Source organism: Schistocerca gregaria, chromosome 6 (genome assembly GCF_023897955.1).
Source record: "Schistocerca gregaria isolate iqSchGreg1 chromosome 6, iqSchGreg1.2, whole genome shotgun sequence".
Classification (NCBI taxonomy): domain Eukaryota; kingdom Metazoa; phylum Arthropoda; class Insecta; order Orthoptera; family Acrididae; genus Schistocerca; species Schistocerca gregaria.
In genome coordinates, this window is record NC_064925.1 from 126,000,159 (window position 1) to 126,072,247 (window position 72,089).

At 41.3% G+C, this 72,089-nt stretch overlaps 1 protein-coding gene across 1 annotated transcript; it reads right to left on the reverse strand.

The window, feature by feature from the left end:
- Positions 1–1,059: 1,059 nt before the first annotated feature.
- Positions 1,060–56,840, reverse strand: LOC126278757 (odorant receptor Or1-like). The gene is made up of 7 exons (XM_049979034.1): positions 56,595–56,840; positions 44,014–44,157; positions 36,012–36,538; positions 28,728–28,827; positions 15,229–15,342; positions 9,870–10,025; positions 1,060–1,110 (listed from the first exon to the last, which is right to left on the reverse strand). The coding sequence occupies exons 1-7, from the start codon at positions 56,838–56,840 to the stop codon at positions 1,060–1,062; spliced, it is 1,338 nt and encodes a 445-aa protein (XP_049834991.1).
- Between the last annotated feature and the right edge of the window lie 15,249 nt (positions 56,841–72,089).

The window sequence follows — 72,089 nt, forward strand, 5'->3', positions numbered from 1 at the left end:
CCCTCCTTGACAGACTCTAAAAAGCGGTGTACAGTTATTTATTCAAATTACAGAACCTTTAAGTGTTTGTTACTTGTTTTTCATTTATTTAATAGCAAGAAGAGTAACCAGATACGTTTTATCTACCGTTCGCTCGGCTTTTGAAACGTCGATTTGCCTGTAACTGTTTATTAATACTGCTAGCAATATTCCTTTTCCAAGTCAGAGCGCGGTCTCCATTTGTAGGAGGAACCTGTTCCATTGACAGCGGTTGTGTCCACACTTATGAAGCTTCAGATGACCATTAATTCTTCTAGTAGATTCGACAGTTTTTCGATAATCCCCGGTTCATTGTAAATGGCCTTAAGAAATTCATTGTGGAACAGTTTTTATCACTTACTTAACACATTACCACAACCATAGCAAGTAATATTTATGATTTATTTTTACTCGGCATTCGAAACAACGGATTTTATTGTTGTTGTTGATCTTACAATACTTCGTTCTTACATAAACATTGTAGCTTTGTACATTTATCCTTTATATGTGTGTGTTTACAATAGAAAACCACAGAAAGTATACTAAAATTTAAATATATTAACAAATTAGTGTGTACAAATCAGCGTTATGGCTATACCTACAACTATCATCAAGACTGTCGCTGAAAAGAAGACACAACATTTCTTATTTTTATTAGAAACGAGTTGTTGATTGGTGCTAAGTCAGAAGTCTAATCTTTTAGACACTAGAACGTTGTAAATAATATCCTGAGGATTCAAACCATACCAAGTAAGTAACAATGACGGTGTCACTTTCCACATCTATTTTGCTACAAAAGCTTTGCTCTATGTAGTGCCTTAAACAAATTAAACGTACGAATTATGCATCCAGTGTGACAACAAGTATATACGGTGAACATTTTGTAAAGTGTGACATCTACGCTGTCCAGCATCATATCACCTTAACAATTATATTTCTGTGAACATAATACATACACCAATTCATATCATAGAACGTTGCAAAACGGTAGAGAGCATTTTGAAATTTCTGCAGTGTTGATCCTTTTTCATGTTTATATCTTCACTGTGTATTTAACAACATGTTAAATATTGTATATGAAGCGTTCAGTACCTGTAAGAAGATAAGTCTAAATTAGTCATAGCAGTAATTACGTCCTACAGCTTAAAATATCTTAGAATTCTTAGTTTGCTATCAATTAGAAAACTGGCAACTCCTTTTCTCATCCACCTGTCAGGATACATGCATTGCATTCCGTTGTGCAGTGATTTACATTTCTCAGTGCCAGATATACTTTCATTTCCGTTTCAAAAAAAGTGAGGAAATACCTTATCATACAGAATCTACAAACACTTTTTAAAATATGTCAATGGTAACAGTTATTTTGGAAAGGGCACGAGTCACAATATTTGCCGTGTTGAGTTATGCTTCGATTCCGAATCTATAGAGAACGTTACATCGTTGAATGTGAAAACAGCATCAGTCCAATGCATAACATAGGCAGGGGAAGACAATGAGTTCGTTGAATGTTTTGAAAAGGACATTAGTCATGGACTCATTTCCCATTCAAAACAACTATGCTGCTGCTATCTGGTGACCATTTTAGTAAACTCTTCAAGCAGGTGGATGAGTGTAGGTTTATAGTTGATTTGCGTGCAAACATGGACAGTGATAGTAACGAATCACCTCGAAAACGCAAAAATGGCCAGCGAAACTCAGAAGAATATAATCAGAATGAGATTAAAAGGTGTAAACTAGAAGGAAATGAACACGTCAGCTAATCCGGGAAAGTCAATGCAACCAGGTCTACAGGACCCGATTACAGGTAAGTTTCTGACCTAACTTTTATGTAAGTTACATCTCATTAAAATACAATCTAATACAAAATAAGCTTTCAGCATAATGGTCAGCAGAACAATAAAAATCACATTTGTATGGGAGAAACCTTCACTTCATCTTCGCTAATTAAAACGTATAAAATAAATATATCAAAATTTTAATGTAAGCTCATTCTGTTCACTAGGATCAACCAATGAATTTTACTGTAATTATTAATCTTCACCTGCAGGTAACATAGTTTGCCTAAATACCGATTAGAAAACACTAAAGCAAAAACTAGTAGCTTTTGTTTGATTTCAGATGCAGTGTGAACTGTTTTACTAAATTCAGTGACCTAGACAAGACAACAATTTTGAAAAATTTCCATGAATTTGAAACTAAAAAGGGGTTAAGATATTTTCCTACAATGCAAGCTGATCTTATCTGAAGTTCATCGCTGTAGTTCACGGAAGGATATTCCAAAGGCCAGACTCCACAATGTTTTGTACATCATTACTCTTGCAGGTAACAGACAAGCTATTTGCAAAGCAGCGTTGATAAGTTTGCATGGAGTATCCGAAAAGAGAGTGAGAAGACATGACTTGCTTGCTGCAGGGGAAACTCCAAAAGAAAATCGAGGAAAATCAGAAAACTGTAGAAACAAACCTGTAGCAGGAGCAGTTTGTGAAAAAAAAAAAAAAAAAAAAACATTGAGCAGATTTCCTCATTCCCAGTAAAGGAAACACATTATGCAAATCGAAATATCAAGTATTTTAATGCAGAGCTAACAGTAAAAATCATGCATTCACTCTTTTGCAGAAAGTATCCACACGTTAGAGTTAATTATTCATTTTATTTGAAGTATTACAAGGACAACTTCGGCTACGCATTTGGAAGGCCACCGCCGGGCGGAGTGGCCGATGGGTTCTAGGCGCTACAGTCTGGAATCGTGCGACCGCTGCGGTCGCAAGCTCAAATCCTGCCTCGGGCATGGATGTGTGTGATGTTACACTTAGTTACATTTAAGTAGTTCTAAGTTATGCTAGACTTATGATCTCAAAAGTTCATAGCGTTCAGAGCTATTTGGACCTTTTTTTGAAAGGCCACAAAAAGATGTGTGTGCTACTTGTGAGAAGCTTGGTGAAAAACGTAAAAGTAATTTTCTAAATGATAACGCTAAGCATGTTGCAGCCGCAAAGCCATTGGTATGTTAGCGTGGATCACAAAAGTGCTACAACAAAATGAAGGAAGTAACAGCAAATTGTGTTGAGTGAGATGACATCGCATTTATCTGTTTTGATTATATGCAGCAGTTGCCATTGTCGCTCGTCCCAGCACAAGAGGTATTTTACAAGAAACACCTATGGATACATTTGTTTTGTATCCATGGTATGAAAAAGGGAACCTCAGTACATCATTTATACCATGAGGTCTTAGGCAGAAAAGGACCCAATGAGGTTTGCTCATTTCTTAATCATTACATATGAAATAACATACCTGACACCACCAAGGAGCTTCATTTATTTTCAGTTTCCTGTGGTGGTCAAAACTGAAAGCACACAGTCACACGCTATATCATGAGTCTGGTTGTAACAGGTAAATTTGACAAAATTGTACAATATTATCCTACATTGGTACACCCTTTCCTCCCTTGTGACCATGACTTTGGGGTAATTAAAAGATACATAAAAGGGAGTGACCGTGTGTTCTCGCCAACAGAGTAGGCAATGAAAGTAGCTGAAACGAAAATGTAAATTTTCTAGCGTACTGCATGAAAATTATAAAGGTTGATGAGCAAAATTTAAAAAAAAGACAAACAAGTCGACTGAATCTTTGGGAAATAGGGTGCCAAAAATTGATTTTATTATATCAAAGTGTTTCATGTTGCAGTGTGAAAAATATAATCCTGGTGTGTTAAAAGATTATGGACATATTGATGGGTTAAAAGTACCACGCTTTACTCTGGATAAGGCAGGAAACATTTCCTTACCAACACAAGAGGTTTACAATAACGAGTGCCTAAGCAACCATAAGAGAGTTGAAGGTATTAAAAAGTTAGTAAAGTACATTCCACAAGAGCATCTCCCCTTTTATGAAGAAATATGTGAGTGGCTGACACAAGACGAAGAACTCAATGATGAGTGAATATAAAATATGACCTTAAAATTCACATATTTTGACATTTTTAATTGATAATCCAAATAAGTAATGATTTTTGATATAATGTTAACATATTCAAATTCATCATTAAATAAAAACAAATTTGCTTAGAAGTGCTATTATTCAAATTACCTTTTTTTTTAAGGGACATGAGTGCAGTTAGTTTAAACTTTTCTTTGTGAAAACAAAAACGATAATCACTTGCAGTTTAGGTACACAATAGATGTTAAATATATACATTAATGAAAAATTCTTAAAAAATATAAATAAGAACTTTTTGAAAGACAGTTTTAATCGATTTCCCAAAAATTGCTTTTTGTGGATTCGTGCCCATTTCAAAACCACTGATTCAATTTAGAATTTGAGGTTCAGATTTTTCTCCTGGAGATTGTCTCTATCTGTTAGTATCGATATTTTTGCAATATAGTGAATACTAGAAAACTATAGAAACTTTTACTGGAAGAGTAATGCAATTTTTATTGATAACCGAAGAGGAATAGAAGTTGTCACTAACGAATAAAACCGGACAAGTGTGAGAAGGACTCGCGTTCTGAGGGTTCCATTCAAACTTAATTATATATATACACTCCTGGAAATGGAAAAAAGAACACATTGACACCGGTGTGTCACACCCACCACACTTGCTCCAGACATTGCGAGAGGGCTGTACAAGCAATGATCACACGTACGGCACAGCCGACACACCAGGAACCGCGGTGTTGGCCGTCGAATGGCGCTAGCTGCGCAGCATTTGTGCACCGCCGCCGTCAGTGTCAGCCAGTTTGCCGTGGCATACGGAGCTCCATCGCAGTCTTTAACACTGGTAGCATGCCACGACAGCGAGGACGTGAACCGTATGTACAGTTGACGGACTTTGAGCGAGGGCGTATAGTGGGCATGCGGGAGGCCGGGTGGACGTACCGCCAAATTGCTCAACACGTGGGGCGTGAGGTCTCCACAGTACATCGATGTTGTCGCCAGTGGTCGGCTGAAGGTGCAAGTGCCCGTCGACCTGGGACCGGACCGCAGCGACGCACGGATGCACGCCAAGACCGTAGGATCCTACGCAGTGCCGTAGGGGACCGAACCGCCACTTCCCAGCAAATTAGGGACACTGTTGCTCCTGGGGTATCGGCGAGGACCATTCGCAACCGTCTCCATGAAGCTGGGCTACGGTCCCGCACACCGTTAGGCCGTCTTCCGCTCACGCCCCAACATCGTGCAGCCCACCTCCAGTGGTGTCGCGACAGGCGTGAATGGAGGGACGAATGGAGACGTGTCGTCTTCAGCGATGAGTGTCGCTTCTGCCTTGGCGCCAATGATGGTCGTACGCGTGTTTGGCGCCGTGCAGGTGAGCGCCACAATCAGGACTGCATACGACCGAGGCACACAGGGTCAACACCCGGCATCATGGTGTGGGGAGCGATCTCCTACACTGGCCGTACACCTCTGGTGATCGTCGAGGGGACAGTGAATAGTGCACGGTACATCCAAACCGTCATTGAACCCATCGTTCTACCATTCCTAGACCAGCAAGGGAACCTGCTGTTCCAACAGGACAATGCACGTCCGCATGTATCCCGTGCCACCCAACGTGCTCTAGAAGGTGTAAGTCAACTACCCTGGCCAGCAAGATCTCCGGATCTGTCCCCCATTGAGCACGTTTGGGACTGGATGAAGATACGTCTCACGCGGTCTGCACGTCCAGCACGAACGCTGGTCCAACTGAGGCGCCAGGTGGAAGTGGCATGGCAAGCCGTTCCACAGGATTACATCCAGCATCTCTACGATCGTCTCCATGGGAGAATAGCAGTCTGCATTGCTGCGAGAGGTGGATATACACTGTACTAGTGCCGACATTGTGCATGCTCTGTTGCCTGTGTCTATGTGCCTGTGGTTCTGTCAGTGTGATCATGTGATGTATCTGACCCCAGGAATGTGTCAATAAAGTTTCCCCTTCCTGGGACAATGAATTCACGGTGTTCTTATTTCAATTTCCAGGAATATATATATATATATATATATATATATATATATATATATATATATATATATATATATAATTATTACTATTACTATTATTATTTCGTTTTAGCGCAGCAGCCTATTAGAGGCCTTTCTACTGATCGCCATTTCGGTGACTTGCGTGTCCCTAACCTACATTAGCTATCCAATCGGGTAAACGGGACCAACAACTTAACATCGAGTCCGAAGCACGTGTTGTTTATGCCCACTGCTCACGTCGTGAGAAATGAAGACTAGGTTTAGACGAAGATAGGAAAATAAGTGACCCGACCGAGCCTTCTCGGTTTCCCTGCACGTGCATCAAAATGTTAGATTTTATTTAATGTGTTATAATTGCAAATCAATGATTTTTAAATTTTTCGGTTATTACTACTGTGGAGTCTTCCTTCTTACCAAATTTTATAATTCCAGGCCAACCGGAAGCACGCTATAGGTTTTGAAGTGTGAGTTTGCGAGTAGCAAAATACGTGACATTAATCGTCGTTTCTTTTGATTGCATTAACTTAGAAGATTAAATTTTTCACACAATCTAGAAAGCGTAGACGTTTGTACGTGGCATATATTGCAGATTGGTACCTCTACCCCTTTCTGAGAAAACAAACAATCAGACGAACAAGCGAAAGTGTTCCTGTAAAAGTTTTGTTTCTACCGGTTAAGGAAATGAACTCTCAAAATAATGAGCTTGTCGATCACAGACCATGAAAATAACTAAACTGATCAAGCGACAAGACATGCTCGAAACAAAGGATCTCAACTTAAGTGACTTACTCTCACACAACGTTGGATAAACTTGTCTCGCTGTTGAAGAGCGGAAATTGTAGTTTAGTGAAACAAACTGTCCGAAATACTTGAATGGAATAGTCAGCTCTGCCCAAAATGAGCTTCGAAATCAATTTTAAGGCTGGTTGTCAACATCATGATTTCAGAGTAAGCAGTGTTCCTTCGAGCATTGCAGAAATCTATAAGATTTAAATTTTTGTGTAAAATTCTTTTAGACTATTGAGTGAGAGAAATAATGGTATGGACAAAATAAATTGTTCGGAAGTGAGGTGTTGCGTCCTTTGCCAGATGTTCCACGCATTCGTTTTATTGAAATCTCAGACTAACACAATAAGGATTTTGTCTAACGAGAGTTTCGTAATGGTTTCGTGGGTGAATTAAACTCCCGACGATTTCATCCAATAGACATAGGTGGAGCTTTTGCGAAGCTCAGATTTACGTAACTGTTCCACTGCCTTCAGATGGATAATTCTTGGTAATTCATTGGCCTGATTGTAGTGCAACTGCAGACTGTGCAGTCAAACAATTTCTAGAATAGTTTCTGGACGTTACATTCCACTTACGTATGCTTATGGACATTTTCGTGTGCTAGATTCATCGTTCATGAACAGCATAAAACAGCTACAAGAGTCCAACGGCTGTACTTTTCTATAGACAACACCCTGGTCAACGAAAAAACTTATAGTACTGATAACTCTATTACATTTTTTATCCGTATTGAGAGTACATGTATTTCCAAAATGATTTCTTGAGCCAGACCCGATATTAAATTCTTCTCTCTGAAAAGAAAATGTCGAGTGTAGCATTCTATTAACCTAATATTCATTGAAACAACCATGTATCTGAAAAGATGCCCCGTGTGATCGAATATCGGACAGTATCTGACGATGCGATCCATGTAGGAGTGTAGCCGTTCCCTGTAAGTATTGCTTGCAAGATATAGTGTATGAATGAAGCGAGCTGTGTTTTAATATTCTAATCTGAAAACGGTGTAGAAAAAGAACCACAGCTCAGAACGACGTCAAAATTTCAGGGAATATTATCGAAGAGCTATGCAGAAAAGCTAACAAAAATTTTACTCCTAGATCGCACTGTAAGCGGCAGAATGTGGGTGATAAAAGATACGGAGTACACGGCTGCTCGTCACTTCCGTTGTCTGAGATGCTCGGCATGACTTTTCAATGCAGGATCGCACGCTGCTGGTAAAGCTCTTTTACACGAATAATGACTACGTTCCAGTGGTTCTGCAGAAGTTACGAACACTCAAGAATATGAAAAACTTGTTGCTTCAATGTCTGTCAAGTCTCTGAAGAAAATGATTACGAAATTGGAGAAGACGGGTTGTTTTGAAGTGCAGTGTGGCACAGGTAGTACGAGTTGTGGCCACAGCATTGCTGGAGGTGTCGAGCGGTAGTGTGCAAGGGACGGGGAACTGCCCTAACTTTGGACATGTCTGCATAATGCATAAAATTCTACGAAACATCCTGCACTGCTATCTTTACAAAATACCTATATTCACGCTGACCTTCGTGCAAGACAAACGTTTGCTTTAGAATTTCGTGCCCGCATGGCAGTGGACAATGGAGGACCATGGCAAATTCTGTGCACAGCCGAAATCCATTTCCAACTCCAGGGACATGTCAGTACACAGAACAGCAAAATGTGGGCAACGGAAAATCCGCTCACACACCTGTCGGTACCACTTCATTCAAATAAGGTTGCGGGTTGACGGCGTAGTTTATCGTAGGGACATTTTTTTACAAGGAGATAGGTCCTGTGGATCCTGTTACCTGCTCTTCCACTCGCAAACGCCACGAGAGTCTTTTGCGCACCAACGTCGCTCCAATGCTATGTTTCATGTGTGGGCAGGATCATTTTTAAACAAGATGGCGATCCTTCGCACATCGGACAGCCATTGAATCTGCTGCTGTAGAGACATTTTGAAATCTTTATCAGGCGTTGTTTCCCTACAACCTGGCCGTCCAGATCACCCGATCATAAACTGTGTGACTTCTGGCTGTGATCTCAAAAATGCTGTGTTCAGTGCTCCCATTACAAACGTTGCTGAAATGAGGGCTTATATTGCACAACGCACTCTGAATGGCCCTTAGAATACTCCGATCTGTTGCAGAACATACTGTTTCTCGATTACAAATTGTGACAGAAAACGGTTGACAGCATCTGAACGTGTCTTACGCTCGTCCCAGAGAGTGGAAAATCAGTTTCATTGATGTTTTTCCCCTCAACACAATTAAAAACCTATGTCATTACTGCTTTTTATGCAATTTCTGTCCTCAGAACGAATAGAAACCGTTTTTTCGTTACTTGATGTGGCGTGACCTTACTGTGGTGGACGAGCTTACGGAATTAACTCTTCCAGAGCTGTGAATACCTAACTTGTGCCGTCACGCACATTGCACAGTACATCTGGTTTAATGTGCAACTCACACCATAACCGTCATACTGTGATTCTTGTAACTCTGCTATCATTTGTAGCCGAACACATTTATGTTCTGAAGCATACAACGTCTTACAGTGGGAAGATTTTCGTAACTTCTATTTTCACACCGCTTCATTCTTCCTCGTTCATATTTGACGTCATTCTGACAGGAAGTTCTTTTTTTAGAGGATTTCCAAACTGGAATTTTAATTATAATAAACCGCTGCAATATAAACAGATATCGTATATATCTACATCTACAAACTCCGCTAGCCACCAAGCGGTGTGTGGCTGAGGGCACAATTAGCACCAATGTCACATTTCCCCCCCTGTGTTCCACACAGGTATCGCACGAGGGAAAACAAAGGACTGTCTGGACGCCTCAGTACGAGCTCTTATTTCCCTTATCTTTGAATGATGATCATTACGTGATTTGAAAGTTTGTGGTAATAATACGTGCTCTACATCCTCGGTGAAGATTGGATTTCGGAATTTAGTGAGCAGCCCCTTATGTCTGTATCAAGTACCAGGTTACTTAAATTAATACTCCAACCAGAAACCCTATCTTTTTCAGATATTCAGTTGTTCTTGAAATTTGTTCCATGTCTGTAATCAAATAGAATCACGCTAGTTAAATCAGTTCACATACCTGTAAAAAAGAGTTTCTGGAGAGTGTGACGATTTTGCCTACCCTGATCTTGAGAGGTTGCGACGCTTGTTGCATGAAGATGACGAGTGCGCTGCAGAAGCGACCGTCGGCGGCTGGCCATTCGCAGCTGAATGCAGAGTCCAGCAGGCGCTCGCTCTGGTAACAGACACACACGATGTGTAACGTAGCCTGCGAGATTTATACGGCATGATACGTTGTTGAAAATAACTGTCTTTGATTGCAACGGAAGTAGTCTAGGTACATGTACTACAAACAGTTAATAATGATGGAAATGGTAGGTACCGCGTATTAGGACTGAGCCACCCTGCATTAGAAACCAAGCGACATACATAGACTGCTCAGTGAAATGGTCAGTTTATTATACCGAATGAAAGAGTACTTTGTGAAAAGTATCTCCCTTAATAGTCATCTTTCCTTTAGATTCAAAAGATTGGGTACATAAAAAACAGTGTCAAATCAGAACATTTATAATCATTTTCTCAAATGAAACTCTTATTGCAGCAATGCTAAGTGTAGTCCAGTCCGTCTTGAGTCTTTAGTTTCATGCCTGCAGACCACTGAAGTTACTGAATCTTAGTTTATTTAAAGATTAGTGGAAAACGAACCATAATTTCCGTCGGAAACGACATTTTACACTTGGCCTGAATATGTGAAGGTCGTGCAGTGTCGTACCTACTTATTTATTTCAGATCATTGTACGCGTTTCAAACGTTTTAATAGATACTACCTGATTGAATTTAAACGTTTCATTGATATCCATTATATCGAATAGCTGAAATTAGTTTTCCCACCATGCTTGTAATTTTACTTCGGGACCAAATTTTATGAGCTCATCCTTAACCATTTATTCTCTCTTACTGGCTTTCATGTTAATGATGTTTTTCTACTGAATCTGTTTTCCCGATCTGTCTGCTAATTATGTGCATAATTTTAAGAATACAAACTTTTTTCTCAACAACTTATGACCTTTTTCTAAACTGAGAATGATAGTAATTTTTAGAGTTCCCAAGTAAAAGGGAAAAATGATTGCTATTGACGTTGAAGCTCACATTTAAGATTGTGACTTGAAAAAGGCAGATATTAATCAGTTTCATTCGTGCCAAAGAAGTAAGTATTCGATTCATTATTGTCTGCTACATCTGAAACACAATCATCGCAAAATCTAAAATTTAGCAAGAAGTCTGACATCTAAAATCCTTTACTCCTCAGAATAATAAAATTCTCTCATTCCTTTAACACGAATGCCCTTAAAATAGCTTGGATGAATTTCATGTAAAGCTAGCTGTTCCCATCCACACATTGCCTTGGTTCGGTCTGGACAAAAAGAAATGAAGGAAAAGAAGAAGCATACTTTTCTCTAATATGTTTCTGAATTGGATATACGTCACAGAGTCCATCTCCCCTCCCCCACCCCACTGTCTCCATCAGTTTCCTCAACCCCTCTCTTTGCCCATCTCCCACTCTCCCCCTCTCACCCTCTCTCACTGTCTCACTGTCTGTCATCTCGTCTCTCCTCTTTCTCTTTCTTTCCATCTGCATATACACTCCTGGAAATTGAAATAAGAACACCGTGAATTCATTGTCCCAGGAAGGGGAAACTTTATTGACACATTCCTGGGGTCAGATACATCACATGATCACACTGACAGAACCACAGGCACATAGACACAGGCAACAGAGCATGCACAATTTCGGCACTAGTACAGTGTATATCCACCTTTCGCAGCAATGCAGGCTGCTATTCTCCCATGGAGACGATCGTAGAGATGCTGGATGTAGTCCTGTGGAACGGCTTGCCATGCCATTTCCACCTGGCGCCTCAGTTGGACCAACGTTCGTGCTGGACGTGCAGACCGCGTGAGACGAAGCTTCATCCAGTCCCAAACATGCTCAATGGGGGACAGATCCGGAGATCTTGCTGGCCAGGGTAGTTGACTTACACCTTCTAGAGCACGTTGGGTGGCACGGGATACATGCGGACGTGCATTGTCCTGTTGGAACAGCAAGTTCCCTTGCCGGTCTAGGAATGGTAGAACGATGGGTTCGATGACGGTTTGGATGTACCATGCACTATTCAGTGTCCCCTCGACGATCACCAGAGGTGTACGGCCAGTGTAGGAGATCGCTCCCCACACCATGACGCCGGGTGTTGGCCCTGTGTGCCTCGGTCGTATGCAGTCCTGATTGTGGCGCTCACCTGCACGGCGCCAAACACGCATACGACCATCATTGGCACCAAGGCAGAAGCGACTCTCATCGCTGAAAACGACACGTCTCCATTCGTCCCTCCATTCACGCCTGTCGCGACACCACTGGAGGCGGGCTGCACGATGTTGGGGCGTGAGCGGAAGACGGCCTAACGGTGTGCGCGACCGTAGCCCAGCTTCATGGAGACGGTTGCGAATGGTCCTCGCCGATACCCCAGGAGAAACAGTGTCCATAATTTGCTGGGAAGTGGCGGTGCGGTCCCCAACGGCACTGCGTAGGATCCTACGGTATTGGCGTGCATCCGTGCGTCGCTGCGGTCCGGTCCCAGGTCGACGGCCACGTGCACCTTCCGCCGACCACTGGCGACAACATCGATGTACTGTGGAGACCTCACGCCCCACGTGTTGAGCAATTCGGCGGTACGTCCACCCGGCCTCCCGCATGTCCACTATACGCCCTCGCTCAAAGTCCGTCAACTGCACGTACGGTTCACGTCCACGCTGTCGCGGCATGCTACCAGTGTTAAAGACTGCGATGGAGCTCCGTATGCCACGGCAAACTGACTGACACTGACGGCGGCGGTGCACAAATGCTGCGCAGCTAGCGCGATTCGACGGCCAACACCGCGGTTCCTGGTGTGTCCGCTGTGCCGTGCGTGTGATCATTGCTTGTACAGCCCTCTCGCAGTGTCCGGAGGAAGTATGGTGGGTCTGACACACCGGTGTCAATGTGTTCTTTTTTCCATTTCCAGGAGTATATATATATATATATATATATATATATATATATATATATACTCTAGGATGTACATAAAAACACTCACATATTCAAATGAAATGTTGTGTCGAAATTTGAAACCAGTCGGTACGGAACTTTCGGAGACATACGATTTCGAACACACGAACATTTACGATTCTATATTTGTTTGTTTTGTGACAATTTATTTAGCTCGTACTACAATACTTATCTTAAAGACTCCAAATGATTTTCACCACTGCTGTACTCGTCGAAAAAAGAGAAGCTCCACTGAATGGCTGTTGACACAAGCGGAACTCTCAATGAGGACCAACAAGGCACTTTGGCCGTGAGCTACGCTCGTATAGACGGTAACACATTCTTCCGACCCGATCTAGCGTCACCAGTCATATCACTACATATTTCACAATTGCTGTTGACATCCTATACGTCCTTGTATAGTGTCTAATTGATATTAATTTCCAGAGTTGCGTGTAGTACACTTCGCTGTTACGATAATATGCTACTGCTTGAGCTCATCATCCGCATTAATGGGGCGAAAGTGTTGCCATAATTTGTGACGTGGCTGTACACGCCGAGAATGTGCAATGTGGAGAGTTAGACACATGTTCAGCAAATACCTGATATTGTTAACTAACATCGAAGTTTCATATAGACACTGTTATCTTTATTTACATGTTATTACAGCAAATAATTATAATGTATTTCGATTATGTGAGTAGTCTACTTAAAAATTATCCAGTATTAAGCCTATTTGGAGTAAATGAAGAACGTTAAGTAAACTTCACCAACACTAACTAACTTCATTAGTCTACCTATAATAGTTACATTCGATTTCTGTATGTGATGTCTTCTGATCTTAGCTTTATATTTGATAATACGAACTTTTGTTACAGATTTAAATGATCTTCCTAGAAATTGTTTCAAGATACTTTGTGCATAATAAACTTCTCAACAAGATAAAAATAATCAGTTAGCAGTAAATGATAAATGTGTTCAATAATTATCATTGGTCTGAATCGTTATCTTAGCCTCATATTAGACTAGTGGGTCGTGCAGGTAGAGCTGGTAGTGTGGTCATGGGCGTGTGTCATACGTTTTTTCCTTTCAATATCAGTGACTAACATATTGCCTACAATTATATCCATGTTATATGAAACTAAATAAAACGTTGTGTTGTTATTTCAGTAACTGTATGTACCAAAACTCTTTTATGTATAAAGAAGGGTGTATGTGTGATTGATTTAAATTGGATTTGGCACAGAAATAGCAGCACTGTGTGCATGGATTATAGCCTCGTAGCCCCAGTGGGAGTGGATGTATAGGAAGAAACTTTTCTGCCAGTCCCTGATGTATAGCCTGCGCTACACAATAGGCATATTATGTGGGAACAGTACTGGCCTGCCAAATCAACCTGCTTTGCAGGGCAGCCCAGATGTCAGGGAAAGAAATGTCGTGCAACGTAGGCTGTCCTATATGATATCACCCTGAATTACTGAACTGTACTGCAGGGGTGCATGTGCTGATGGGCATGCCTGGGGACAGATGGATGTCGAAGGGTACAGACAGAGAGAGAGAGAAGACGGAAACTACAAGATAGAGAGGGGAGGGGGATATAGAAGGGAGGTGGAATGTGTATAGGGGCTAACTGGCATGTGGAGAAGCAAGAGGGGTAGGAGGAGATGGGAAGAGAGAGTTGGAGGAGAATACAGGCAGGGGCAGTGGAAAGGAAGATAATATTATAGAGACAGAATGGAGGAAACAAACTAAGAGAAGAGGAGAGGAGGAGGAGATGAATTAGTGAGGAGGAAGGGCTGGGCATAAAGGAGGCGATGATGAGGTGTGTTCAATACGTTTGTTGAACACATACATGGGAGAATCTACAAGGAAAGGACTAATGATTAAAATTTTGCACTATTTCGTAATGTCAAAACATCTCACTATTTAAGAGTTATTGTGTAAACTGCAGTTTTAAAAGGGATGCAGACACAGAAATTGTTTAGTACTCATTTGCTGCAAATGTTATTTGGTGAAATACAAAACAGAACCACGTGACTTCGTCAGCTCATTGTACAAACGACAGTTTTTGCAGTTGTAAAGCTATAGCAGTATGTTCTTAAACATATTTTCACGCACACAGTACAGTGAAAAACTTGCCTGTCTGATGAAGTATTTAAACCTATTGAAATACGTAAGTGCTAGTACTTATCTCGTAAATGGAAAGGTACACTTCTTTGGTGCTGTTATATTAGCGATTTTTGGTCCCTTGGGTTTCCGTAAAAAATTAATTGCCGGGTGACAAAAGAAGTGTACCACATTTGCATACTCATACTCATTAATGCAAATCGACTTCTCGTCGCGAATGCGAACTTACATGGTCAGTCAGTGATTGTCCGACGAGGCAGAAGACGGCAGTTTGACCCATGTAGACTGGGCAAGCGATCAGCCTCTTCACCACGGCTCCCCCTTTCCCACCACCCTGGAACAGCTGCAACAACACAGTTCAAACAAGCAGGAGATATTTATAACAGTAATAACATGTTTACATACAAATGCGTGGTTTCGCCATGATATGTTACACCTAAGCAGAAGCCGAGGAGCACACGAAGCATCTTGCATTTCTACAATTATGTGACACGTTGACAGGAAAGATTCGATGTCTAATCAAGAGACATCAAATACAGTCCTCCTGCAGACCTCTTGCAAAAATTCCGCGAAACATGAGGCCTAAGGAAGACGATATAGGTCTCATAAAGCTAGGAATATTTGAAATACAGTGTGCGTGTCTGTGGGTAGTCTTGTGCGTAGGAGAAGTTTGGGGTATAATTCGGTAGCTAAGGAGAAAATTATATAACAATGAAAATTTTCATCGTTGAAACTGCAAATTTAATTCGGTGAAAGGTGAACAAGGCATGAACAGCATGATGACATGTTTTTGATGGTTTAAATGATATTTAATATAGCTCAGCAGTGTGCAGTATACGATAATACCTCATGTCTTGGGGTAAAAGCAGATACTCCTTGTGGCACAACCGGGTAAAGATATATTTTCCGTTCAAGGCATGAGACACAACGACACTCAAGTAAGTTATCTTCCTTCCACCCTGTACAATCCTGATGGGCCAATTTTGTACACTTTCAGTACTTTACACAATCATCTGATTTTCTTGTTGACGAATAGATCTCTTTGCAAAAAAGGCTAGAAATTTCATTCTCATGTTCAGGAGAGCTGTTTGCCTCACACGTCTTAAAACGTTTCTGGTCTAGACCAGAGTACTTCGACAGTATTGTACATCTGCCGGGAAGATAATTTTGTTGCACTCAATTCATTTTTGTAGGGAGACTGCTTGGTCACAGCACGTTTACCTCTTTACCTCGGTAATGACGGTTTCTCTTAATGAGCAACTGAGTTTACATTCTCTCATGATAGAGTGAATGAAGAAAGTGTTTGTACATCAGTCGGCGGACCAGGCTGTGGCGAAGAAACAGTGACTACTCTGTTGTTTTCAGGGAATCTGGCATAATTATTTCTGTTGTACCTGATGGTGCAAATTCCTCTTCGCCAATTGCATTTGCATTAAGCGGGAAAATATCCTTATTTTTAAACACCGATAGGTCAATTTGCATTACTGCTGTTACAGTACTTGCAAGTCCGGAACGACGGAGGTAATTGGTACTGGGGTGCCACTTTTCCCGGATGACTGTAAGGCCATACCTTAATTTCCTGACTATATAAAGCTTTTATTGGTCCCATCTCAAATGAAAATATACTTTTTGAGTAAGGCATAAATTATCTATTTAATAGTGTCAAAAATAATCTAAAAATTGGTGCAAAAATGGTAAATTCAGCATGTCGTTATTTATTTATGTTTATTGAAATGTCTACAAGCAAGTAAGGTGCCGTTAAAAGCAGATACTTCTCACGTCACACACACACACACATAAATTATTCGCAATGAAATCAGGATGTGATATCTAGTAGTTCCTGTTTTACCCCATTGCTTCTACCCGGGCAAAAAAACTTACTTTCTCGATGAGAAAGAGGGTGAAAAAGCGTTTAACATGCCGTATGTTCATAAAGCCTGTAAATGTAATAGTAATACAATGAATAATACGTCGTATTATTAGTTTCAACTTGTAATTTGAAGGTATAAGTTCTTTACTGAAATATCACTAATTAATCAAACAACCACAAAAATCAAGAAAATTATTTTTCTTAACAACAACGCGTCGGAACTACCAAGCCTCATGGCGGTACTAAAGTTGCCTGCTGTATTCGCGGTCTAACGGCCAAAAAACAATGTTATCAATTAGTGAAGAGACAGACAAGGGTTAGCGACTTGACGCCCATGCCCGATTGCACCCAACTCCCCCTATTATTTAACAGCGCGTTACATAACACTAGAGGTTCTCCCGCCTCATGTACTCCGAGAAACATGGAGAAAACTTGCATGCGACGCAACATATGTTATTAAACGCAGAAATGGTTTCTGGGGTAGCGTAATAAAAGAAGCGATAGAGTTAAAAAAAATTTTCAGCGCTCTAAATAAAGGTAGCCTTCTGTGGCTAAGCTTGGGATCAGGCCTTAAGGGCGATGTAGTGGGCACTGCGGGAGTGCAAGGAAACCATTACCATATAACTGATGCCACTGGATTGGCTTCACAGGCGGCAGCGTGTCTAAACTAGGTGTCCAGGGATAAATGGTCAATATTCGGGAGTTTGACAACAATGATCATTTGAAGCAAAAAAGTCTGGGAAACATGAGTTCTAAAATGTAGTTCTTTATCTCTTCTACTACAAGCTCTTTGTTTCCATATTTTGAGAGGTGGTAGCATGGACCAAAGAAAGAAATAATTGTCTAGTAAACATGGGGTCCACCTAATACATACCTCAAGAACTATGAGCACTTCTTCTATTCTGTGAGCCACATCTCTTCCACTGCAAATTCTTTCCTTTCCATATTTTCAGGGGAGGTAGTGGGGACCAAAACAAGAAAAAAGTGACTGGTAAACATGGGTCTAATACGCATGCGTTAAAAGCTGTGAACACTTGCTCAGTAGGTCACTTTCACAGAATCGACGTTAAACAAGTACTCACAGCTCTTAAAGTACGCGTTTCACAGGTCATGTTTTCTGATCGTTCCTCTCATGTCCATGAGTATTGGTCATTCCTCCTGGGATGCCCTGTACACGGACGGCATCAGCAATCACACAAGAGTCATCTGACAATGACCTAGGACCAATCGAAAACTCTTCGGTATTTAAGTTCTTGATGCAGCTTGTAGTTCGAAAAACTTCTATCATTTTTACGTACACTACATACTACGAAACAGACAAAATATCATTTCTTATGTCACGACCACCGTATTAGTTCTATGACGTATTTGCCAATTCTAAACTTAAATATGCAAACATGATGGCTTCAAAATAACTATTGCAAAAAGTGTTCAAGTAACAATAGTACGAAACTGTCTACAGTGTAGAGGTAAGTAAAAGTATCTAGTTTCCAAGCACATTAGAATGAGTAGTTGTAAAAAGAACTGTCTTTATTAATGTTAACACTAATTATGTATACCTGTAAACTGACTCGTTTTACATAATTTCCATGAAAGAATCTTTTAAGTGATCCATGGAAAATGTGACTAACGTATTGTAGATATCACACACTAATCAAGTTACGATCCTGCGCTAGAAATTACCAGTTGTTGTTACGTGAAGCTAACAGAATCCTTCATTGATTACTTTTGGCCGTATACAACTGTTTTGGACTACAGTCAGTGAAAATTGCTAACTCTGAAGACAATAAATTGAACCACTCCGAACCTCTATGAAAGTCTTTATCCCAATATATATCACTTGGACACTGTCATCTACATGTCCGTCAAAATGTTTCAGAGTTCCAAACCTGATCACAGTTTGAGACCATGTAACTGACATGAATTATTTTTCCATGCATCAGATATATCACCGACAGAAAGTAAACTATGTAACTGTGCAGGCTTTCGTGGCCGTTGTCACTGAACTTAAAATCTTCTGGGTTATTAGGCCGCGTCGTATTTCTACTAAAATGAAGGACGTTTCTACCCCTCTTCTGGGATCTTGGTCAGGATCTTATGGTATCCACTACTGCTAGAACACCATAAGATCCTGAGGAAGATTCCAGTGGAGGGGTCGAAAGGTCGATCATTTTAGTAGAAATATGACGTGGCTTAATAACCCAGAAGATTTAGACTTCAGAAAATAAACTATTTACGAATCCTGAACATAGGTATCACCATACAAATCGACAGATCCATCAATGCCTAACTGAATATTCATATTTCCACGGCCCTTGCCAATTGTAACAATTAACATTTTTTTAAAAAATTACTAAGATAGTTCATTTCTTTTATGTCGTTGAATGTGGCTTATAACTAGATCACCGGCAATTACGTAATTACTACACTTTTTCTTCGCTCCTAAGCGCGCGTGTATGAATGGATTCAAATAATGTTGGCAGTGTTGATATATTTCATTTTATCGTCACATATTTTTTACATATTTCGCTATAAGGACACGTTTTTTCCTATTTTAACTTTTTACTATATAATGTCACATTTTGTTTACTTTCGAACATTGTTTCTGTCTCCCTAGACCCTCAGGACATACACTGTTACGTGTTCCTTGTAAATATATCTGAATCCGACCTGCCATAAATGTTGAAGATAGGAAGTTAATTAGCTCTAAAAATTTCGTTTTAATGGAATAAACGTGAATAAGAGCACTTGAAGTTGAGTTACCAATGATATGGGTTTCCGCTTAATTTTCTAAGGTTTGAAGTTTCATTTCTTGTAAGGAAAGCCCACTGTGTGTAGCACGGTACGGGACATTTCGGGATGCTATCGAGACTGGCAGTGTAGCAAACGAAAGACTACCATCGACTTCTAACAGTTGTGAGCTAGGAGCTGTTTAAGGCAAGAAAAGTTTGACAAATACTACTTCTCAAGAGGTCACGACTGTTTGTGTTCATGGTGCTTCCTTTTGTGTTAAATGTATCATATAAATGAACGTCTTGGGTTAATAATATGTAGAGTGTTCCATGTGGAGCGTTGAATAAGCAGATCCAGTGTTCTAATATTTCTCACTTTAAGCAACGCATGTGTACTGATGCACACAGAAAGAACAACGTCCGAGAAACAAACGGTTCTGATGCAGACACAAAAGAGCGCAACAACCACATATCAACCTTTCTAGGCTACGTGCTCAGCTATGGTACAAATTGTAAGTGCCTCAGTATCTCCCGTGCTGCGGGTAATAGATTCCTGATGAATCGATATTAAGGAAAGACGCATATGGTCATTTCGTTGGCTGGCCTATTGACGGCAAACACGAAGGAGAGGAACACTAAAAGCCATAACTGATTTCCTGCAACATTTCGGAACACACAAATCATTCAAAAGTAACTCATTTTCTGAATAACAGTCTTAAAGTGTTGTGGCTGGGGGAAATCAAGTAGAAAAATTGTCTGTTACGTGTTCAGGTGCCGCTGCCTACATGGTAAATACGGCAGCTACCCTACGCGTATTGTACACGTATTAATTCACTACAGATAGACAAAAAAATCATAACTAATGAAATGCTTTTCAAAGTCCTGCATCGTGTGTGGCTCTGCAAGGAACAGCTACCGAACCTATTGTTTTCTCCTGTGTCTGTCCAAATGAGGTGGACTGAAGCCGTCGCTTTTTACAATGAACATTTTAAAGCCATGGAATCTGTGATTCCTTTCCGAAAATGATCTTCAACTTCAGACAAAATTATTCCACTGAATCAAAAACAGAAACTGCTCTGGCGTATGTCCATAAGAAATTCGGTTTCCTAGCCTAGCTATGGAGTTGCCTTTGCAGAAACCGGTGGAAGATGTTGAGCATGTGAAATGCAAGCTGACTGGCATTAGAAGTGGTATTGCTGGTGCAGAAGTTTGAAACTGTTCTGGCAAGAAATCGACGCTGCTCGGCTTTTATTAATGACTCCTATAGACTCAGTGGAGGGAGATCCCTCAAGAAATATTTCATTTCCTAAAATCCGCACGGTTAACGACTGTGATGTGGACAGTCTTTTTCCTGCTACAAAAACATTATATCAGATCAGAAACATTCTGTTACTGCAAAGATTTGGAGAAACATCTGGTTATTCATTGCATTTCAACAAAACGGGGCATAGAATGTCGTCGACTTACCGCCTTGTAGTACGGGTTCTGCGGATGACAACCAATTAAGGGCGTTTGCCGCATTATGGCCAGAGACCTCCAACCAGCTCGGGATTTTGAAACTCTAACGTGTAACTTCTGTAGATTTTGGCAGGATATTCCTCAGGAGAAAAATTTGGAGTAGGTATTAAAATCCAGGGAGAAGAAATAAAAATTTTGAGCTTCGCCGATGACATTTTAATTCTGTCAGAGACGGCAAAGGACTTGGAAGAGCAGTTGAATGGAATGGACAGTGTCTTGAAAGGAGGATATAAGATGAACATCAACAAAAGCAAAACTAGGATAATGAAATGTAGACAAAATAAGTCGGGTGATGGTGACGGAGTTAAATTAGGAAATGAGACACTTAAAGTAGTAAAGGAGTTTTGCTATTTGGGGAGGAAAATAACTGATGGTGGTCGAAGTAGAGAGGATATAAAATGTAGACTGGCAATGGCAAGGAAAGCGTTTCTGAAGAAGAGAAATTTGTTAACATCGAATATAGATTTAAGTGTCAGGAAGTCGTTTCTGAAAGTATTTGTATGGAGTGTAGCCATGTATGGAAGTGAAACATGGACGATAAATAGTTTGGACAAGAAGAGAATAGAAGCTTTCGAAATGTGGTGCTGCAGAAGAATGTTGAAAATTAGGTAGGTAGATCACATAACTAATGAGGAGGTATGGAATAGGATTGGGGCAAAGAGAAGTTTGTGGCACAACTTGATTAGAAGAAGGAATCGGTTGGTAGGACATGTTCTGAGGCATCAAGGGATCACAAATTTGGAATTGAAGGGCAGCGTGGAAGGTAAAAATGATAGAGGGAGACCAAGAGATGGATACACTAAGCAGATTCAGAAGGATGTAGGCTGCAATAGGTACTGGGCGATGAAGGAGCTTGCACAGGATAGAGTAGTATGGAGAGCTGCATCAAACCAGTCTCAGGACTGAAGGCCACAACAACAACAACAACAATTTCTCAGAAAGTCATCGAGCAGTAATTATATAATGCGAAGGCGAATAACTGCTTGTATAAGAGCCAGAGGTAGACTAACGCGTTATTGGCTTCCTCAGTTCGTGAATGTTTCCGAAATTGTAATTATGGGCCTAGCCGGGACATAGGGTCCAACAGACCGCTGTGTGTCACCCTTTGCCAATGGTCTCATCGAATGCGGTGTGGAGTGGCATGTGGTCAGCACACCTCTCTCCGAGTCTCTCGTGTTTCTTACCCTCTGAGCTGCCACTATTACGTCAAGTAACTCCTCAGTTGGCATCACGAAGCTGAATGCACAGCATTCCAGTCCTCCAATCACGGGAAAATACCTCGCAGTCTCTGATATCCAACCCGTTTCGTCACCTCCATTAACGGAAACCAACATCGTTTGAATTACCTCAAAGGACGGAACATCATAAAGGACATACCAGCAAGATAATGTACAAAAACCGTCCTCATGGAGTTCCCCGTTTCTTCGCCAGTTTTTGTTGTCTAGTGCGTAATAGACGAAAAGCACTGCAAATCTGCTTACAGCTACATGTTCAACTTTTGTACTCCTGTCTTCATCAGTTGCGTGTAGTATTACGGTATATTGATATTTATTGCTTTATGGACTGTCTGACAGCAAATGAATGAAACACAATTTTAGTGCCATACGCGTTTTGCCTTTATTTTCTGCAAGGCATCTTCAGTGGCCTGGAATATGTACTTACGTTTGCTATTTAATTTACATTTCGGTCACTGTACCTATAGGTTATAAACAGTTCTGGTGGTTTATATTTCCTGTTAAGCAGTAATATTTTGAACTGTACTTACAGATTGCGTGGATTACTTCCTCAATATTACACTCCTGTTGCATTTTTGGTGCTGTTGCTATTCTTCTAAATGCCAACTGGCGTTTTTTCCCCGCATTTCACAGCACTATGAACTAAACATTTGTTTCGATGCAATGTTTTGGTTTGTTTTGCCGAGTATCAGATGTTATTGCCAAAGATCGAATGTTATTGCCAAACTTTCGAGTGTAATTATTGAAGTATCTGTGATCTCTTTGTGTATGCATTTGTGTGTGTGTGTGTGTGTGTGTGTGTGTGTGTGTGTGTGTGTGTGTGTGTGTGTGTGTGTGTCCAGGAGGCGAAGGGGGGGGGGAAGAGTTGTTTTATTTGTTTATCTTTTTTTTACTGGTTTTTTATCTACGGGAGCCTGTGCTGATATGTGTTTGGTCATTTATCTCATGACTGTTTTCAGCGATGGCTTTGTGAATGTAAAAAAATCTTCTTCCATTTGTATAAGATGAGCTATGAGCTGCTTATAGCGGTATTCATTATCGTCAAATCAGATTGGAGATGGCTAAGTTCAGCTGATGAGGTCCTTGGGTTTTAGCTCTAGCGACTTGTACTAAAGTTACTAATATACGACTGTATTGTTAACTGTTATGATAGTTCGTAGTTCCTATATACAGGTTGGGCTGTATGTGTGCTTACGCAACACACTGTGAAACAAGGAGTTTCTTTTTCTACGAATCCTGAAACGGGAAGTCCGCCATTTTTCTCCAGATCCCTGGTAAAGCAGATGTTCCAAATTTCGAGAGATAAGATGTTTCAAAACTGAAGGAAGAGTTGCTGCTGTCCCATGTGGCCACACCACAAAAGTGTCGCCCACATATCTTCAATATTTAGGTTTCAAAATCGCCGACTGAAGTGCTTTGCCTTCAAAGTCTCCCATAAAATGGTATTCTACTAGGGGAAAGAGATGACTACCGATAACAACACCATCAGTTTACTCAAAATATTGGAAGTTCATGTGAGATGTCATCCACCAAGTTAGCTCCTATGAGTTGTAGGGAATCCACCTGAGGCACTCGTGTGAACGAAGAGACCACGTCAAAATTACACATCGGTTGCTTCGAGGTGCACGTCTTTCAGTCGCTGTATAAAAATCTTCTAAGTTCCCAATATACTATTCGCAATTCCCTCCCAAAGGGCTCAAAAGAGAAGCCACGAAGCTGACCGTCTAAAATAGAGCTTAAGATTACGAACGCCAGTTCCACCAAGGCTTTATGAACTGCCAAAGACACAAAAAGAAGCAGCTCCGCTTTGCCACATTGTTAGCAGTTATAGAAGCCCCAACATCTTATCAAGAAAAACATATGGCTCAGCTCCTACTTACAGCGTCTCGTGGGATATAGGGTTAGTGCCCATTTCTAGCATAAAAATAACTGCGAAACGAGTAACAACAATATTTGATCGTCGAAATGTCCGCCCCAGGTAGCTGAGTGGTCAGCGCGACAGAATGTGAATCCTAAGGACCCGGGTTCGAATGCCTGGTGGGTCGAGGATTTTCTACGCTCAGGGACTGGATGTTGTGTTGTCCTAATCATCATCATTTCATCCCACAGCAAGTCGCCGAAGTGGCGTCAAATCGAAATACACTCCTGGAAATGGAAAAAAAGAACACATTGACACCGGTGTGTCAGACCCACCATACTTGCTCCGGACACTGCGAGAGGGCTGTACAAGCAATGATCACACTCACGGCACAGCCGACACACCAGGAACCGCGGTGTTGGCCGTAGAATGGCGCTAGCTGCGCAGCATTTGTGCACCGCCGCCGTCAGTGTCAGCCGGTTTGCCGTGGCATACGGAGCTCCATCGCAGTCTTTAACACTGGTAGCATGCCGCGACAGCGTGGACGTGAACCGTATGTGCTGTTGACTGACTTTGAGCGAGGGCGTATAGTGGGCATGCGGGAGGCCGGGTGGACGTATCGCCGAATTGCTCAACACGTGGGGCGTGAGGTCTCCACATTACATCGATGTTGTCGCCAGTGGTCGGCGGAAGGTGCACGTGTCCGTCGACCTGGGACTGGACCGCAGCGACGCACGGATGCACGCCAAGACCGTAGGATCCTATGCACTGCCGTAGGGGACCGCACCGCCACTTCCCAGCAAATTAGGAACACTGTTGCTCCTGGGGAATCGGCGAGGACCATTCGCAACCGTCTCCATGAAGCTGGGCTACGGTCCCGCACACCGTTAGGCCGTCTTCTACTCACGCCCCAACATCTTGCAGCCCGCCTCCAGTGGTGTCGCGACAGGCGTGAATGGAGGGACGAATGGAGTCGTGTCGTCTTCAGCGATGAGAGTCGCTTCTGCCTTGGTGCCAATGATGGTCGTATGCGTGTTTGGCGCCGTGCAGGTGAGCGCCACAATTAGGACTGCATACGACCGAGGCACACAGGGCCAACACCCAGCATCATGGTGTGGGGAGCGATGTCCTACACTGGCCGTACACCTCTGGTGATCGTCGAGGGGACACTGAATAGTGCACGGTACATCCAAACCGTCATCGAACCCATCGTTCTACCATTCCTAGACCGGCAAGGGAACTTGCTGTTCCAACAGGACAATGCACGTCCGCATGTATCCCGTGCCACCCAACGTGCTCTAGAAGGTGTAAGTCAACTACCCTGGCCAGCAAGATCTCCAGATCTGTCCCCCATTGAGCATGTTTGGGACTGGATGAAGCGTCGTCTCACGCGGTCTGCACGTCCAGCACGAACGCTGGTCCAGCTGAGGCGCCAGGTGGAAATGGCATGGCAAGCCGTTCCACAGGACTACATCCAGCATCTCTACGATCGTCTCCATGGGAGAATAGCAGCCTGCATTGCTGCGAAAGGTGGATATACACTGTACTAGTGCCGACATTGTACATGATCTGTTGCCTGTGTCTATGTGCCTGTGGTTCTGTCAGTGTGATCATGTGATGTATCTGACCCCAGGAATGTGTCAATAAAGTTTCCCCTTCCTGGGACAATGAATTCACGGTGTTCTTATTTCAATTTCCAGGAGTGTACTTGCACCCGGCGAACGGTCTACCCGACAGGAGGCCATAGTCACAAGGCATTAATTTATATCACCGAAATTATTTCAAAAAAGTCCACTGCCCAGGAGAGAGATTACACAACCAGTAATGTTACTAATGTACATCAATGACCTTCCCAGCAGTGCTAGTCACGGGGAAAAAGTTCTTTGTATTGATGTTGCGACATTACAGACGACGAAGAAAAAAAAAAAAAGAAAAAGGGAAGCAACCCCGTGTAGAAAGGCGAATGAAGATTAGATTTAGCAGTATGCAATAAAGTGGCATTGAATATCACGAAAACGAAATACAAAATCTTTTCTATGGATAGGAAAACCGGTATTGTCAAGCTCAGTGTAGGTGGTGCCTCTACATGTTTCATAAATAAGCGAAGTTTTTACAAATGAATATTGATTTTCTGTTAAAGTGGTTTGAACACAGAAAGATACTTTGCAAACAGAATGTAATCAGGGTGTTACTCTCTTAGATTAAATTCATCAGTGGAAACAGCCAGTACCTTCTAGTTATTTGTGCAAACACTCAGTTATTTTGAATTTTTCTGTGCCTGCAGTGTTATAGACTTCTTGTAAGGACAATATACACGTATTAACCCAAAGCACTGCTTCATTCAAAGACTCTTTATGATGATGTTATTTTCTGGTGCTATGATCTTATTTCATCTCCATGCCCATTATCAAGTTATCCGCAAACATATGGAGTTGTTAGTGCATATACCTGTACCTACTTGTAACTAACAATAAATTTGTGTATATCTGTTGCAGTACTTACTTCCGTAAGAAATTTTTATCGCTCTCACTATGTAATACAGTGTACTATTGCGTATCTACGTGTAGCACAGAAGAAATAGCAGATATGTAATGTCTCATCAGAGGAATTCGTCACCGAGCACACTTATAAGCAAAGACAACGTCAGATAATATTAACAAAGAATTTACTAGTATCAGACACAGATCCAGAGATGAACCAGCCGTGTATGTAACCACATGACATCGTTGACTTAGCTGTCATCTGAAGCTGTCAAACGTAAGAAAAACTTGTGAATATCGCTCAGAAACAAGTTCCACTGCTGAAACATTACGTATCTACAATTTAGTCTTCGCTACACCTTTGATACGAAGCAGCAGAAGGTATTACACAGCGTTAACGATGTTACGGAAGTAACTACTACCACACAAATACAACAAAATATTTATTAGTTACAAATAGAAACAGATATATGCACTAACAACTCCATATGTTTGCAAATAGTTTGACAATTACAGTGGACTCAAAATAAGCTTATAATACCAGCAAATACTGTCATAAGAAAGAGTCTTTAAATATTTTGTAATATATTTTTGCTTACGAAACACATACTGTCATTACCCAATTATTTGAAATCAAATTATTGTTGCCGAACAAATGCACAACATACAATCATAGCTTAAAATTTTCAGAAAAGGGGCGTAAACGTAATAACCAATAAATGGGATCATTCTAATGATGTGGTCAAATCACTGATAATTTTAACTAATCTTTGCGAATGCACTTACCATCCACATCCAATTATGCACATAAAAAACTTTGGTAACTAACTTACTACATAAAAAGATTTGTTCATTGCCATCATATGAAATCTGAAATGAACGTACATTTAGAAAGAAAGAATAAACGTAATGCAAAACGATATTTTCTAATAAGGAGTAAACTAGTAACAGAAATTGCCTAAAGGATTAAAGAGATTTCTAACTGATTTTCAGGCGAAATCGTACACCAAAGTTCTGCAACTGATACTACTAAAATCTTGTCGTCTATTCTGAGCTGAACATCACATGCATAATTGAGGGATACTTACTTAGTCTTTCAAAAAAGCTAATGAGAAGTTTCGTGACACAAAATAGAAACAAATAGGATAAATCATGTTCGTGATAGTGTGTAAATGATGTTGTGTAGTGTGCGTTGAGGGATTATGAATAGCGTAACACTAGCGTTTCGTCAAATGAAATAGCTTATTTGCAAAGACCTTATAAATGAAAGATTTTTTACACAAGGGATAAACCGAACAAGATTGTGCAGTTTAAAGCAGTCTGGCCTTGTATTCAGGAGGATGAAGGCTCAACATAATGTTTTATACTTTCCATTGTTTCCCTGAGTACTTAAAGAAAATGCTAGTATTGTTCCTCCTATAAATCCATTGCCCTTTATCTCTTCCTTCCTTGTCAAACAAGACCTGTAAGCCTACCAGTGCCAATATGTACAGATCATTTGTTAAACTGTAACACTACGACATGTACAGTACTCCAAACAAAACGATCACTCGACAACGTCTTCTACTACTAACATTACACGTCCACGCAAAGATAACAGAAATACTAAAGACCGAGTTGAATCTGGCATGTCAGTGCATATAAGCAAATATTGATCATGATGTAGTATGTGTATGTGTATGTGTATGATGTCTGTTGATAATGGTCAGAAGCTGTGATCTTCCACTTTATACTGTCACTACCACAGAAGAGTGTTTCTTACAATGAAAGATATGTAATTATGTCAGATTACTGTTATTAACAGGCGAATATGTATTATTCGCAATACTTTTCAGGCAAATGCTTTTACAGAACTTTCATTACTGAAGGAGGTGGTCAGGAGCTGCTATCTTCCACTCCATACTATCACTAGGTCAGTACAGTATTTCTTACAAATAAATATGTATAATTACGTCAGGTTATTTTTATTCATATATGATGGGATACATCATAGTCATTAGTTTTCAGGTAAATGCTTTTATCAGTGAACACCAACCTCAACAAATCCAAAGGCATGTAAACAAATGGTAAGCGCGTTCACAAGCAGAATGATGTACGTTGACATACTCATAACTTGCTCCAGCTCGTTTATACATCTGTCAAGAAAGAAACAAAAGATAATTTTGGTCCATTATGTCCCATTTATATCGGTTACAATTATGTTTGGCATGTACTTACAAATCTTTTTGCAAGAGAACCACTAGACAGTTACCGTGCCCAAGCTCTGATTTTTAGCTTGCTCTCTCTCTTCCCCTCCACCAAGTATCTCGATGTTTTTGTTACTGTTAAAAAGATAAGACAGAAAATATTTCGCCCTTACATTCTCGTATTTTGGTATAATTTACTGATTGCTAATGAGGCGATTGGCACATTGTTCATATCTGCGACTGTCTGCTGACTCAGGTAAGGAGAGAAGCCACTCGCCCTTTATATTTTTAATTTTCTCGTCCAGGGTCCGTCTGTGACTGTTATTGATAAAGAAGAAGACGAGAGATGGCGCATTACCTTGTGATGCATGTGCTACTGCACAATGTATAAAACAAGAAATAAAAATCGTTACGAAAAATATTGTCACATTTAATTAATATTCTGTACCATTTTATCTAGATAACTCTTACAGCTGCTGTTCCTAAGAAAAGAGATGGATAGTTGGTGCATCAACGTGTCGTACATATTATTATAGTATACTATGTAAACAACTATCTTAAAAATGTTATTGTTAATTAATTCTCTGTCAAGATTTACATACATTGGCCCATGAGTTATGAGTACAGTTCTCAGGTGTGGAAATTATCTGAATATTTTATACTCTTTTCTTATTGTGTGGCAGTATCGCTTTATATATTGCTGTCATATTTAACATTACATAATTCGTGTTTATTTTACTGTATGTCATGTCATCCACTCTCTTCTTCTAAAACTGTGTGACGTAGACGAGCCCTCAGATTTCGACCCATGATGGAAATAAAAGAAAGGTTCAGGAGTGGAATTAAAGTACAAGGTGAAAGGATACCAACGATATGATTCGCTGATGAGATTGCTATCCTGAGTGAAAGTGAAGAAGAATTAAATGATCTGCTGAACGGAATGAACAGACTAATGAGTGCACAGTATGGTTTGAGAGTAAATCGGAGAAAGACGAAGGTAATGAGAAGTAGTAGAAATGAGAACAGCGAGAAACTTAACATCAGGATTGGTGGTCACGAAGTCAATGAAGTTAAGGAATTCTTCTACCTAGGCAGTAAAATAGCCAATGACGGAGGGAAGAAGGAGGACATCAAAAGCAGACTCGCTAAGGCAAAAAGGGCATTTCTGGCCAAGAGAAGTCTACTAATATCAAATACCGGCCTTAATTTGAGGAAGAAATTTCTGAGGATGTACGCCTGGAGTACAGCATTGTATGGTAGTGAAACATGGACTGTGGGAAAACCGGAACAGAAGAGAATAGAAGCATTTGAGATGTGGTGCTATAGACGAATGTTTAAAATTAGGTTGACTGATAAGGAATGAGGAGGTTCTACGCAGAATCGGAGAGGAAAGGAATATGTGGAAAACACTGAAAAGGAGAAGGGACAGGATGATAGGACATCTGCTAAGATATGAGGGAATGACTTCCATGGCACTAGAGGGAGCTGTAGAGGGAAAAACTGTAGAGGAAGACAGAGATTAGAATACGTCAAGCAAATAATTGAGACTGATGACCAAAAAAAAATGTGTGTGCTATGATTTTTACACTCTAAGCTACAACTGAGTTTTAACATGACTAACACTGTTCCGAGAGCTGACGTGTCAAACAGGGAAATCTCGGTTTCTGACGAACTTTGTAGCGACGCCTGTGGGTACTATTTCCAGGACCTCTCTTGCAGGGTGTAATATGTTCTCACGATCACAATTAGTCATATCAGAGGGAACTAAACTATTTATAAAAGTAGGAAACAATTTAATTACTGTACTGTGGAACTTAATTATAATAACTGTGAAACACGGAATTTAGTATTCTAGTACGCAGGTCATCAGTACAAACAGCAATCAAACATTAATTAAAAATATCAATCGCGATACAGACTTGAGCTTCTGCTAGCCCCACAATCTAACGACGTCTGTTGACGCTATCTACGTTACACGTCTTGCAACAGTAATTGATTTCTGGCACCACATCTGCAGTTTACATTAATATTATTTATTTCATTTATTAGGCATTTAATTTGTAATTATTTTTTTCTCTAATTTCATTTGACTCTTTCTATCTTGTTTTCAATATGATTAAAATAAGAATACCCAACAAACAGTTACAAAGGAAAACAGATATGCTGATGTGTCTTGCACAGATCAAAAGTCAAATAGCTCTGCTGGAGGTAGAATCGGTAAAAAAAATCTTAAATATATTTTCATGTGAAATGTAATAACACGTGTCACGAAACTTGTAGATGTTCAATACATTGACTTGCATTTGATAATTCCTATTTTATTGAAGCCACGGGCTATCAAATAGAAAAATCATTTAACAACAGTTGTTTACAATGATCGTTTTACTGCTCTGAATTTTTGCAAAAGTCAGATTGTACGTAATACTTGCATTAATTTTCATTCTTGATAAGATATGCACAACAGTCGCTTTTGCTAACAAATTCACCTATGGAGCAGAAGGAGTTTACCAGCAATAATCTATCAGTCTCCCCTAAAATTTATCTTCGTTAGTAGTTAAACTTTTAGTGGTTGCTGATAAACTATTAAAAACGTGTGTTTCTGAATACTGGATATCTTTCTCGATCACAGTAAGTGACTTTAAATCTTTGTGAAAATTATTCTAATTGGCAGCGTAGATTCCATAGGCTGAACTGTTGTCTGTAAAAATATATTTTTAATGACAGATATGATTAAGAAATTTTATGCTGGGTAGCAACAATTAGTATCCCCAACTACCTAAACAGACCTCTCCATGACGTTGTGAGTTCATATCACAAATAAGTCATATTACACGTTTTTGGATTTGGAAAACTTTAACGTGCCTTGATTAGTTGCTCCAGTAAATAATCTCCATGTGACATCATGGAATAACAATTAGCAAATTACGACAGCTATGTCTGAAAACATTCGGAAGGCAAATTGAGATCTGTTAGGGCACTTCAGCTAATGTGTGCCACTCTTCTCCCAGTTAAATTTATAATTAAGCTTTAATCTCAAGAAGTCAGTGCTGTCAAATTCTTCAAACAGCTCGTTGTTATATTGAGGCACATTCTAGGGCCAAAGTTCTGAACTGTACTTTGTGCGTTTTTTCCCAACTTAAGTAACAAAAATCTGACAAGAAGCCATTTATTAACGTTTGTGAAAATCTCATTAACGTTCTCTATAAGGCTACTCTTGATTGGTAATTTATTACACTGTTTATTTATCTGCAAATAAAACAAACTGTACATGTGGTAATGTTGCTTATGAAAGGTCATAGATATACACAAGGAAGGCTAAGGACCCTAAGATGGAACCTTGTTGCAATTGGTTCCATATTGGATGATGCCTAATAACTTAATGCACGTTTCCTTCCTATTGACATCATTTGTTTCTTGTCAGATATATAGGATTCGAACCATTCTGCAGTAGCTCCTTTTACACCTTAATATTGTAATTAATTTTAAAAGATATCACGAGTTACACTGCAAAATGCCTTTGACAGATCACAAAAGGTACCAGTAGCCTGTAAGCTACTGGCTAATGAATTAAGTACTTTTTTGCTGTATGTGTACATAACCTTCTCAATACGGGAATCCTTTAGATATCCGAACTGCGATCTTGGTAAGGTGTTATATGTTGTCAGATGGTTAAGAACTTTTTAAACAACTGTGAAGATAGGATTATTCCTCAGAAAAGCACTGCAAACCCTTTATAAATTCCTTGAAGACAGTTTGGAGCATAGCCAATACCTCTTAATGGTAAGCCTGAACGTACAAGGAGCCTTCGACACCGTCGTGTTACCTAGTTTTGTTAGGACACTACAGGAATTTCAATATCCTAAAAAGTTATACAATTTAGTTCAAAGTTGCTTGGATGATGGCATTTTTGCCTGGCAACAAGACTGAGAGAAAAAAAGGCCAAAGGATGCTCCCAAAGTTCCTCTCGGAGATTAGAACCAGGAACATACAACTCCTTGCTGAACTCAAATAATACAACACAAACACAATCGATCGCCTATGTTGAAAATTTGGTAGCACTGTCGAAAGGAAGCAGCACCTCTACAGCTAAGAACGTTTGTAATACTGAAATACGATATTTCGAATTATGGCGTGAAAATAACAAAATTTGTTTCAATGAGTAAACATAGACGATCCTACAACAATTAACAGGAAGATAAAGAAAACAAAAATCAGCATCCTCTTGAACAATAAACAGTTGCATCAAGATAACAGATAAAAATATCTTGGAATAATTATTTATAACAAATTCAGATTCATTGACCATATGCAGCATATCTCAGGGAAGTGTACGAAATTAATACACACATAATCAATAACAGCCAGACTTAAATGGGGACTTGGTTTCGAAGCACTAAGAATCATCTACAGAGAAGTAAACCATAGGTTTTCGCTGAATAGTAAACGAAGTATGTAGAGACAGAGGCAATGTTGGCCAGACACCATCTATACAGACCTCAAGGTTGCAGGCATCTACTCTCACAAAACACAAGATCGCACCAAATAGACAGAAGAGAAGAACACGAAACATTGCTGAACAAACGCTGACGATGAAGAGGAGGAACAGAAAGAAAGAGAAATGGAGTGCAATTACTCTGTAACGAACTATCAGAGACCACGGATCTCTTACATGATAATAGAATATATCCTAGAAGGAACTCAGAAATTTTGTCGATGGTGTCCGGATTCACCTCGTACATAGAACTGAAGGTTCCTTTTTTTGTTAAACTGGCCTTTAGTAGATTTACCACGTAGACATCTGTGGATTGAGCGTAGTAAGGTAAGGGGTTAATGCTCCTTAGTCATTATTGATGTAATGGTAGCTTGTATAAAACAAGTATGGGGTAAGAGTCTGTTGTTCATTTTCGGTAATTAAAGGTAACTTCAATTTGCCTGGATGGACGAAGAGTTAAACTCAAAATAATTGGTGAGTTTTAAGTTTCAGAGAGCAGACAGTTTTTATTATTTCGTTACACATACAAAGGATGCTTCCGTAAGAGCGTGCCAAAATGTAACAGAACATAGAGAATTCTCCAATGAATAATTTGAGGTACGAAATCTCTAGTTGGAGAAGTCAGCTTAAGGAGATATGGAAGTAAACTTTTCTACTGGTTCGTTTAACAGCTCATTTACAACTAACATGCGAATAAGTTTACATGTTCTGTGCTGTTTATTTACGTGTACATTCTTTATTTCCTGCAAGGAAACAAGGAGGATTGAACATCCATATCTTCTACTTGGCAGTCTAAATGGCCATTAGTACTTGAGGTTCGTGCAAAGAGTTCTCTGGAGAAGGTAGCCTTGGCTGCTCGTGATATGATGTGGATACAACACGACGGTGCACCGCCTCACATCAGTATGGGTGCCCGCAACCATCTCAGTGCTGTTTTTCCTGGTCGCTGGATTGGAATGGGAGTTCCTATTCCATGGTCTGCCAGGTCACGTGGACTTAATTCCCTTCTTTATTTCCTATGGGGATATTTAAAGTCACTTGTTTATGAGATCCCAGTGGATAAAAAGATGGAATTAATTGCCAGAATTGTAGCTGCCTTAATGAGATTCGAACGACACCAGGGATACTTGTCAGGGTGCGTAAGGATCTTTTTCGCCGATATCATGCTTGCATTGAGGCTGCTGGCCGTCAGTTTCAGCACAGTACGGTATGGTGCAAATGGTACGTTCATTGTGTCAGTGACGTTATTTTCAGTTAACAGGAACTAATGTAAATAAATAATACACAGTTGAAAGGTATGTGCTGAGATTCGATCAGGAGAGAGCCAGTGAAAAATGTCGATAGTTCCCAACCGCAAGGTTGGACGAGTAGTGCATCTTCGACTAGTACGATCTTTGACAGCTAACAGAGCTAGGTGCACGCGGTAAAAGTTTAAGTAGTGGTGAGGAGAGACAGCAGACGTGTTTCGAGTCGGAGCTAGATGCCTGCAGGAGGCAGCCAGGTCGTGACAGCATCAAAGTAAGAATTGTAGCTACGCACATAATTAGCTATATATTGAGCGAAATTCGGCATATACCTGGGGAAACTAGAAAGAATAATTAATAATATAGGTTTTCTTTGGTTAAATAGTGTCTAAAAGCTAGATAGAAATCCCATTTTTGATGCAATAAGCGTTTTATGAAACTTTCTCGTAAATCCATGCTATAGAAGTTTTTTTTAGTTTTTCACATGTGCCTTAAAAGTTTGAACAATAAATATTTTTTAGATAAAATTAGAGTTTCATCTCACACCTTATGTCGTTCTCCGCATCCTGTGTTTGCATTGAACCAAAAGGTACATTAAAGTAAAGTTCCCGTGAGTAAAGCTATTAATTTCATTTATCAAAGTAAAGTATTCTATATGCCATTGCACGGTTGGCAAATTATTCAGATCAGGACAGAATTTTTATTAAGTAACAAACAGGGCCAAAATGAGTAAAGTTACCTAGAATGACAATTTTATGCCATTGTACTATGGCTGAGTTGAATATATGTTTTATTATCGGCTAAATGGGAAGGAGTGCACGAGCTAAGTTCACAGACGCAGTCAGATGCAGATTGATGACTTTCATTTATTTTTACCACTAAACTTTCATGCAGTCAGATGTGTATTTTGAGTATTAATTATCCAACAGTATTTTCATGCAGTCAGATAAAGTTCAGTTCAGTTAAATACGGAGTCAGATGCAAGTTTTATTAAAGACTAAAGCAGTCACTTGCAGTTCAGTCTAGTTTAAATAGAGAAGGTTTACTAACAACATTTTCACAGTGACGTGATTTTATTTCCTATTATCTCCGCAAACTGGCTTCTCCGACCCCCAGGTTCCCTACCTCGAATTGTTCAGTGGAGCATCCTCTTTCTCCTGTTAAATTTTCGCATTTTCGATAGAGAAAGATGGAGACTGTAACGGCTTGGTTAAATCCAGATAAGGTTTGTACCTACGACAAGACGTTATTAGAAATTGTGTGGAACAAGTGATCTACCGACCTCTAGAGGAGAACTGTGATTAGGTGATCTGGCACGGTTAACGTCACCAACAAATGAGATATTCAGAGTACTGAACGAAAATATGTGACCGACTACAAATAAGATACAGACTTACAGTATAATGGTCTGGTGATGCTGAATATTCGTCTTTAAACTGGCATATAGTCGTCTATTTGCATCCTGGTCGTAGAGAAGTGTGTTGTTAGGAAGTTGTGCGGGTACTGCAGGTGACCATTTTACACACTCTTCACTGCCCGGAAACAGCGCCACGCCGTTGTCCTTCTCTCGACCAACAGCAGTCTCGTCTCCAGATTCTTGCAGGCGACTGCACTTCTCATCCAGTCTGGCCATGTGTATACTAGAGACGTTCTTGTTGAGAACAGCTATCTCCGCCGTGACGTGGATCACGAGGCAGGCGAGGAAGATGTCGAGCAGGATGCTAGCCTCGGACACTGTGACGATGCCGACGACCTGCAGCGCGAAGACGATCTCGTAGACGGGCGACTGCTGGGTGTCGAGCGGCAGCCAGAGGACCAGTGGCTCACGGCGCACCACCATCGTGGAGTTCCCCACCGTCACCAGCTTCGGGGTGTCCGTCACTGGCTCCAGGGCCCACAGCGATAAGGCGGTGAGTGGCAGCAGCTGCAGCACACAGCATCGGGCAGCAATCGGTGCGCTGCTCCAGTTCATTTTGATCAAAGGATGAAAACCAAGGCCCAACTCCCCAACTGAAGAGAGCAAATGACAGAATGACTGGAACAACAGAGAAACCTGCCAAATATTTATCTAACGGTGTGTGGCGGAGGGCACTTTACGTGCCACTGTCATTATCTCCCTTTCCTGTTCCAGTAGCGTATGGTTCGCGGGAAGAAAGACTGCCGGAAAGCCTCCGTGTGCGCTCGAATCTCTCTGATTTTACATTCGCCATCTCCTCGGAAGGTATAAGTAGCGGGAAGCAATATATTCGATACCTTATACAGAAACGCACCCTCTCGCAACCTGGACAGCAAGCTACACCGCGATGCAGAGCGCCTCTATTGCAGAGTCTCCCACTTGAGTTTGCTAAACATCTCAGTACCGCTATCAGGCTTACCAAATAACCCTGTGACGAAACGCGCCGCTCCTCTCTATCTCCTCTGTCAACCCGGCCTGGTACGGATCCCACAGTGATGAGCAATATTCAAGTGTAGGGCGAACGAGTGTTTTGTAAGCCACCTCCTTTGTTGATGGACTACATTTTCCAAGGACTCTCCCAATGAATCTCAGCCTGCCATCCACCTTACCAACGATATTTTATGTGATAATTCCACTTCAAATCGTTCCGTACGCATACTCCCAGATATATTACAGAAGTAGCTGTTACCAGTGTTTGTTCTACTATCATATAATCATGCAATAAAGGATCATTCTTCCATGTATTCGCAATACATTACATATCTCTATGTTAAGGGTCTGTTGCTACTCCCTGCACCAAGTGTCTATCCTCTTCAGATCTCCCACCATTTCACTACAATTTTCTAATGCTGCAACTTCTCTGTATACTACAGCATCATCCGCGAAGTGCCGCATGGAACTTCCGACACTATCTACTAGGTCATATATATATATATATATATATATATATATATATATATATATATATATATATATATATATATATATTGTGAAAAGCAATGGTCCCATAACGCACCCTGTGGCACTCCAGAGGTTACTTTAACATCTGTAGAAGTCTCTCCATTGAGAACATAATGCTGTGTTCTGTTTGCTAAAAACTCTTCAATCCAGCCACACATCTGGTCTGATATTCCGTAGGCTCTTACTTTGTTTATCAGGCGACAGTGTGGAGCTGTATCCTTCACCTACCGAAAGTCAAGGAAATTGCCTGTAACTTATATTTTCTGCGTCTCGAGAACAAATAAAGCGAGCTGGGTCTCCGTGCATTCGCGAACGCCTAGCCCATAGCCACAGGAGTCAGGGCATGGTACACTTCTTCGCTAAACCAAAGGACGAAATAGATGAAGAAACATAACATATTAACTGATCGGCAGAAAGACTGCGAGTAATGGAGCATGTTGTCAGAGGTCACCAACTTGCGAACAGGAAGCTGGACGCCACATAGCGGAAGGACAGCATGACTATAGGGCAGTGTTTGTCAACCAGCGAGCATTTACATTGTACTTTGGTGGTATTCTTTACTAAATTTGGCCCGGAGACAACAACCGGATGGCTTCACATGGGAGAGAATCACTGGGAAACTGAAGAAAAGACGAAATGTGACGAGTGTAGCCCAAGAGTCTGGTATTTCTCACAGCACTGACGTGTATGGGGAGCGTTTCGGAACACTGTGACCGCCAGACGAAGGATAGGAGGTCGTCGAACACGGACAGATACAGCTGCAGATGAGCGCTACCTTGTTTAACAGTATCGCAATATACGCAATGTCACGTTAGACAGTGACAGGCGACTGCATGGATGAGTTCTCTTTGGCCGACTACCAGCGGCGACAGCGATGGCACCGTTTGCGAAGGAACCAAAAGCATAAGTACGTGACCAGGAAGGAGTGTGATCACGTGATCTACTAGTATGAGAGTAGATTCGGTCTGAGTAGTGATTACGGACGCATCCTCATACGGCGAGAGATGGTATTGCCCAAGTTTCAATGGGCTATGCTACTTGGCAGTGGCACATCATGGGAAAGTTACTTTCGTCCTTACGTTTTGCGAACCTGTGTATATCATAAAGCCGAAAACGGTTTGCACCAAGTTTATCTCTACTTGCCGAACAGAAAAAAACAGACATCTGTGGTCATACGGGGACATTCGACCACATTACCTCTGATTGTGACGCCTACAACAGAATTACAGAACCAATCAAAAATAACCAAATTCGGCACGATCTTTTGGGAAAATACCAATGCTCATCAGTAATAAGCCAATGACACTCAAAACGTTTCCCGCCACGAGAAAGACAAATTTGCCTGATTATGACAGTTATACAGGGTGTTACAAAAAGGTACGGCCAAACTTTCAGGAAACATTCCTCACACACAAAGAAAGAAAATATGTTATGTGGACATGTGTCCGGAAACGCTTACTTTCCATGTTAGAGCTCATTTTATTACTTCTCTTGAAATCACATTAATCATGGAATGGAAAGACACAGCAACAGAACGTACCAGCGTGACTTCAAACACTTTGTTACAGGAAATGTTCAAAATGTCCTCCGTCGCATGGAATCCCTGTTGCGCTGATGCGGCCCTGGAGAATAGCGTATTGTATCACAGCCGTCCACAATAACAGCACGAAGAGTCTCTACATTTGGTACCGGGGTTGCGTAGACGAGAGCTTTCAAATGCCCCCATAAATGAAAGTCAAGAGGGTTGAGGTCAGGAGAGCGTGGAGGCCATGGAACTGGTCCGCCTCTACCAATCCATCGGTCACCGAATCTGTTGTTGGGAAGCGTACGAACACTTCGACTGAAATGTGAAGGAGCTCCACCGAGCATGAACCACATGTTGTGTCGTACTTGTAAAGCCACATGTTCTAGCAGCAGAGGTAGAGTATCCCGTATGAAATCATGATAACGTGCTCCCTTGAGCGTAGGTGGAAGAACATGGGGCCCAACCAATATAGCACCAACAGTGCCTGCCCAAACGTTCACAGAAAATCTGTGTTGATGCGTGATGGCACAATTGCGTGCGGATTCTCGTCAGCCCACACATGTTGATTATGAAAATTTACAATTTGATCACGTTGGAATGAAGCCTCATCCGTAAAGAAAACATTTGCACTGAAATGAGGATTGACACATTGTTGGATGAACCATTCGCAGAAGTGCACCCGTGGAGGCCAATCAGCTGCTCATAGTGCCTGCACACGCTGTACATGTTACGGAAACAACTGGTTCTCCCGTAGCACTCTCCATACAGTGACGTGGTCAACGTTACCGTTTACAGCAACAACTTCTCTGACGCTGACATTAGGGTTATCGTCAACTGCACGAAGAATTGCCTCGTCCATTGCAGGTGTCCTCGTCGTTCTAGGTCTTCCCCAGTCGCGAGTCATAGGCTGGAATGTTCCGTGCTCCCTAAGACGCCGATCAATTGCTTCGAACGTCTTCCTGTAGGGACACCTTCGTTCTGGAAATCTGTCTCGATACAAACGTACCGCGAGACGGCTATTGCCCCGTGCTAATCCATACATCAACTGGGCATCTGCCAACGATGCATTTGTAAACATTGCACTGACTGCAAAATCAAGTTCGTGATGAACACTAACCTGTTGATGCTACGTACTGATGTGCTTGATGCTAGATAGTTATTTAGAGCAATGAGTCGCATGTCAACACAAGTACTGAAGTCAACATTACCTTCCTTCAATTGGGCCAACTGGCGGTGAATCGAGAAAGTACAATACATACTGACGAAACTAAAATGAGCTCTAACATGGAAAGTTTCCGGACACATGTCCACATAACATCTTTTCTTTATTTGTGTGTGAGGAATGATCCTGAAAGTTTGGCCGTACCTTTTTGTAACACCATGTATAATCACTCCTATTCCGCACAGTATCGACGTAGATGTGTGCTTGTGATTGAAAAAGTGCTACCGACTGCATCTTGTGTTGTTGAACATGTGAAGGTGAGTTTTGCGTCACAGAATGTGTATGCACGATCAACAACACAGCGGCACAGAATTTTGTTGCCACTGTAAAGCTGCATCTGGGATCGCGCACCGTGCAGTGTTGCAGCCGTTTAATTGTAAGGATAAAAATGCTAATAATGAATAAACATCGTTAAATAACAACGGTAAGCGACAATATTTACCAAGAGAATATATAGGTTTTTATTAGCTAAAAACAGACATGAAAATTTAAAAGAGTATGAATAACAGGCAGAAATGTATAAGTTACTTCTAAATAAGGAGGCTACAAGAAGAGAGGAACAGTTAAAAAGAATACTATCACATTCATATTTTCTTTTTCCACATGTGGCAGTATTCATTCCAACTGTTCCTCTCTGCCTGTAGCTCTCTTACTGAGGATGAAGTGTTACTATTAAATATTGTCTGTCTATTATTCATTATATTTTCTAAACTTTCGTGTTCTCTATTTTTAGCCAATACATACGCAATACATTATTTCAGATACTGTTGATAACGATACATAATTTTTTACGGTTCATTACTCATTATTACTATAATTATTAACCGAAGTAGTAAATGACCACGGTAGTCCACACTGCGCGATCCCAGTTGTAGGTTGACCAGCTCATTATTTGCAGCGAGAATAAAAATTTGATTTTCAGTATGTCATGCAGTTATTGAACCAACTGAAAAATTCAAAATACTGCCATAGGCTACTCTTTACGAAATATAATCGTAGTTAAAGGCTGATTAGACAAGTATGAAACTTGAATACTGTATGCACGGAGTTGACGAAAATCATGAGATAGCGATATGTACCTACACACATGGCGGTAGTATCGTAAACGCATGGTATAAAAGGGCCGTGCATTGTCGGAACTGTCATTTTCAATAAGGTGACCCATCTCAGAAGGCCTCTGACGTTATTATGGCCGCACGACGGGGATTAACAGACTATGAACGCGGAATGGTGGGTTTAGCTAGACCCATGGGACTTCAATTACGGAAATCGTTAGGGAACTCAGTATTCTGAAATCGAAAATGTCACGAGTGGGCCGAGAATACCAAATTTCAGGTATCTCCTTTCACCACGTAAAAGGGCGAGAGCAGTGGCGTTTGCGTAGAGCTATCAGTCCTAACAGCCAAGCAACACTGCGTAAAAGAACCTCAGAAATCCACGTGGGACGGTGGGACGTACGACGAACGTTTCTGTTGTGACAGTGTTTCGAAATTTGGCGTTAATGGGTTGCAAAGGTTCCGATAAGCAACATCTGAGCGCCACTAGGAAGCATCGCTGTGTAGTGCGCCAAACACATTGTAATACTCCTGCGTGTGCTATCGGACAACAAGAAATGGGTTTCATGTATTATTCTGAGTCATCCCAGACCATTGGTCGGAGACTAGCTGCAGAATAACTAGAGAATTACTGTCCCATGTGTAGGCTGGTGTTAACACAATACTAACAACTGTGTTTGCAACCATCAGGTATAAATTCAGTTCACGGCTGGTTGTGACTTAGGGAAAATCTTAGTGGTACATGGCGAACATTCTGAGGCCTCGTGTGTTATCTCTCATGCGGCATTATCATGGTGCCAATTTTTAAATAGGACAATGCTTGTCCACGCAAGGAATGCCTTTCAATGAATTGCCTGAGTGATGTTGAGGTTCTCCTTTGGTCAACAAGTTCCCTAGAATTGTCCCAGCCGGAACGGCTACTCCGTCCCAGTGGCGGCATCGAGGGTGTCAAGGACCAGCTACAACAGTTGTGGGCCAGATTGCCTGAGGGAGGATACAAAGGCATTATGAGACCCTTCCCAACCGAATCAGTGCACGCATCCGGGCCAGAATGGGTAAGATATTAAAGTGATAAGTGGGCTCGTGCTGTCAAGTTCTTTGTAAATTTGACTTAATATAGGCAATCGTGAAATATCATCATACACGCTCACAACCCGTGAAATTTTATATCGTTTCCTTATTAGATTCTTGGTGCTTCACTTTTCTTGTCAAGCTGTGTAATGTCCTCTACAATTCTGCTCATATCTCAGTCCCTACCCACAGTTACCCGAAGATCCCACCATATGTTACTTATGGTAATATCTTACTTATGGTAAAGAGAATGTTTGCTGCATCACCGTCACCTTGTTATAAACATCACCACGTTATTTTACCTCAATGGCGGATACATGTGATGGGCGCGTAACCCTCTTGCGGGGCCTTCCGCACTGCCACACGCACAGCCCCCGCCAGTCAGCCCGCACGCTATTCGTTCGTTTCTTTCGTCAGTCGACTCTGCTGAATCGAGTTATCGAGTAGTAGTTGTACTTTCCTATGTAGCACGCGCGTCCGCGTCATCGCATTTTATACGTTTCTGTCTAACGCACAGATAGGTAATTGTGATTAAAAAGAGATTATGGGAGAGATTCTTCAATGCGAGCAAACGAGCATAAACGCCCTTAATGATCGTGATCTTGTTATGCAAGCGTTTTCTATTTGTCCTAGATCTGACTACTCTACTTTGCACCTGTTGTACAAAACATTTGCTTGTATAAGGGGGAGGGGGGTAGTTTGTGTTGTCTCCCGGATGATAACTACACGAAATATTTTGCCAGGATTTGTGAGCGGTGGGTTCTTGAGGTATGGAAGTACGCGAACACGAGAAGTAAAGGCGGATTATGAAACATGCACGCTACGCGTTCCCATCATCACTGTGTCTGACATCCTAACACCGGCTAATTACGGTCGTATCGAAAGGGTCCATGGTGAGCTAAGAAAAAGAGATATATTCGCGCCCAAGGCCGCGTTAGTTATACTGCGCTCTGCGGACGGTAGCCAGTGGCGTCACAGTGCGGCCAAACCAAGCAAACTGTCAGCATTCCAGACAGGTCGGCTGGCGAGTGCGTGTTACGTACCGTACAGCTCCGTGCAACCCATAGACCCTTACACTTGTCTACCTGCATCTGTTGCTACTGCAGAAGTTTTTCAACATTGGGGCGTAGAAAGACATGGCTGAGTTCGACGATGAAGGCGGATGGACTTAACGGCTTAGCTCTGTTGAACTCTCACCCTAGACATTGACTGTCCTATTGACGACGTATTTAACCAACTAACCAGGAAGAATAGGCACATAGAATTCATTATTCAAGGAAAAGAACCACTACCGTAACTTTTTCATATCATGAGATGGCATTGTCTTGTCTATGCTCATAATCAGTTTAGATAAAACTTTCTTAAACTTTACATGTGACCTGATTATTTTTTATTACGGTAAAAGTAAAGTTAGCTCAAGATATGTTTAGCGCTCCCTCCTTGAGATTTTTCTGTATCCGCCACTGGTACCTTCTCAATGTCTTTTTTCAAAAATTTTACTGTGAGAGAAAGTTGATTTAACCACTGCCAGGACCCCCTCCCCCAGGTAAAAGGAGTGTAACTTATTTTTAAATAATAATAATAACACAGAACACGTCAATAAACTGACCTGCCAGACGTTGAATACTGTTGCGGCGCGCCGGTCATAGATGCGCCTGATCCCTGGGACTTGCTCAACGTATCTCTTCCTTGCGTCCAGCAACGTTACTACCAGACGTCCCAAGCGATCTCTCTGCTGCATGAAGAGTACCGTCTGTCAACATCAACAGCAAAGGGAATCACCCGTTCCGTACATCAGAAACGCAGAAGTTGGAGTCGATATAGCAGTATTCGGGAATAGGTATAAAAAATATAAGTAAGTTAAGGGTGGTAAAAAGTTGGAGCACACATCATGAACAGGAATTTAGACGGATTTCAGAACAAAGATGAACCAGAACAGTATTTGAAACAGGCGATTACTAAAGTTCTGAAACCTCTAAGCACAAAACAGCTAATGTGCTACATGGTTTAATCTGTCTAGCTCAGATGAATGGCAGGGACATTGCATATTGTCTAGGAGTTGGTTGACCCCAACAGTTTTCCATCCGGCCATCCGGATTCATTTTCCCGAGATTTACTTAAACCAACCAAGAGGGACGATGGGGTAGTTCCTCTGAAAGGACACGGCCATTTTCTTTCCTCATCCTTGCCCTATCCGAGCTTGTGCCCCGTCTCTAATGACATAATAGTCGACGGGAGACAACAATTCCCTGTGGGACATCCAGCCCATTGTAGAGCTTGGTTCCTTTCGGCCGAGTCTCGCAGAACTGGAGGTGGGGCTGCTTGAGAAATTCTTGGTTGTAAAAGTAGAGGCATCATCTGCAGACGTCATTATGTTGTTGCAGATAAAATGTGACTCTACAATTTAAAATGAAGACAAAACCGCAGTGAAATTACTATGTTGACTAACCTAAAAGCGCTCCGGAAAAGAATAAGAACCATTACGACACAGTAGAAAAGAGAAGGCTACTCTTTTGTGTAGCTCACTGGATCCCATAAACAGTGGTTATATGACAAAAGGGTATGACAGAGACTGGCTCTTTTTATATAAAACTATGAATTCATTTTCACTTTGAGTTGAAAAAATCAATGGAGATTAGCGTTTAAGCAGTACATATCGACTATGACAATGAACCTGCCGGAGCATAAGCAATTGCGATGGCGAAAGTGTACCAGTTGCATTAGAAATTTTCCTCACACATCTCATTACCCAGGTTTCACCTCTAGCTCAAAAAGTGGTTTTTATCAATATAATTCAGTCATGTGAAGAGTTCTGGTCTGTCGGAAACTAGAATTCTCCGAATTGGAAGCAAATGTCATATCTTAAGACACGGGAATCATGTCCAAAAGGCAGTGAAGATAGGAAATTCCTTAAAAAAATGTCTCTTATTGTCTAAAATACTTTTTACGATATTAACAAAATACACAAGTATTTTGTACTCATAATTAGTGGATAAGCACTCGAAAAATTGTTTCTTCTCTTCTTTACTGAACAAGATGTACTCGAACAGTTACGCAAGAGATCCTAGATGGAAAGATCAATACACCACAAAGTGACCGCAACAGGTTCCTGAAACAATACATGGTCTATTCCCAACAGTTTTCGATGTAGAACAGCAGAGCCATTTGATGCATACAGTCACTCCTTTTCTTAACTTGTGGTAGAGAACAAATAGTTTTCTTACTGCTTCAGCATTCACTACAGCGGATGGTGGACTTCTTTCAAATTTATTCTGAACTTGCAATCACTGTTCAGTCTGGATCGCAGTTCATTGGATCATCTAATACAATTAACGCGTTTCAACTAAGAATGTAATCAGTATCAGAAATAAGGCCGATGGATACATTAATACAGAATACCAGTTTGCAATGTTTTGAGTTGGCACGTCGAAATACTGAACATGAAGTGATTCAGTGTATCTATTATTTTTATTTCTGTTTCTGTTTACGCTGTTAGCCGAAAGTATGTATTATCTATGACGATCCAACAAATCGCCATCCAGAATGAACACAAAGTATAATCGCTTGCTATGATATGTAACGGTTTTTTGTCCTATATTTTGGTACTTGAGAACTGTCCACGGGAGAATGAGAAGTATTGTAATTTATTGTGAACTGGTTTCACAAATAATAGGAACTAAAATATAAATAATTAATAATAGCTATCACATAAACAAATTATAAGAACTAGGGTGTAAATTAATATACATCGCTATCATCATATCTTAAAAGATTGACTTGTCACTGCAAGAGCTTTTCTCTATTTTATGCTCTTCTCTTTATTTCTTGCTGATTTTAACTCTTCGGTAGGTCATCAGTAATTTTCATTACTGGCCCGCGTTTGGTTTTCTTCCTTAAGAATTTCCGTTACAGTGGATTTATTAATAACTTATCATTTCTTTCTACATGTTGCAAATGTTGCATTTCCTTCCGTGGAGAGCTCGATCTCTGCTGATTTATATCCTTCAAAACATCTTCACTGGACTATCCAGGTGGTCGTGGTTATTTTCCACAAGGCCGCATTCCCATCGCTCCAAAGCAGTTTCTGTCGGCTTTCAAAGTCACACGCACGGTGTCTAAATAGCGATCCAGACATATAATCGTAAGGTATAAGTGGGAGCATGGAGCCGGCAAAACGAATTATAAGAAAGAAAGAGCGGGAAGTTATAAAATAAACTACGCGTCTTTTTGAGAAAAGTATTCTTGGCTGAAAAGAACATTTTCCATCAGATAGAAGGAACATAAAATGCATCCAGACTAAGTATCTAAGACAAATCAGCCGTTGCGAACCATGTTCACGAAACAGAATCTGCGCATAGGAAAGAACAGATAAAAACTCGTCTTGCTAGAAGAAGTGGATAATGCCTTATATGAAATGATCCGTGTTAATATTCTTAAAGTGTAGATGAAGAAAATGACCGAGGTTTGTTAACGGCATTTATAATTATTTTCAATCGGATGCATAGTTACAGATTTGCAGTACTTCATTGACGAAAGAGTGTAAGTAGGATGTTTAGGCTTTTTTATTGGTAACGCCAACGCCACGTAGCGCTCTGTAAGAAAATCACTGGCTGTGCTGTGTGTAGTCTGTGGCTGGTTATCATTGTTGTCTGCCATTGTAGTGTTGGGCAGCGGCAGCTGGAAGCTAACAGCGCGTAGCATTGCGCAGTTGGAGGTGAGCCACCAGCAGTGGTGGATGTGGTGAGAGAGATGGCGGAGTTTTTTTGAAATTTGTAAGAATTGGTGTCATGAACTGATATATATATATATATTATGACTATTAAGGTAGATACATTGTTTGTTCTCTATTAAAATCTTTCATTTGCTAACTGTGCCTATCAGTAGTTAGTGCCTTCAGTAGTTTGAATTTTTTATTTAGCTGGCAGTAGTGGCGCTCGCTGTGTTGCAGTAGCTTGAGTAACGAAGATTTTTGTGAGGTAAGTGATTTGTAAAACGTATAGGTTAATTTAGTCAGGGCCATTCTCTTGTAGGTATTATTGAAAGTCATATTGCGTTGCGCCAAAAATATTGTGTGTCAGTTCAAGCACAGTCTTGTATAATTGTTCTAAGGGGACGTTTCAAGAGCTACAGGCTGACAATCGTAAGTGACAACATGCATGTAGCATCTTTGGAAATGAGGAAAAGTGGGTGACCAACAGAGCAGTGATATGGCTGAGTGAACAGCTGCGCTTACACAGTGATACATTGGACGCATTATTTCAGAACAACTTTCGAACACTTGCAGACCCATCACGTGACATTGTTGGAACCAACAGTTGATCAGGGGCATGGCGCGCGGTGCGTATGACGTGGGACGACCACAGACGGAAGTCGACGATTGTTATGTAAGACGAAGAGCCACAGTCCAACGCGCTTTTGTTTGGTTCTATTTTATGGAGGCCGGGAATGAGTTGGTAGATTTGTTAGTATTTTATCCCCATGAACAGAGTTCGAGAACCTGATGATGAGAGTAACATCTCTAGAATCGGGTTGTTGATTTGTGTACACAACACAGAAAGTGTTGAATGCTACAAATTGTTGGTGTTAAAATACAGCAACCGCTATCTGTTGTCTGTAAGGCGAGTAATATTAAATTACTGTGATGAAAACATTTCGATGATGCTGTTTGGTTTGTGGGGCGCTCAACTGCGCAGTTGTCGGCGCCCATACAAATTCCTAATCTTTGCACAGTCCTCTGTCGCCCCCTTCCATGAATGATGATGAAATAATGAGGACAACACAAACACCCCAACATCTCGAGGCAGCTGAAAATCCCTGATCCGTCCGGGAATCGAAACCAGGACCGCGTGCTCGGGATGCGAGAATGCCACCGCGAGACCACGAGCTGCAGACAAACATTTCTATACCTAAGTAGTACTAATAGAGAATATGTCCACAGGAACTATTCCGCATTAATTGCCAGGTATATCATCCAACTGAATGTAGCCTTTTCTTCCTGTAACGTACCGTTATGGAGTCTCTATTGCTTCATATATACTCCGCAAGGCTGCGTTTGGCGCATGGCGGAAGGTCGTAATACATCTGAAATGTAACGTCCACTGCTGAAAGTACCGTCAATGCGAACAAGAGGTGACCTAGACGTGTAATCAATGGCACCTCATACCATCAAGCAGGGTGATGCGCCAGTATGGCGATGACGAATACACGCTTCCAATGTGCGTTCACCGCGATGTCGCCAAACACGGATGCGGCCATCATGGTGCTGTAAACAGAACCTGGATTTATCAGAAAAAAATGACGTTTTGCGATTCGTGCACCCACGTTCGTAGTTGAGTACACCATCGCAGGCGCTCCTGTCCATGATTCAGCGTCAAGGGTAACCGCAGCCATGGTCTCCGAGCTGATAGTCCATGCTGCTGCAAACGTCTCGATCTGTTCGTCCAGATGGTTCTTGTCTTGCAAACGTTCCCCTCTGTTGACTTAGGGATCGAGACGTGGCTGCACGATCCGTTACAGCCATGCGGATAAGATGCCTGTCACCTCGACTGCTAGTGATACGAGGCCGTTGGGATCCAGCACGGCTTTCCGTATTACCCTCCTGAACCCACCGATTCCATATTTTCCCAACAGTCATTGCATCTCGACCAACGTGAGCAGCAATGTCGCGATACGATAAACCGCAGTCTCGATAGGCTACAATCCGAACTTTATCATAGTCGGAAACGTGATGGTACGCATTTCTCCTCCTAACACGAGGCACCACAACAACGTTTCACCAGGCGTTGCTGGTCAACTGCTGTTTGTGTATGAGAAATCAGTTGGAAACTTTCCTCATTTCAGCACGTTGTAGGGGTCGCCACCGGCGCCAACCTTGTATGAATGTTCTGAAAAGCTAATCATTTGCATATCGCAGCATATTGTTCCTGTCGGGAAAATTTCGCGTCTGTAGCACGTCATCTTCGTGGTGTAGCAATTTTAATGGCCAGTAGTGTAATATCGGTCATCGACCTCTACTATGAAATTTTGTTCTACTTTCCAAGTGCACATGTATCTGACTTATACAAATGCAGAGCGAACCACGAACCATCGCAAATATTGTGCTGATTAAATTTCTCGAAAGGTGGAGTATTTTGGTTTGGATACTTCTCAATAAAACTATTCTATGAAGAGTGTTCAGTAAGTAATGCAACACATTCTTTTCTCTGCTATTTTCGTTTGAAACGGTGCAGAATTTGAAACTTCCTGGCAGATTAAAACTGTGTGCTGGACCGAGAATCGAACTCGGGACCTGTTCGAGTCTCGGTCCGTCACACAGCTTTAGTCTGCCAGAAAGTTTCATATGTGCGCACACTCCGCTGCAGAGTGAAAATCTCATTGTTGTGCAGGATTTGTTGTGTCATCGATGAACATTCCTACTTCAGCTTCAATAATTTCATGAAATTTCGTTTGGTGGCGGCTTTAAACGTAACCTTCAAAATGGCATCCATAATAGAAGTGTGTTCCAAGCAGAGAGCTGTCACTGAGTTTGTTTTGGCGGAAAACGAGAGTATCGCACTCTGACCGCTGCATTTGGAACGTGCAGATACACTCATTCGGGGGATCGGCTTACCACAATGGAACACTTCGCTTCACAACTGCAAGTTTCTGTTGATAGTGCTGTGAGACTCGTCCGCCGGTTTTGGTACTAAAAAGTGTGTGTACAATGGCTTCTCGCCGCCTAACAGAATACCATAAAGAGCAACATAGGAGCACCTGTGCGGAATTTCTTTCGCTGATCGTGGCAGTTTTTTAGGGATTATTCTCACAAGCGATGAAACTTGGGATCATCACTTCGAACCGGAAACTAAACGGCAATCTCCTCGGAAGAAGAAGTTCAAAGACCAATCTGCACACCCGAGAGAAGCTGCCCAAAGTTTATTGGCATATTCTTGCCCTTCCACCCAATAGCCCGGATCTCGCACCTTTCTCCTTTCATCTCTTTAGCCCAAAGAAGGATGTACTCTACGGGAAGCCGTACATGGTTGATTAGGATGTTGCTGACGCAGCAAAACGTTGGCGACGCCTCGACCAGTACAGAAGTACCATACGGATATACAAGCCCTCCCAGAAATGTAGTAAGGCCGCCTCATTGATTTGAGTTTATCTTGAAGAATAGGGTTTTGCAAGCAAAAGAGTGCTGAATAATATGGTGTACTGCAGGAGCGGCCAAAATTTCGGTTGGCGGGCCGTTCCCAGACACGAGTGCCAAAGCACTCAGCGTCATTTCAGAAAAGTTTTAACACAGATTTGCCTTAAGATAGAAATTACGTTGCAGTCCAATTCTTTGTTCGCTTCACTGGAAACTGCTGCAACTGACTATGGAAAAGTGCGTACTCGTACCACCAGTTTCTTCACTTGCTCCACGCCTGCAAATAAAGCACAAATTGCTTTATGATATGGCGACAAGTGAACCTCATCTGCCAATCATCATAAATTTTTGCTTTTCCATTGTCAATAAAATGTTTAAATTATTTCTACTTGGTTTTGTAATGTTGTTCCGTAGTAACTTTGCAGTACCTGTCACTCACGCGAAATGAATTTTCTTATCACTCTCTTCTGTCATACCGATTCATTTAAAAAAAGATAGATCACCAAACTACCTCTTTTTGTGTAAACCGCCACTGGGCCTATCAACGTCCTTCATACCATGAATAAGTAGTGAAGACTAAACAGAGCTGACACTACGATAATGCCGAACTGAAGTGAGTTGTGCAGACCAAAAAATGCCGCACCGCAATGCTGAATTAATTTCCGTGCTGTTCCGAGTACCTCTGAGGAAGACCGAGCAAAGTCGAGTGTCAGGCTTCGCCTTGGCCCGCCTGAGGCCCACACACGCTTTACACGGCTGCATCTACATCTACATCTACATGATTACTCTGCAATCCACATTTAAGTGCTTGGCAGAGGGTTCATCGAATCACAATCATACTATCTCTCTACCATTCCACTCCCGAACAGCACGCGGGAAAAACGAACAACTAAACCTTTCTGTTCGAGCTCTGATTTCTCTTATTTTATTTTGATGCTCATTCCTACCTATGTAGGTTGGACTCAACAAAATATTTTCGCATTCGGAAGAGAAAATTGGTGACTGAAATGTTGTAAATATATCTCGCCGCGACGAAAAAAAAATGACTTCCATCCCAACTCGCGTATCATATCTGCCACACTCTCTCCCCTATTACGTGATAATACAAAACGAGCTGCCCTTTTTTGCACCCTTTCGATGACCTCCGTCAATCCCACCTGGTAAGGATCCCACACCGCGCAGCAATATACTAACAGAGGGCGAACAAGTGTAGTGTAAGCTGTCTCTTTAGTGGACTTGTTGCATCTTCTAAGTGTCCTGCCAATGAAACGCAACCTTTGGCTCGCCTTCCCCACAATATTATCTATGTGGTCCTTCCAACTGAAGTTGTTGGTAATTTTAACACCCAGGTACTTAGCTGAATTAACAGCCTTCAGAATTGTACTGTTTATCGAGTAATCGAGTTCCAACGGATTTCTTTTGGAACTCATGTGGATCACCTAACACTTTTCGTTGTTTAGCGTCAACTGCCACCTGCCACACCATACATCAATCATTTCTAATTCGCTTTGTAACTGATATTGGTCTTCGGATGACCTTACTAGACGGTAAATTACAGCATCATCTGCGAACAACCTAAGAGAACTGCTCAGATGTCACCAAGCTCACTTATATAGATCAGGAAAAGCAGAGATCCCAGGACGCTTCCCTGGGGAACACCTGATATCACTTCAGGTTTACTCGATGATTTACCGTCTATTACTGCGAACTGCGATCTTCCTGACAGGAAATCACGAATCAATTCGCACAACTGAGATGATACCCTATAGGCCCGCAGCTTGATTAGAAGTCACTTCTGAGGAATGGTGTCAAAAGCTCTCCGGAAATCTATAAATACGGAATCAACTAGAGATCCCTTGTCGATAGCGACCATTACTTCGTGCGAATAAAGAGCTAGCTGCGTTGCACCAGAACGATTTTTTCTGAAACCATGCTGGTTACGTATCAATAGATCGTTCCCTTCGAGGTGATATATAATGTTTGAATATAGTATATGTTCCAAAACCCTACTGCAAACCGACGTCAATAATATAAGTCTGTAGTTCGATGGATTACTCCTACTACCCTTCTTAAACACACGCGAAGTCTGGCACGCCGTAGCCGGACATGATATATTGGAATTCTCAATATATCTAACCTGCTTTCAGAAAAAAAATGTGTTTCATTACTTACTGAACTCCCCTGGGCTGTGTTCTTGTCAATAATTCAAAAACAGTTCTATCGAATTTATTATTATTATTATACCGCCAACCGGTTACAACCCGAAGTATGGGTCATCTTCTGGTAGTTTACACTGTGAAATTATAGATATCCGCCAGAAAGACTCTATTATACAACAGCTAACATTACGTAAATTTAAAATATGTTACCCATTGGTCGATTGCTGGTGGTGTCACTCCTATCTACATAATGGCAGGAAACTATGCGAGTCTAACCCTTTGTATGGGCTTAAATAGCATACTGAGATCACGTGAATAGACGGAAACACGCCCAGCGGCGATCAACGGCATTTAATACAGTTTATTATATGTAATTACTTGTCACCTAATAAACTGTATTAAATGCCGTTGATCGCCGCTGGGGGTGTCGCCGTCTATTCACGTGATCTCAGTACGCTATTTAAGCCCATACGAAGGGTTAGACTAGTATAGTTGCCTGCCGTTATGTAGACAGGAGTGACACCACCAGCAGTCGACCAATGGGTAATATATTTTGAATTTACGTGATTTTAGCTGTTGTATAATAGTCTTACTCACGGACATCTATAATTTTGTAAACGCCCAGAAATGACCTTGTGGATGACATCGGAAGTTAATTGAGGCTTTTTGCGGATGATGCTGTGGTATATCTAGAGGTTGTAACATTGGAAAATTGTACTGAAGTGCAGGAGGATCTGCAGTGAATTGACGCATGGTGCAGGGAATGGCAATTGAATCTCATTGTAGATAAGTGAAATGTGCTGCGAATACATAGGACAGATCCCTTATCATTTAGCTACAATATAGCAGGTCAGCAACTGGAAGCAGTTAATTCTAAAAGTTATCTGAGAGTACGCATTAGGAGTGAATTAAAATGAATTGATCATATAAAGTTGATCGTTGGTAAAGCAGATGCCAGACTGACATTCATTGGAAAAATCTTAAGGAAATGCAATCCGAAAACAAAGGAAGTAGGTTACTGTACGCTGTTCGCCCACTGCTTGAATACTGCTCAGCAGTGTGAGACCCGTACCAGATGGGGTTGATAGAAGAGTTAGAGAGGGTCCAGCGGAGAGCGGCACTCTTCGTTACGGGATCGTTTAGTGGTCGCGAGAGATGATAGATTAACTCCAGTGGAGGAATCTGCAGGAGGGACGCTCAGTAGCTCGGTACGGGATTTTGTTGAGGTTCCGAGAACATACCTTCACCGAAGAGTCAAGCAGTATATTGCTCCCTCCAACGTGTATCTCGCGAAGAGACCATGATGATAAAATCAGAAAGATTACAGCCCACACCGAAGCATACTGATAATCCTTCTTTCCACGAACAGTACGAGACTGGAATAGAAGGGAGAACCGATAGAGGTACTCAAGGTACCGTCCGACACACACCGTCAGGTGGCTTGTGGAGAATGGATGTGGATGTAGATGTAGAAGATGACCTGAACGTCAGGTTGAAACCGGTTGGCGGTATAATAATAATAATAATAAATGCGATTATGACTGTTTTTGAATTATTGATTAATCATACTATTCGCTGCTTGTTGTATAGATGGAAGAATCCTGGAGATACTAAAAGGTTTCAGATCGATTATATAATACAAAGACAGAGATTAAGGAACCAGGTTTTAAATTGTAAGGCATTTCCAGGGGCAGATGTTGACTCTGACCACAATCTATTGGTTATGAACTGTAGGTTAAAATTGAAGAAACTGCAAAAAGGTGGGAATTTAAGGAGAGGGGACCTGGATAAACTGAAAGAACCGGAGCGTAAGAGAACAATTGACAGGAGTGGGGAAAAGAAATACAGTAGAAGAAGAATGGGTAGCTTTGAGGAATGAAATAGTGAGGATCAAGTAGGTAAAGCGATGAGCTCCAATGGAAATCCTTGGGTAACAGAAGTGATACTGAATTTAATTAATGAAAGGAGAAAATACAAAAATGCAGTAAGTGAAGCAGGCAAAAAGGAATACAAACGTCTCAAAAATGAGATCGACAGGAAGTGTAAAATGGCTAAGCAGGGATGGCTGGAGGGCAAATGGAAGCATGTAGAGGCTTATCTCACGAGGGGTAAGATAGATACTGCCGACAGGAAAATTAAAGAAACCTTTGGATACAAGAGAACCACTTGCATAATATCAAGAGCTCAGGTGGAAACCCAGTTGTAAGCAAAGAAGGGAGAGCAGAAAGGTGGAAGGAGTGTATAGAGGTTCTATACAGGGGCGATGTTCTTGAGGACAATATCATGCAAATGGAAGAGGATGTTGATGAAGATGAAATGGGAGATATGCTACTGCGTGAAGAGTTTTATAGACCACTGAAAGACCTAAGTCGAAACAAAGCCACGGACGTAGACAGCATTCCATTAGAACTACTGACAGCCTTGGGAGAGCCAGTCATGACAAAACTCTACCATGTGGTGAGAAAGATGTATGAGACAGGCGAAATTCCCTCAGACTTCAAGAAGAATATAATAATTCCAATCCCAAAGAAAGCAGGTTTTGACAGATGTGAAAATTACCGAACTATCAGTTTGATAAGTCACAGCTGCAAAATAGTAACTCGAATTCTTTACAGACGAATGGAAAAACTGGTAGAATCCGAGATCGGGGAAGATCGGTTTGGATTCCGTAGAAATGTTGGAACACATGAGGCGATACTGACCTTACGACTTATCTTAGAAGAAATATTAAGGAAAGGCAAATCTACGTTTCTAGCATTTACAGACTTAGAGAACGCTTTTGACAATGTTGACTGGAATACTCACTTTCAAATTCCAAAGGTGGTAGGGGTAAAATACAGGGAGCGAAAGGCTATTTACTATATGTACAGAAACAAGATGGCAGTCATAAGAGTCGAAGGACATGAAAGGGAAGCAGTGGTTGGGGAGGGAGTGAGACAGGGTTGTAGCCTCTCCACGATGCTATTCAATCTGTGTTTGAGCAAGCACTAAAGGAAACAAAAGAAAATTTCGCAGGAGGTATTAAAGTCCATGGAGAAGAATTAAAAACTTTGAGCTTCGCCGATGACATTGTAATTCTGTCAGAGACAGCAAAGGACTTGGAAGAGCAGTTGAACGGAATGCACAGTGTCTTGAAAGGAGGATATAAGATGAAAATCAACAAAAGCAAAACGAGGATAATGGAATGAAGTCGAATTAAGTCGGGTGATGCTGAGGGAATTAGATTAGGAAATGAGACAAAGTAGTAAAGGAGTTTTGCTATTTGGAAAGCTAAATGACTGATGATGGTCGATGTAGAGAGGATATAAAATGTGGACTGGCAATGGCAAGGAAAGCGTTTCCGAAGAAGAGAAATTTGTTAACATCGAGTATAGAGTTAAGTCTCAGGAAGTCGTTTCTGAAAGTATTTGTATGGAGTGTGGCCATGTATGGAAGTGAAACATGGACAATTAATAGTTTGGACAAGAAGAGAATAGAAGCTTCGAAATGCGGTGCTACAGAAGAACGTTTGAGGTTAGGTGGGTAGATCACGTAACTAATGAGGAGGTATTGAATAGGATTGGGGAGAAGAGATGTCTGTGGCACAACTTGACTAGAAGAAGGGATCGGTTGGTAGGACATATCCTGAGGCATCAAGGGATCTCAAATTTAGTATTGGAGGGCAGCGTGGAGGGTAAAAATCGTAGAGGGAGACCAAGAGATGAATACACTTAGCAGATTCAGAAAGATGTAGGTTGCAGTAGGTACTGGGAGATGAAGGAGCTTGCACGGGATAGATTAGCATGGAGAGCTGCATCAATCCAGTCACCGGACTGAAGACCACAACAACAACAGCAATCGCTGCTTCTCTCCACAACCAAAAATCTGTGTTCTCGTCGTTCATCAATCAGACCTATCACTCACCCTGACGGCCCAAGCGCCGCTGCACGTGCACTGGAAGAAGACGTCGCGCAGCGTCTCCGGGTCGTTGGGGGTGTCGACGACGAGCTGCACGAAGCTGGAGGCGGACACGAGGGCGTCGGTGGCCACGACGAAGAGCGCAACCAGCATCCAGGGGCCGGCAGGCCCCGAGCCGGGGGGCCGCCACATCCCCAGCAGCTGCAGCGCCGTTCCGCTGGGGCCCAGGAGCGCCTTCGCCTCAGCCTCCATCTGGGGAACATGTCGGTGCAGTCTGCGGTCAACCCCTGCGGGCACAGTCTGCCGGCGGACTCCAGTACGACTTCCATTCTTTCTCTCGAACTGCGTCACATGGAGCACCTGTACTGTGTTTCAAAAAGTTTTCGATCAGTGACACAGCATAACTGCTGGGTTCATTCCACTCTTGTCATACGTCAGTGTTACGTAGGGTCTACCTATTTTTTACTGCGAGATGCAGGTTTCAGTGGGCCAATGGCTCTGAGCACTATGGGTCTTAACATCTGAGGTCATCAGCCCCCTAGAACTTAGAAAAAAATGGTTCAAATGGGTCTGAGCACTATGGGACCTAACATCTGAGGTCAACAGTCCCCTAGAACATAGAACTACTTAAACCTAACTAACCTAAGGACATTACACACATCCATGCCCGAGGCAGGATTCGAACCTGCGACTGTAGTGGTCGCGCGGTTCCAGACTGAAGCTCCTAGAAACGCTCGGTCACAGCGGCCGGATCGCGATAAGAGTGACACGCAGTGTTGAGTCAATTTCGTAGCTATTTTACGTAACCATAGCACGCACACGACAGCCATATCACGCTGTATTATATGTCGGTTCTAAAATGGAGCTTTATCTATACAAATACGAAATATAAGTGACTGCGTTATTAAGCACTACAGTGACTACAGTAGTCAAGAAACAGAAAAAAATATATTCATAGTAACGAATGTGAACTACCTTTGGCTGTATGTTGGACTGAGGACAATGAAAATTTGTACTACACCGGGATTCGAACCCCTGTGTCCCTCTTCACTCGAGCAGTCGACTTAACCGCCTTGGCTATCCGTGCACGGCTCACTGCCAGATCCAAACTTCGCTATGTTGTCTTCCGACGTCACAACATATACTCGTAAACAAATGTTGTAATTGCTGTAGGGGGAGAGCACCTTTTTTTTAACTGAAATTCTGAGAAAATACGCACTGCACTGACTACAGCCGTTTGAAACCAGCCGTGTAAGGGGATGACAACAGGAAAGTTTGTGAGGAATTTTCATTGTCATCATTCCAATATGCAGACGAAAGTGGTTCATCTTCGCAGCTGCGAATGCATTCCGTGTATTTTTTGACGACTGTAGTCGCTGCATTGCCAGCTCCTTTGGTCATGCACGCATTTCCGAATGAACAGTGTATGATAGTTCTTAATAATAGGCACTGCTATTTCGTATTTATTCTCCCAGACCAGGCCCTCGACTATCAATAAGTACGTCCTTCGTGAACGTAAATATAACCGACCGAGGTGGCGCAGTGGTTAGCACACTGGACTCGCATTCGGGAGGACGACGGTTCAATCCCACGTCCGCCCATTCTGATTTAGGTTTTCCGTGATTTCCCTAAATCGCTCCAGGCAAATGCCGGGATGGTTCCTTTGAAAGGGCACGGCCGACTTCCTCAGCCATCTTTCCCTAATCCGATGAGACCGATGACCTCGCTGTTTGGTCTCTTCCCTCAAAAAACCCAACCCAACATAAATATAGGTAACGTATGAATAGAGGTTCTGACATATGGTTCGGATGGCCGAAGCGCCGACACGGTAGCTCAGAGCGTTCGGTCAGAGCTGCGCTGGTCCTCTGTAACATAAAAAGGTGAGTAAAGGAATCAACGATCAACTTGAACTTATGTCATTTGATGTTCGCCCAGACCAAACGCAACTAACAATCCAAAAAAAAAGAAAGCGGTTAAGGCGAACGCTCGTTTAACGTGGGAAAACCGGATTTGAGTACAGTTCGAGGACAGATTTTTGTTGCCGCCATTCCAATATACATCCGAAGTGGGTTCATATTCACAACCTGAATAAATTTACTTCATTATCTGTATAGGCTTTATATAGCTACACTCGTCTTTCATACGCTACGGCTAGCCTAAACAATTACGTCATTCACTCGAGAATTTGCGTCAAGTTTAAACAGCGTGATCAAGCCAGCTAAAACCTGTATCATACAGTAGAAAACCGCTAAACTCAACCTAACATTGCGGTTTGACACAAGTACTTACGTAGCATGTATCACTAAACGACAGAAATGACATGCATCATTACCTATACATCGATCTAGGTTTTATATGGTTTGAAATCAATGCTGCGAAATTACATAATACGGTCATAACCGCACCTATTATGTTATACAGTGCCGGGCATTGTATCAACCACAATTTGGATCTGCTCACGAAATGCTTCATCGTTCTTTTAATAGCTCAAAAAGTAGATACGTTTCAAAATATGATGTTAGCCTATAAACAGGACAATCTAGATCTGCATAAATATTGTCTTACGACAAGACGAAATACATACAATCGTCCAGCCACAACAGCACGTGGCTCTGGGACATGGCTCATTGGAACTACAACATGCTAAATATTTTTCAACTTTACTACATTCATTCCATTCATGATATATTCTTGGAAGTTTTAATTACACGTGAGACTAGTCCTTGCCACCATCATTGACCTAATTATTCGTAATATGTTTTACATTACACGCTATGCAAAAGCACAGGGGTTCATATCTTTCTCGCTACTGAACTTTCGTATTCACGTTATAATTATGGTCGAAAAGCTACCTGCAGCGTCACAGTAAACTGAAAAAAATACAGAATTAGTACCCCAATGAGGCAAGAAAATACTGATTATTAGAAAGCATAACATCTAATGAACGCTAAAAAACGCCTACTGTCAGAGATTACAAGCAGAAGTCAAAGATTTTTGTTTTACCGTTTCAAAATTTTGTTGACAGGGAACCAGTAACTTGATTAAATTTCATAAAGCGTTTATTTACGAATGGGTCAACAGTTGCATATTAATACTTGGCGACTAGTTTCAAAACTTACAAGTTCAAGTCCGCCTACTGCGACCACGCAAAAAAAGAACAGTATAGTTTCCAGTGAACAGTGAATATTAAAATCAAATGGAATTACACGTACAGTAAACAGTTCAAGTGTAAAGGAAACTAGTTAATTGAATTAAAATATACATGTACTGGAAGTGAATGATCTTAATAATGAACATCAAAGTGTTAACACACACTTTACAAGATGTTGGCAGAGTGACTATCATCATCTGCTCATGCCTCTTAGCAAGTCAAACGGGAAGCTAACGTAGCCAACAGATCCAGGAATATCTGCTTCTCTTCCCTGCAAATCGCATTACGGCGTGTGTCGCAGAGTACTTCTGGTAAGTGCCCGTCCTAAAGCGACTGCTGATCGTCCGCAGATGTTCCTGCCTTTTCTGAGAGTTTTCTATGCACAGCAGCATTACCTGCGAATGGGCCCAAGTGGCTTCTCAAGTTATCCCCTAGGTCACTAACATATTTGAAGATTAATAGCCCTATAATATCACTTCGAATATTCTCAATGTTTCTTTTACATCAGATAATTTCTCGCCCTTTGTGAACGAGCTCTTGCGTTGTGTATGCTACCAAGTCCCGAAGCAATGGCAAAGCGTGACCGATGTTCCACAGGCTCATATGTGCGGCATTTTGTAGAAGTGTTAAGGAACGATGCATCAACATTGCTCCAATCAATTGAAACGCTTCACTGTTCTTGGAAGCTACGACGAACTACTATTAGAGAAAACCAATTTATTTATTTTAATCAGTTTAGAACTCTAGTGTATCGTCAGATCCAGTCACCTTTCTACTATTTAACGGTTTATGTCGACTTCCTAATTCGTTATCTGTTCATTCAATAATTTCGGCATTGAAAGTGGAACAGTTATTGAAGAAGAAATTTGTCACTGCAGAATTGCATCTCTGTGGAATATTCTATATGATTTCTTCTTTCAATGATTGGACGAATGTCGAAATTAGAGATACAGAGATTTTTATGCAGGGTGAACCAGAACCACACCGACAAAGCTTCTGCGAGAATAGTATGGACCAAAACAAGAGAAAATGTCTAGTGTACACTAGCTATGAAATATCCGTGTTGTATCCAATGGTGCTTTTCTGGCATCCTTTGACATTATAAACCTTTATACCAACATTCGTATCGACAAGACCCTAGAGGTTATACGAAAAAACGACCTGAAATTTAAGGAAGTTAGCACGCGGGAAACATATGAATTGATCAAGATTATGCAGCTCTCTCTGCTATTTAACTACTTTACGTTTAATGCTTGTCAAGAAGATGGACTAGTTATGGTGCCCTGCATTTCAGGAGTTACTGTTCGCATCTTTACTACCGATCTTGAAAAACAGTTTTTAAACCCTAACAGTGATATAATGAGCAACCTCATTATTTATCGTAGATAGGTTAACGACATCCTTATTTCTTATCAAGGGAAGAGGGATGAAGATGAGAGCTTCGCGCTGGCTCTAAATCAGCTCTATGTGCACTCGTTCGTCTTCGCTACTGTTAAACACATCTCGTCTACTGAATAAGTGCTCATAGACCTTAAGGTATGCATTTTACAGGCCATGTTTACTGGACACTTTTTTTGTTTTGATACATACTAAACTGGAAATCAAAGAACATGCTGTAGAAAAGACAAGTTACACGTTGTAGAAGATGAACAAGAGCTCATAGCTCTTAAGGTATGCATTTTAGAACACATGTATATTAGCTTTTTTTTCACCTCTGAAAGTTCGTCGGTGGAGCTCCGGTTCACCTGTCGTAGAGGAAGTGCAACCTCTGCACTTGAGAAAAAAGTAACTAAATATTCAAAAATAATAAATATTACACGCTCGACCTTCTTAGTTTCGCCAGTGTCCTCTTTTCTTTTTTCTCTCGAGTTGCAACAGTAAGTATCTCATATGCAAGATCACGCAAAAATTATTGTTTAGGCCATAACTGCACACCATGCGGGTCTAGCTGTGGGCGTGGCGTGTGTTAATAAAAAGCGTAAAATCAAAACGTCTGTCGGGTGGAAGTTTGGACTGCAAATAGTTTTCTAAACGTGCGAAATATTACGGCGCAGATGTCCATCGAAAAATCTCCAGTAATCACATGAACGAAGCAATAATTCAGTAAGCACTTCACTGTCGAGAGTAATGTTCAATTCATAACTAGAGAATGTTCATACAGAAAAATGTATCGGGTCGTAGAAATATAAGTAACGGAGTTAGTAGCGACAACAGTTGACGTGACGATGAAAGGGTGATGCCGAATAGCATTTGCAACATTTCACTGTATTTTTACGAAGAGTTGCCACTGTCTACCGTTTTTCAGAATTTTTACAAGAAAACATGAAAGCGTATCCCATGTTGCAAAAAGTGTTTGAGCACTGGTGGACAGAAAGAGTCGTCGTTCAGCAGACTAGAGCAATCGCTGTTATTTGTGCACCTTGTGCCTTATTTCAATTTTTATATTCCGTATCACATTGATAAATATTTTTTTTAATAAAGTGTTTTTTGTTTCCTGCTACTGACAAATAACCATTCGAATGATACGGAGAATATTTTTCACTCTCTGTTAGAAAGGACGACTTATGGAATATGAAGGAGATCTTTTCCATCGAGCGATATAATACTGTGGATATAAGACTGGAAGCGACCTGTATCCATTAAATACCATGTAATTTAAGCTTCCTCCAGAAAGAGCACAGCACATTCCTAACCGGTATTTTCACGAAATGTGCTACTGCTTCGTCTCCATCGACCTGTATTCACTTGCAATTTCCATTTCGATTATATTCCTTCATAATTAAAATCCCCTGTGTTTTACATCTACGACTGGATTCTAGATCCACAAGTGTTTTTGGCAGTCATAGACGTGACAAACAAAAGTTAAGTGTGAGCTTTTATTAGTAGTCAATTTAACGTTAGAATGCTGTTTTTGACGTTATATTTCACTACTGCCGGAATTTGACGTTTAACCTTCTGTTCACCCAGCTGGATGCTAAAAATATATCACTTACCACAACAAAAAAGCACTTATTGACGTACAGTACATTGAAATTCACGTTATGAGTTGATCGGATGAACTCGTGAACGTAAATAAAGTTGTGAATGGAGATACTTTTATTACTTTACAATTATTTTTGAGTCACGGCCACAATCGGTCGTAATGGAAGAAATAATGTCCGTTTAAAGGCTAACCAGAATAGAATTTGTTAATGAAATTCGTTACAGAGAACGTGTAGTTACTTATTCCTGAATTACAGCATACATCAGATCATTACTATTGAATGAATGAAACCATGTAACTATAAAAGAAAAACTATCCGACAGATTTACTGTGCAGGGTGGTTACAAAGTCTACATCTGTATCTACATCCATACTCCGCAAGCCACCTTACGGTGTGTGGCGGAGGGTACCCTAAGTACCTCTATCGGAACTCCCTTCTATTCAGTTCTCGTATGGTTCGTGGAAAGAAGGGTTGTCGGTATGCTTCTGTGTGGGCTCTAATCTCTCTGATTTTATCCTCATGGTCTCTTCGCGAGATATACGTAGGAGGGAGCAATAAATATACTGCTTGACTCTTCGGTGAAGGTATGTTCTCGAAACTTTAACAAAAGCTGAGTTACTGAGCGTCTCTCCTGCAGAGTCTTCCACTGGAGTTTATCTATCATCTCTGCAACGCTTTCGCGATTACTAAATGATCCTGTAACCAAGCGCGCTGCTCTCCGTTAGTTCTTCTCTATCTCTTCTATCAACCCTATCTGGTACGGATCCCACACTGCTGAGCAGTGTTCAAGCAGTGGGTGAACAAGCGTACTGTAACCTACTTCCTTTGTTTTCGGATTGCATTTCCTTTAGGATTCTTCCAATGAATCTCAGCCTGGCATCTGCTTTACCAACGATCAACTTTATATGATCATTCCATTTTAAATCACTCCTAATGCCTACTCCCAGATAATTTATGGAAATAACTGCTTCCAGTTGCTGACCTGCTATTTTGTAGCTAAACTAACGGAACTATCATTCTATGTATTCGCAGCACATTACACTTGTCTACATTGAGATTCAATTGCCATCCCCTGCACCATGCGCCAATTCGCTGCAGATCCTCCTACATTTCAGTACAATTTTCCATCGTTACAACCTCTCGATACACCACAGTATCATCTGCGAAAAGCCTCAGTGAACGTCCGATGTCATCCACAAGGTCATTTATGTATATTGTGAATAGCAACGGTCCTATGACACACCCGTGCGGCACACCTGAAATCACTCTTACTTCGGAAGACCCGTTAACCCGCATTAATAACCAAGATAAACTCTTAAACTTGAGTTAATAACATGGACAGCAATTCTTTAGGGCAGCTGGCTTGTGATACGAAAGATGTAGAGCTGGTCGTGAGAGGCACGGTACCACTACCGATGGAGATCTGTAAGACTGGGTCATGTTCAGAACGCATTTTTATCCGAAAAGGAAGTTGCTTGAAAATTATTCGACACAGTTTGGAAAACGTGAAGTCTGAGGGCTCAAGATAAGGTGAAAAACGTACGCGCAGAATGTCTTACAGCCCAACACCTCTGTAGTGTCACAAGCTGAGACATGACAGCGAATTGAACAGTGACCGGAATAAAGAATAAATTTCCTTTACTATACGTCTATGGTCACAAATTTTTTGTCATCAGACTACCGGTTTCGATCTATAATAGCCATCTTCAGATCTGTTTTATAAAAACATGTCCTAATATCCTGGAGCCATAATGACATCGTTAAACTCTGTGAACATATAGTTACATTTCTAAAACAAAATAATTGAAATGAGACAGACAACCAACAAAAGTCGGTGGTAAGAGTTGTAACTGGCATCTTTGGGCAGTGACAGCAACACTGTGTTCATTGAAACAACGCAAGGAAAAATAGTTAGTTGTGCGAAATAGATCCAGTTCACTAGAGGGAGTATCAATTTACTTCTTTGTATTCATTAAAAACCCAGTCACTCTTTCACCTCATTTTATGGTAAGAGGTCATACCTGACTACTACTGTGTCCTCGAAGTGTCGACCCGTGACGGCTGAAGGCCAGCGAGAAGTGAGCACCTCAGCAGACGAACGGCTCCTGGCAACCCTGCTCGCAGACGAACACTTTTGTGTGCTGGCGGTGGTCTCGATTTATTAAGTACCGCTCTCGACGATTTTGTGTCCTCCTCTGCCTGCAACTTGACATCAATTACAACTACGCATGTAGAGAACTTTCTAAGTACCGCGCTTTGTTGAGGGCCGCGACTACAACGAAGCGGAGATCAATTATTAACTGACGCTTCTTATAAACGGCTCCAGACCACTGTGTCATTTTCCAGATTTTCCTCTTGTCCAAATGTCAACGGCAGAATGAATTAATCTGTAAATTGCCGAGTGACTTGAATGCTAATGACCTGAGGACAGATTCCCTTCGTAATTCAGTGCTCGTTTACAGTTTACCTCGAATCTCATTCAGTTTTAATTTGCTATGGGCAATGTCCCGTAACAAACTTCTAGTACCAACATGTGGAGTTGTGCTGCCGAATCTGGCTGCTATGATAGGCACGTAATTTATTTATATGGGAAGCAAAACGTGACTTCCTTGAGTGTTGGATTGTACTGCTCGTCTTTCCTGACTCGAAATAAGTTACATATATTAATAACAGGGACGTTAGAAGCCGTGGAAGGCCCAACCGATGCGTGAACCGTTTGCGTTGTCAGGGAACGCAGAAAGCATTTTTCAGAGCAGTTTTATTTTGAATACACAAGGACAGTTAGATACTACTCAAAATTAACGAATATGCGAGTGGAATACAGTAATTCACATCGCACAAAAACATGATACATTAACTGTCCACAGCAGCTGCAGTGCATGAGCGCCACTCGACATTTTTCAATATCCTCTCTCCCTCTAATATCACCGACTTTTGTTAGTAATTAGTAAATTAGTGTTTCCTGTGAGGGCAACGATAGTGAAAAGTTACGCGAAAACTAATTATATTTCCTATTCTATCTAATGTTAACCCTTAAAAGCATGGTTATCTCGTAGTGCGAAGGCCGTAGAAGCAATTAGGTTTATCGTTAATTTTACGCTGTTAAAAGTCACAAAATTATGAGTAAAATTTACAGGAATCTCAATTTTACATTCTGTAAGTGCATGAAAAAAGGGTTTTTAATACTCGGACGATTCTAGCCAAAATATCGTGCAGCTTAAGTGGCTTTTGTAGGCCATTTTGAGGCCATTCCCGGTCTGATAAGCTACAAATGTCCCATGTCAAACTGTTATTTTCTCGACTTCAATTACGCCACTATGCTACGCTATCTTTTACACCATGTATAGTCAATGTAAGTGGAATGACTATGTCTACAGACATTTGTCTCTTAATCGTCCGTTGTTAGATGAATACAAAGGGACACTGCTAGCCTTTAGAAAAACAAATGACCTTACGACAAAAAATAATAATAATACGTCGCAACTAAGTTTTAGGAACAAAATCGACGTTCCATTAAAAAAGAATCCACTGATTCTAGCGCATCACGGACAAACAATTCCAGCACCAAGAAAAAAGGTTGTGCATCTAACCGAAAGCTGTTAGGCGTGTTTCTACATCTGAAATGTATTAAAAGGGAACTTCACAACAAATATAAACATAGCCAAAGCCTTGCAGACAAACAAAAATTACACGAAGCGAAATGAAGAGTGAGAAGGGCTATGCTAGAGGCGTCCAACGTATTCGAAAGTAAAGTTCTATGTGCTGACTTGGCTGAAAATCCCAAGAAAGTTTGGTCTTATGTCAAAGCGGTACGTGGATCAAAACAAAATGTCCAGACACTCTGTGACCAAAATGGTACTGATACAGAGGATGACAGACTAAAGGCCGAAATACTAAATGTCTTTTTCCAAAGCTGTTTGACAGAAGAAGACTGCTCTGTAGTTCCTTCTATGGAATGTCGCACAGGTGACAAAATCGTACATATCGAAGCAGATGACAAAGGGACAGAAAAACGAACAAATTTTCTCAAAAGAGGGAAGGCCCCTGGACCTGATGGGATACCAGTTCGATTTTCCACAGAGTACGCCAGGTAATTGCCCTCTTCTTGCAGCGGTGTACCGTCGGTTTCTAGAAGAGCGTAGCTTTCTAAAAGATTGGAAAAGGACACAGGTCACCCCGTTTTCAAGAAGGGACGTCGAACAGCTGTGCAGGACTATAGACCTATATCTCTAACGTCCATCAGTTGTAGAATTTTGGAACACGTATTATGTTCTAGTATAATGACTTTTCTAGAGACTAGAAATCTACTCTGTAGGAATCAGCATGGGTTTCGAAAAAGACGGTCATGTGAAACCCAGCTCACGCTATTCGTCCACGAGACTCAAAGGGCCATAGACACGGGTTCACAAGTAATTTCCGTGTTTCTTGACTTCCGCAAGGCGTTCAATACAGTTCCCCACAGTCGTTTAATGAACAAAGTAAGAGCATATGGACTATCAGACCAATTGTGTGATTGGATTAAAGAGTTCCTAGATAACAGAACGCAGCATGTCATTCTCAATGGAGAGAAGTCTTCCGCAGTGAGAGTTATTTCAGGTGTGCCGCAGGGGAGTGTCATAGGACCGTTGCTATTCACAATATACATAAATGACCTTGTGGATGACATCGGAAGTTCACTGAGGCTTTTAGCAGATGATGCTGTGGTGTATCGAGAGATTGTAACAATGGAAAATTGTACTGAAATACAGGAGGATCTCCAGCGTATTGACGCATGGTGCAGGGAATGGCAATTGAATCTCAATGTAGGAAAGTGTAATGTGCTGCGAATGGATAGAAAGAAAGATCCGTTATTATTTAACTGCAATATAGCAGGTCAGCAACTGGAAGAAGTTGATTCCATAAATTATGTGTGAGTAGTCATTAGGAGTGATTTAAAATGGAATGATTATATAAAGTTGATCGTTGGTAAAGCAGATGCCAGACTGATATTCATTGGAAGAATCCTCAGGAAATGCAATCCGAAAACAAAGGAAGTAGTTTACAGTACACTTATTCGCCCACTACTTGAATACCGCTCACCGGTGTGAGATCTGTGCCAGATAGGGTTGTTAGAAGAGATAGAGAACATCCAACGAAGAACAGCGCGCTTGGTTACAGGATCATTTAGTAATCGCGAAAGCGTTGCGGAGATGATATATAAACTCCAATGGAAGACTCTGCAAGAGAGACGCTCAGTATCTCGGTACGGGCATTTGTTGAAGTTTCGAGAATATACCTTCACAAAGCAGTCAAGCAGTATATTGCTCCCTCCAACGTATATCTCGCGAAGAGACCATGTGGATAAAATCATAGAGATTAGAGCCCACATAAAGTCATACCGACAATCTTTCTTTCCACAAACAATACGAGACTGTAATAGAACGGAGAACAGATAGAGGTACTCAAGGTACCCTCCACCACACACCGTCAGGTGTAGATGTAGACGCAGATGAAAGATGATATCTATTCAGATATCTCAAGCCGGCCGGTGTGGCCGAGTTGTTCTAGGCGCTTCAGTCTGGAACCGCGCGACCGCTACGGTAGCAGGTTAGAAACCTGCTTCGGACATGGATGTGTGTGTGATGTCAGGTTAGTTACGTTTAAGTAGTTCTAAGTCTAGGGGACTGATGACCTCACGTGTTAAGTCGCATAGGTTACTAATTTAATGTTTCTTATCAAATTAGGGGATGCAAGTGCGTTATATGAACTGTAAAATTACAATTCGATTTCAAAGTAAGTGTCACATATTTTATGTATTATATGTGTGTATGGTTTGTTGAGGGGTTATAATCTTTTTAAATTTTCATATTCCGATATTTCATTCTCATATCAATTCTTATATTAATTCTTATATTTTATTCATGTGTTAATTCTTAAGGAAGATCTTGTGAATTACTCTGGAGTGCATAGCGATCGTAGAAACATTCGAAACATAGATATTCAAAAAACCATGAACATTGCGCGGAGGTAGATTTGCCACGGTGGCATTCTTTCGCATGAATCTCACTCGGGAAAGAAACGTCATTAATATCAGTGAACATTTAGCACGTTGGGAATAATTTCGCGCCAAATCATACATAACGGATTACTTTTCCTAAAACTGGAGCTTGCAGTTGATTATGAATCAAGATACATTGCAAGAATCTCACCGAAAACAATTTCAAATAAGTTCCTCTTTTAAATTCATTATTCTGACATACATTTAGTCGACAAATGAGGACAGTGTTTTGTCAGTATACACTGGAAAACATTCTTGTAGTTAGTTATCTTCTACAGCCAAACAAAAACACAAATAAGAGTAATAATCGAGTTTCGAACATAGGGCGCAAGATTATAAGCCGCGACGCTATCCACTGAGCCATTCTTTCATTTGAGAATATAGCGCGCCAAGTCGCTGGAAAATACCTCGTAAACTTCGACTGTCGTGTTTTCAGAAACGGCCGGGTATCTACGCGCGAGCCGAGACAGGTGTGCCCTTGTTTGGCCCCTCTTCCCATGAGCAATGTTTCTGGGATATCAGGTTACGGCACTCGTCATTTTCTCTTCGTGGGTGAAGCCGATGATCTGTCGTGTATGGGTCCCAGCAGCAACAGCAATGTCTGCCCATACGAGCAGAGGCAGGCAGCAAGAGAAGGCGGCTGTGGGGCTGCACCGTCCTGGGCCCAAAGAACAGGCAACCAGGTGGCCCGCCGGTTGGTGGATGCCGAATACACAGCACTCGCCTCAGCGAGAGCATCAGGGCTGCTTTTAGAAATGGCAGAGTCAGGTAGGCGAAATTAATTATACAATGATTATCTAGAACATTGAGGCCACTTACCGGATAACTGCGTCGACACGTCGTCGTGTGGAAACACTGAGGCCGTGGAAGGTCTCTGCTGGAAGTCAAATGGTTCAAATGGCTCTGAGCACTATGGGACTTAACTGCTGTGGTCATAATTCCCCTAGAACTTAAAACTACTTAAGCCTAACTAACGTGCCCGATGCAGGATTCGAACCTGCGACCGTAGCGGTCGCGCGGTTCCAGACTGTAGCACCTAGAACCGCTTGGCCACTGCCGGGAGTCGAGTCACCTAATTCCCGTAAATTCCGGTGAGAGAGGAGGAATGAACTGTGACACCACGTTCAATCACATACCAACTGTGCTCCACATCTGACGAGGTGGGGGACCCGCACATCAATTGGAACGCGCCACAGCATTCCTCGACCCTGTCCATCACACTCCAGGCCTTGTGAAATGACACATTATCTTGCTGAAAAATGCCACTGCCATTGGAACATTCACCGTGCGTGTATCGGAATAGCGATCATCAGTCGCCAGGTGACGAGATCTGACGAGCTGGATGGGCTTATATCGATACTATCTCGGTGGTTATAATGTTCCAGCTGGTTTGAAACAGTCTAGATCTCAAAGGCATGTTTTTAAAACGTGTCCGGTTTCGGTCAGCACATGATCATCTTCGGACCTTATAAACCGTAATAACATACGGGATACAAATTAGAGGGATATATGAAAGTAACTTCAAATTAGCTATTAAAGTAAAAAGTGTAGAGCAACCCATGTCGATGGACAATGGCTATAAACGGAGAAGGAACTGCTGAATGACGAGATTCAGTTGGTGGAGAGATCAGCGTAGCTATTCCTTAAATATCGGAAGCTCCTGCTGACAGCTTGACGACAGCCTTAGCCAATCGGGTATAAGTCGAAAGACGAAAGAACTATGTACAAAAATGTGTACTTATTAGTAAAACTACGTAGAATAATTTTATAATAAAGATTAAACAGGTTGTCAATGCGGCTATTGTCAACTAAATATGCAAGGACTACAAAAAGGAAACAAATAAATATCGGATACTTTGAGCATAGACTGTCCTCTAGGGGCCTGCTGGAAAAATAATTACATGGTTTTTTTTGTTTCTATGGGATGGTTGACACAGTTCCAACAAAGGTGGAGGAGCAGGGTAATTTCCAAAGAGATGTCGGAGAGTACTGATACGCTATGTCCAGCAGACGACCTTCCATGGATGTTCGAAGTAGTTGGCTACTAACGAGATGGTAGACGCTGAACTCGGACGATTTCCATTGACGTGTCTAGAAACACCGATAAACTAAATTGAGTGGAGAACGCTCAATGGGTGATGTCCCAGGATATAAATAAATGGTATCCGTTACCGTATTTGTCAATCAATAGTAAACAGTTGTTTATCGTAATATTCTAACAAATATTAACAAAAGTGGCATGCGAGACTAGCAGTATTAAAGAAAATACGTGGCCATATTCTAACTGTGAATTTCGATAACTGTTAAAAATATAAGCAATGTCAAAAATTACTTACCTAAAATAATTCCATGATGAAGAAGAATAAACTAAGTTTCGTTCTGTTTGTTATTGCTCGCGGAACAACCAATATATTGATAAATGGATCAGATAAAATATGTTGCTATGAAAAGAGCGCTGAAATACTTCTTAGAGATGCAGTACTGTGGCTTTCTTTGGATCGCTAATTTTAACAAAATGTACTACGTTCTTATTATTCTGGATCTGGCTTTCTATAAAAGGAACATTGTTTCGTGCTGTAGCTCGCTATAAAGTTCAACATATCTTCCTTACTTTACAGTCATTGAAAAGGCTACTGAAAATTATTTCGTTATCAATACTGATGTTACAGTACGCAACGTTTGTTCAACATCAAAGTTTTGCAGGAATTTTTCTCAGCATTAAAACACGAGAACATGAGACTATTACCAGAGAACAAATGTTTTTGCTATAATGTTTGCCAGCCCAGAACTACGCACAGCAAGATTTCTTTTATGTCATGAAGGTAAATTATATTTTTACACTGTTAATAGTATAACATCATCCGCAGCTGGTGTGCACCTGCCCTCTTCTTTGCGGTATGATTGGTTTCATTTAATGCAGTTTGAATGCGCCGCGGTAGCGGCTCGTTCGTTCGTAGCGCAGCTCTGCACCACGAATAATATTTAAATAAATGAAAAGGCCTTAAAGGGATGGGATAAAATACCAGGCAAGCTTACTACAAATCATAATGCAAGTTTTCACTAAGTAACTCTATTCAATATATTTAGACAGTTTAAATTCTTACACACCTTTACAAATCATTGACTAATGGCGTCCTTCTCTAAATCTTGATAAAAGAATGCTACACAAGCATGCAATATAGCGTCACAGACTCTTCCTACTCACGTAACTCCAAAAACACGACAGAGAAATTAATGCTCGGTCACTACTATTTACACTCGGTTTAATATATTTATATCTTTGTCTGACATTTAATAAGTATCGGCTGTGGAAGTTCCAGTACACGCAG

Excerpts from the sequence above, each read along its gene's own strand:
- LOC126278757 (XM_049979034.1), bottom strand. The coding sequence starts at position 56,840 with ATGGAGGCTGAGGCGAAGGCGCTCCTGGGCCCCAGCGGAACGGCGCTG. Across the intron at positions 36,539-44,013 it reads CAGTATTCAACGTCTGGCAG|CTGCTGCCACTCACCGCCTT; the intron begins GTCAGTTTATTG and ends TGTGTGCTGCAG. Across the intron at positions 15,343-28,727 it reads ATGCCTTTGGATTTGTTGAG|CTGTTCCAGGGTGGTGGGAA; the intron begins GTTGGTGTTCAC and ends GTGTTGTTGCAG.